The sequence below is a fragment of the Neolamprologus brichardi genome, chromosome 3, assembly GCF_056152115.1.
Source record: "Neolamprologus brichardi isolate AB-2024 chromosome 3, ASM5615211v1, whole genome shotgun sequence".
In the NCBI taxonomy this organism is placed as follows: Eukaryota; Metazoa; Chordata; class Actinopteri; order Cichliformes; family Cichlidae; genus Neolamprologus; species Neolamprologus brichardi.
The window spans coordinates 14,927,852-14,979,701 of NC_142106.1; the positions used below are offsets into that span (position 1 = coordinate 14,927,852).

At 40.7% G+C, this 51,850-nt stretch overlaps 4 protein-coding genes across 4 annotated transcripts; 2 read left to right on the forward strand and 2 right to left on the reverse strand.

Annotated features, from left to right (window-relative positions):
• Positions 1-4,820: 4,820 nt before the first annotated feature.
• Positions 4,821-7,940, reverse strand: LOC148103603 (Fc receptor-like protein 5). The gene is made up of 5 exons (XM_087838812.1): positions 7,889-7,940; positions 6,193-6,465; positions 5,868-6,113; positions 5,632-5,775; positions 4,821-5,512 (listed from the first exon to the last, which is right to left on the reverse strand). Exons 1-4 carry the CDS (start codon positions 7,938-7,940, stop codon positions 5,654-5,656), a joined length of 693 nt encoding a protein of 230 aa, XP_087694938.1. The 3' UTR covers positions 4,821-5,512; positions 5,632-5,653.
• A 1,799-nt stretch (positions 7,941-9,739) lies between these two features.
• Positions 9,740-16,512, forward strand: LOC148103604 (sialoadhesin-like). The gene is made up of 7 exons (XM_087838783.1): positions 9,740-9,770; positions 13,130-13,165; positions 14,138-14,410; positions 14,490-14,735; positions 14,815-14,967; positions 15,699-15,797; positions 16,418-16,512. The coding sequence occupies exons 1-7, from the start codon at positions 9,740-9,742 to the stop codon at positions 16,510-16,512; spliced, it is 933 nt and encodes a 310-aa protein (XP_087694909.1).
• A 7,024-nt stretch (positions 16,513-23,536) lies between these two features.
• LOC102785484 (uncharacterized) lies at positions 23,537-28,430 on the forward strand. The gene is made up of 5 exons (XM_087838864.1): positions 23,537-23,648; positions 25,738-25,908; positions 26,022-26,126; positions 27,766-27,861; positions 28,387-28,430. The coding sequence occupies exons 1-5, from the start codon at positions 23,537-23,539 to the stop codon at positions 28,428-28,430; spliced, it is 528 nt and encodes a 175-aa protein (XP_087694990.1).
• A 7,983-nt stretch (positions 28,431-36,413) lies between these two features.
• On the reverse strand, positions 36,414-42,246 carry LOC102796733 (hepatitis A virus cellular receptor 2 homolog). The gene is made up of 4 exons (XM_006808555.1): positions 42,174-42,246; positions 38,016-38,375; positions 36,850-36,939; positions 36,414-36,757 (listed from the first exon to the last, which is right to left on the reverse strand). The coding sequence occupies exons 1-4, from the start codon at positions 42,241-42,243 to the stop codon at positions 36,747-36,749; spliced, it is 531 nt and encodes a 176-aa protein (XP_006808618.1). The 5' UTR covers positions 42,244-42,246; the 3' UTR covers positions 36,414-36,746.
• Between the last annotated feature and the right edge of the window lie 9,604 nt (positions 42,247-51,850).

Consider the following 51,850-nt stretch of genomic DNA (forward strand, 5'->3'; position numbering starts at 1 on the left):
GCCAGACTGGGAAGAGTGAATCTACAATAGGCAAGCAGCTTGGTGTGAAAAAATCAACTGTGGGAGCAATCATCAGAAAATGGAAGACATACAAGACCACTGATAATCTCCCTCGATCTGGGGCTCCACGCAAGATCTCATCCCGTGGGGTCAAAATGATCATGAGAACGGTGAGCAAAGATCCCAGAACCACACGGGGGGACCTGGTGAATGACCTGCAGAGAGCTGGGACCAAAGTAACAAAGGTCACCATCAGTAACACACTACAACGGCAGGGAATCAAATCCTGCAGTGCCAGACGTGTTCCGCTGCTGAAGCCAGTGCATGTCCAGGCCCGTCTGAAGTTTGCCAGAGAGCACATGGATGATACAGCAGAGGATTGGGAGAATGTCATGTGGTCAGATGAAACCAAAGTAGAACTTTTTGGTATAAACTCAACTCGTCGTGTTTGGAGGAAGAAGAATACTGAGTTGCATCCCAAGAACACCATACCTACTGTGAAGCATGAGGGTGGAAACATCATGCTATGGGGCTGTTTTTCTGCCAAGGGGACAGGACGACTGATCCGTGTTAAGGACAGAATGAATGGGGCCAAGTATCGTGAGATTTTGAGCCAAAACCTCCTTCCATCAGTGAGAACTTTGAAGATGAAACGAGGCTGGGTCTTCCAACATGACAATGATCCAAAACACACCGCCCGGGCAACAAAGGAGTGGCTCCGTAAGAAGCATTTGAAAGTCCTGGAGTGGCCTAGCCAGTCTCCAGACCTCAACCCCATAGAAAATCTGTGGCGGGAGTTGAAAGTCCGTGTTGCTCGGCGACAGCCCCAAAACATCACTGCTCTTGAGAAGATCTGCATGGAGGAATGGGCCAAAATACCAGCTACTGTGTGTGCAAACCTGGTAAAGACCTATAGTAAACGTTTGACCTCTGTTATTGCCAACAAAGGTTATGTTACAAAGTATTGAGTTGTATTTTTGTTATTGACCAAATACTTATTTTCCACCCTGATTTACGAATAAATTCTTTACAAATCCTACCATGTGAATTCATGGATTTTTTTTTCACATTCTGTCTCTCTCAGTTGAAGTGTACCTCTGGTGCAAATTACTGACCTCTGTCATCATTTTAAGTGGGGGAACTTGCACAATCGGTGGCTGACTAAATACTTTTTTGCCCCACCGTGTGTGTGTGTGTGTGTGTGTGTGTGTGTGTGTATATATGTGTATATATATATATATATATATATATATATATATATACACACACCAGTGGGGCAAAAAAGTATTTACATGCAGACCCTGAAATGGGACACAGCAGGGGAGAACATGCAAACTCCACACAGAAAGACCCCGGCCTGATGGTGGAATTGAACTCAGGACCTTGTTGCTGTGCGGCAACAGTGCTAACCACCGTGCTGTGTGATCTCTAACATCAAAAATCTTAATCACCTCATACTACCATGTCACTGCATCCCAAACTGCAGGCTTACCTGCTGGGAGGCAGAGCCTTTAGTTTTCAGGCCCCTCTTCTGTGGAACCAGCTTCCAGTTTGGACTCAGGAGACAGACACTATCTCTACTTTTAAGATTAGGCTTCAAACTTTCCTTTTTTCTAAAGCATATAGTTAGGGCTGGACCAGGTGACCCTGAATCCTCCCTTAGTTATGCTGCAGTAGATGTAGGCTGCCGGGGGATTCCCATGATGCATTGTGATTTTCCTTTCCAGTCACCTTTCTCACTCACTATGTATTAATAGACCTCTCTGCATTGAATCATATCTGTTATTAACCTCTGTCTCTCTTCCACAGCATGTCTTTATCCTGTCTTTATCCGCCTCTAAGTTGTGACCAATGTCGCTTCGAACCTTTTGATCCCTTTGCTGATCCAGCTGGCTTCTCTGACTCTGATACTCCCCCCCCCCCCAGCAGACAGCAGAGCAAACAGCAGTCGCTGCTACAGACTAGTAGATGATCTCAAAGTGTTGCATTTTTTCAAAGCAGCTATTGGTGCTCATTCATGCACACGGTGTGCTTTGTTATCTAAGCCCTGCCCTGTAGGTTATAACATCAGTGAGATGGCTGTGTCCCAACTTGTGTTGTATCACTGAGCAGATTCACTGCTGGGAAGCATTTAAAAGAAAAAATAGTAAAAACTTATTTTCTAAACTTAACTGTTAAAAGAAAAAGAAAAAGAGGAGAAAATAAAGAACAAAGAGATACCCTGGGGTCTGACTAACCTGCAGTTTGTGCCACTACCACCTCCTCTTTTTTACCCTAATGCCGTGTTTATGGATCACCACTGGCACAGCTGGTGAATCGGGGCACAAACACACAGAGAACCACAAATATACTGGAGAGTAAACCACTTAAACTTGGATATCATCAAACATTAGTCTCAAAAGTTTTAGAAATGTGTATCATATTATCCATAAACATAAAGTAAGATGTTCAAATGTACAAAATCAAGACTAATTCTACTCCATAGTAAAGACCAACACACCAACATACAGAAATAAAGACAACAGATTAGTTAGAGTCAGGTCTTTTCAGTAGATCACTTTTAAATGTTTAGACAACTCTCTCACTGAACAAAACACACAAATGTTTCTTAAATAGTTTTCCAAAACCTGTACAGATGGCTCTTGTTTCAAATACAGATGAATATATATATTCATTGACTGTCAACCCGAGAGCTTACATTCAGTTGATATTCAGACGAGCTGTAATTGATGATTATTCAATTCAATTTTATTTATATAGCGCCAAATCACAACAAAAGTCGCCTCAAGGCGCTTCATAGATACAGAGAAAAACCCAACAATCATATGACCCCCTATGAGCAAGCACTTTGGCGACAGTGGGAAGGAAAAACTCCCTTTTAACAGGAAGAAACCTCCGGCAGAACCAGGCTCAGGGAGGGGCAGCCATCTGCTGCGACCGGTTGGGGTGAGAGAAGGAAGACAGGATTACGAGGTGTTGAAGAGCAGTCAGTGTAACAATAAACATTTGCACAAAAAAGCTGGTCAGCTGCTGTTTGTGTCAAAATTCTTACAAATATAAGTATAAAAAATGCTGCTATAGTCAATATGATCAGTTGCAGTAAAAGGTTGGAGATGTTACCAGCAGGGGGCAGAGAGGCGATATTTGTGAGTGCATACATCAAGTTCAGCATGAATCTTAAACAGTCAAGAGTGAAGTAATGTTAGTCTCTGCGTGTGGATACATTATATAGAACAATGTAGGTTAAAACGCATAAAAGGGGAAGAAGTGCAGAGACAGCAGACCTGAGATGAATTTCCTGACATCATTCAGATGAACGAGGACGAGACCACTGAGTGTTCACAGGGTTCGTTTCACAGGGATTACTCATATATACAGTAACCTCAGTATCTGAAACACTGAAATATTTAATATGAACGTCCAGTGAGAAACTTTGGAGGTGGAGTAAAACACTTCAACTTGAATATCCTCAAACATCTCCTGCCAGGAACTGAACCTGAACGCAGTTAAAAACCTACTTCTTACAGGGCTTGTAGTCTGAAACACGCTTGATCTCTGATATATAATATAATATATTAAACGTGCTGGGAGGAGGTCCCTGGACAGACCCAGGACACGTTGGAGAGATTAGCTGGAGGAGGTGGCTGGGCAGAGGGAGGTCTGGGCTTCTCTGCTTAGGATGCTGCCCTTGCATCCTAGGTCAGGGGAAAAATGGATAAACACAGATGCATGGATTCACTGCTTAAATCACCTGCAGAGCCAGAAATCAGAGCCAAAATGCATGTGAGGGAATCGATGAATGACAGCGGCAGACAGGAGTGGCTGCAGTCTGTCTTAAAGCAAGTGAAACAAGTTTTCACTCAGCTGTCTCCTTAATGAAGGGAGGGAGTGACTCCTGTTACTTAAAGAGAGATTTTACAAAGCGAGAGGAAGCACTTCTTCACCTGTGTGAACACTGGATTAGATCACTGAGAGCAGTTGTTATGGAAGTTAAACCCTCTTCCTATAAGACATCTACAAGCAACAAAATCACACTTAAAACCAACACAATGAGACTGAGACATGATTTGAAATTGTGAAATAAATAAATGTTTACCCAACACGAGTGACCATGCTACCTTCACTATATTAGAGTTCAAACAGCTGTGTGTGCTGTCCAAAATTTGCTCAGTAATCACTATTAACATATTATTATTGAAAATAATGATACTGATTAATCTCACACAAGTCTGGGGAGCGGGTGTCTCTCACATGCATCATACAGCAAGGGTGCAGTATACACAGCTGTCACTGCTTAATGAACAAAAACACATTTATCAAATGTTTAAATGTTCTTTTTTATTCTAGTATACTTCCAAACATGTGACACAAACAGCTGGTGTTTGATATACAGATGACTCGATATTAAAGCAGATCATTTGAACATTTCTGGAGAAGCCTCGTTATCGGTTTTCAGGATATCCACGAACAGCATCAAGATGCAGGTCCAGATGTTTCTGCTGTGATGTGAAAATGCTCTGACTTTCCTCGCAGGTTAAATATGTGGTGGTTAGCACTGTTGCCTCACAGAAGGAAGGTGGTGCATTTAACTTCACCATCATGCCACGGCCTGTCTGTGTGGAGTTTGCATGTGTCTGTGTGGGTTCTCTCTGGGCACTCTGGCTCCCTCCCCTGGTCTAAAGACATGCAGTTAGTGGAGTTAGGTCAACTGGTGAATCTAAATTACCCATAGGTGTGAATAGTTGTCTGTCTCTGTGTTGGCACTGTGACAGACTGGCAAGGGTGTACCCGCCTCCCACCCTGGTAGCTGGGATAGGCATCCTTACAATCCTGACAAGGATGAGTGGAAGAGAATGGATGGATGGATTAAAATATGTTTATGTGAGATTTAATTCATCTGAATTTTCAGTTTATGAAGATTAACTTTGATCTTGGTGAAACAGATTTGCCCTGGAAATAATGAAACACTGGAATAAACCTGAGAGGTGAGGGTGGGGGATCCCCACGGTGTTGGTTTTGCACACAGAAAAGCACAGGCGTCAAACTCCAGGCGTCGAGGGCTGATGTCTTGCAGGTTTTGGATCTCACCCTGGGTCAACACACTTGATTCAAAGGATTAGTTCATTACTAGGCCTGTGGAGAACTTGAAGACTGTGTTGGATCAAGGACACATCTAAAACGTGCAGGACACTGGTCCTCGAGCCCTGGAGTTCCCCACCCCTGCAGAAAACAGTCATAGAGCAGGGGTGGGGAACTCCAGTGTGTTTTGAGGGCTTTATGTGATATATTTAGGCAAAGTTTGCTTTTAACCTAGTAAATGGAGGTTTTGTTGGAAGTGGCTGTGTAGTTGTGAACTTGTGTATAAAGTTTTAGGAGACATTATTTTAAGAAACGAGTCTCTGCAATCAAGAGAAACAGTAATAATAATGTTATTGATAAAAATGTCCTCATAGACGGTGGAAATGCATGATGTCACTGGTGAGGTCGTCTCATCCAGCTCCTTCTTGTTTATCTGAAACAAACCAAAATTTATTTTTTTAATTATTTAAAAAATTAAACATTGAAGAAAATTTTGAACTGTGGTAAATATGAAGTTTAAAACGACGTAAAATCCAGAAGTCTGAATCTCACCTTTGAGTTTCCTGTAAGCGTGTCATCTCAGCATCGCAGTGCAGGCTGATGCAACAGTCAGCAAGACAGGAAGAAGACCAGGGACGAATGATGCAGAGGACGATGTAAGTGAAAGTCCATATGTAGGTGGAAGTGTGGTGGTGTCTTTGTATAAAATAAAGCAAACACAGTCATTAAGTTGTCGTCACACTGTGAATGTTGAAACCTGTACAAACACAGACAGGTGAGTGTGTCACCTGTGACAGTGATCCAGCTGGATGGAGACTCTCCATGACCGCTGATGTCACACTTGTAGAGGCCTTCATCAGACCTGGAAACATGCTGGATGGTCATGTGACCTGTAGGCTCTTTCCCGATGAAGACGCCATCTTTGAAGAAAGCAGCTGGGAGGTTGGAGGGAGTGGTCTTTGTTTTACAGAGCAGAGTGACGTCATCTCCCTCCATCACAGGGAGGACAGGACTCTGCAGGATCACTGATCCACCTCAACACAGAGACAAACTACAGCATTTCATCCATTTACACACAGCTTCATCAACACTAACTCCACACACTCAGCTTACCAGTGACTGTCAGGTTAACCATGTTACTGATGGGACCCTCTCTGGACTCACACCAGTAAACTCCACTGTCCCGTGAGATGATGTGACTGATAGTGCAGGAAGAACCGGATGAGCTCCCCCAGTCAGCTTCACACTGACTCCTTGTTTCTCTGCTTGTGTTTCTCCTCAGAGTCCATCCAGCAGAGCTGTCGTCCTCCTCACAGCTCAGAGACACAAAGTCTCCTTCAAAGAACTGAGAGCTGCTGGGACTCACAGTCAGACGAGCTGTGGCAGCTGAAATAAAACCACAGAACATGTGGGCAGAAGTCGTTTCAACAGGATGTAGAAGAGCACTCATTGTAGGAATGAACATCTGCACAAAAAATCTTAACCTGCAGTAAAACAAACTGAAAATAATCACTAAGCACATCTAATGTAAACTTTAATCCACACTCAGCAACAACTTCTCTCCCAGCAGAGATTTAACACAACATTCAATCAGTAACGATTTATCTGACGGTAACGGTGTTAGCTACAGAGGTAAGAGGTAAAGAAAACCTAGAAAGAAATAAACTCTTTATGGCAAAGAACAAAAACAACACAAGCAACATAATGACTCATCTACACGTCAGAACGGGTGTGTTTGTCCACACACATACACAGTTCTGTTTCCTCCTCTCTGTGTTTGTATTTCTGAAGGTGGGCACTGAGAAACTCTGGAGGCGTGCTGCAATCCGCTGATCCGATCAGTCAGAAACAGTGTTTCATGTTTCCTCTGTTATTTTTATTCCACCGGATGAATGGAAACAAGCCACCATTTGGCTGGTCTGAGCCCACTCCTGCCTACAGATACATCTATCAACTGTATATAAAAGATTTAAACACTTAACACTGATCTATGAATCATTCAAGCATAAAGAGCCACCTGACCGAAGGGATGAATTAATATTATGAATTAATATTCTTAGACAATATTTTATTCTACTAAAAATTCCAAATGTAACAGTTTCACAGACATAAAATAGGATTTTGCAATGACGCAGAGCGAAACTGGACCAACGGAGGACAAAAAAAGAAGCAGCCTAAAAAAAACTTTGCAGGAGATGAACAGTGTCTGAATATCATATAGTTAGTAAATGTGAGCAGTAAAGAAAAGATGCAGAAAAGACCTGATACAGGACCTCAGCGATTCATCTGTCCCTTTAGTTCATCTAAATCAATAAATCAGCAAAAAAAAGCCAAACAGGAAAATAAAGGTCTGAGTATTCTGTAACTTATGCCACCACCAACACCTCTTTAACATCCTAAGGCAGTCTTTCTTGAAAGCACTGCTATTACAGTTACTTTAACAGTAACAGATACCTGCTATAGTAAACATTCACCCTTTACTCAGACAAACACAGCATTGAAAGACTGCCCACATATTGACTTTTGTCTTTAATCATGGCATGCATGAATTATGACAACCTCAATCAGGATTTTTTCTTAAGTATTTTTATTCATCTTTAGGCATAAAAAAAAATTTTTGAACTTTATTTTTTAAACAAAGAGTTTTTTACGTGTTCACTTAGGTGGACACTGATGTGTATGGAGAAACACATCAGTGTCCACTGCAGTGGTTTATGTGCAAGTATACTATCAAGACTGACACAAATACAAGAAAACAGCCTTTGAATAGCTGTCCACTATGCGTGAAAAGGCTAACCGCTTCACTCACCTGAAGACCCAGAAATCAGAGTCAAAATCAGGATGAATATGAAAGGATCCATGAAGGACAGGAGCAAAGATGAGCGGCTGTGGTCCACCGTGACACGAAGGACAATAAAGTTAGACTTAACACTTTAAGGAACTGAGAGAATGACTTTTGTGTTTCAAACAACGATTTTCAGTTCTCCAGAGCAAGAGGAAGAGAAATTTCTGAGAGCACTTTAAAGAAAGTGAAAGTAAAGTTCCTCCTAGTCTATGTGCACGTTTGACATGTAGAAATCTGAGAGATTAAAGTCAACGTGTCAACTCACAAACACAACCACAGTTAACTGCAGCGTCACATTCAGCATGCAGAACGCAGCAGGAACACCACAGCATGCCAAATATTACACACATGCTAGATGACCCTCAACATGCTGATTTTTATTCATTTTACTACAACTTGACTAAAAATCGTGAACGATTTTACTTAAAAAAACAACAACAAACACTGCAAATGTTTTATACACTCCCTGGCCACTTCATTAGGTTCACCTGCTCCACTGCTCCTTAATGCAAATATCTAAATTTCTGCATTTTTCTGCATTTTCTTGCAGATTTTGGGCCCCTTAGTGCCAGCTGTGCATCATTTAAAGGACATGAGCTACCTGAGTATTACTGCTGACCAAGTCCATCAGACCACCATGGTGATGGCTGCTTCCAGCACCTCAGAACATCAAAGCTGTCAAAGCTCAGAACATGTCAATGAGTTCAGTCATCACTCAAATCACCTCCGATTTTAATCTAATTGGGATGTGGAGGAACACAGGGGATGTGCAGCCAATAAATCTGCAGCAAATGTGTGATGTCATCATGTCAATATGGACCAAAATCTCAGAGGAATGTTTACAGTACCCTGTTGAACTGGGGTCAGCCCAGTATTAGCGGGGCATGAATAATAAAATATGTAGGTGTGTAAAGTCACACACTAGTGGTCATGAGAGTGTGCTGAGACAAAACACCTTCATGTCATCAGACTTTTTGTACTTCACGCGTGATCCATTTTACATTCTGCCTTGAGAAGGTCTCACAATAAGCTTTGCATCTAGGTTTGATTGATTTGATTGATTCCAAGCCACCGATGAGACTTTTTGTTTGAGCTGACAAGAAGGCGTTCATACTTTCTGACTTGGCAATGTCACATTGATTCTCACTTTGCACATATACGTTAGCTTCAGCTTAAATTTATAAACCATCTCCAGTTTTGTTTCCAGCTGCAGCTGATATCTAAATCCTCTACGACTGATCTGAAGCAAGCAACAGACTTAAAGGTTTTCAACTTGAGACGTTTTACAGATTTCTGAAGAGTAGATGCGCAAATGCAGGAAAAAATGTACTTGAGAGGCCCGGGCTGGCAGTTTAACACATTCATAATGCACCAATGCCACAGTCTGTGGTGTGAATGGCTTCTAACGCCGGGCTTACCAGCAGAGACTCAAAGCTCAGAGGAAATGCACAGGAAGTGATGACAGTGTGTGATTATTCACATGATTATTTTATTCAGTGTTGTATTCATATTTGTTTTCAGCTGTTGAAAGATGCTCTGAAAGTGAAGTTAACATGTAAGTAAGAGTAGAGTAAGAGTTCTTTACGAGGGCAAAGTTTCATTCAAAACCAGACCAGACCAAAGCATTTTGTAGTTTGGTTTCACTCTCAGTTCGTCACGCGTTCGGGTGGTCTCTGTGCTGAGAAACTGAGCCACGTCAGATGTTTTTCCTTTTTCCTTTACAGCTGACAGAAAACCACAGACACTTACACAGAAACACACTGTTTTTGGGGGTGTGTGTAACTGAAACAAATGCGCAAATAAAGATGTGAAACAATGCCGAGAACATCGCTCCTGCTGCCGCTCTGTAAGTACAGCTTTTCCAAATATGAAATAATAGAAATGGGAGCATTAATGGAAACATGAAAGGTCACAGGAACAAGTGTTATGTGGGCAGATTGAACGATCAGACAAATGAGTGAAATCCTGTTTGATGCTGAAAAATAGCCGTTTTTAAATACAAGTTTTTGATTTTTCTTATTTTTGTTATAATGTAAATAAATATTTGCTGGAGACAGATTATAAAAATTGCAATACTGTACACTCAGCTCGCAAAATGTGAGAAATATAAAGTGAATGCAGAGAGAGAGAATATCAACCATATCAGTGGGTTTGTACGAAGGTTTGGCTTCCTGCTCTTTCTCAGTTGCTTCTTCTTAAGCTCCCTCCACAGATTTTCTTCAGGACCGAGGTCTTGAAACTGCTCTATGACCTTAATGTGCTTCTGCTTTAGTGGCTCCTTTGTTGCCTTTGCAGTATGTTCTTAGTCATTGTCATGCAGCCATAACCCATCTTCATTTTTCTGGCTGATGGAAGGAGCTTCAGTAGTTCGATTCATTGGCTCCTCAGTGGAAAGAAGTCGTTCTGCAGAAAAAGAGCCTCAAAGAATCTTTAGAGCATTTCTCTTCTTCAAACAGCTGATAGCAAACAGCTTGACTTTACTTTCATCTGACCACAGGATGCTCCCGAATCTTCTCTCAATCATTCACACGTTTACTGGCAAACTTTAGATGGGCCTGATTGATTGGTGTGACACATCCGCACACAGCTGATATGGCGATCGTGGCTCAAGAGTTGGGAGTTCGCCTTGTAATCGTAAGGTTGCCGGTCAGTCTCGGTCGTTGTGTCCTTGGGCAAGACACTTCACCCGTTGCCTACTGGTGGTGGTCAGAGGGCCAGTGTCTGGCAACCTCGCCTCTGTCAGTGCGCCCCAGGGTGGCTGTGACTGCAAAGTAGCTTGCCATCACCAAAACCACACCTCAATCATTAAGTTCGCTCACATTCACACACACATTCACAGTGTGTAAATGTGTGTGTGAATGGGTGGATGACTGGTTGCGTAAAGCGCTTTGGGGTCCTTAGGGACTAGAAAAGCGCTATACAAATACAGGCCATTTACCATATGTGTGAGCCAGCATTTATTAAAAAACAATAAAAATACACAACATCGGGTACAGGAGGAGAAAAAAAGAACTCTACTCAGACTGGGCTCCACTAGGAGAGCAGTTTGAGAACAGTGAAAAAACACCTCAGCACATAAAGCACATGATTCTTCACATCTTACACCATCAAAACACATGACAAGCAACTGGGGGGTGGGGGGTATGGGTATGCATGATTGAAGATGGTGGTTGTTTGGGTTTAGTGCAAACAACTGCATCCAACTTTTACAGTTGGTCTAATGTCCATCACTGATCGATCTTGACCATATGCATTCAATAAACACAGTCTGAGTACTCAAAGCCCTGTCAACCGTCAGTCATCTCGGCCAGCCGTGTGGGGTTTTGAACAGCTGTAGCCACTTCTTGTTCTTCAATAAGCCATAATCAAATTCATAATTCTTTAGGTTTGAGAGAACAAGATTGAGAGACTCTCTGAGGTTAGCGTGAGACGAGACTAGACAGAAGACATGAGAAGCTAAGCAGGAAAGATAAGGGAGGGAGAAAGATGCGACCGCCTCCGTCAGAGCCAAATTAGAAAAAAAAGAAATGGACTTGATGATGTATTTTGGATCATTATCCTGCTGTATAAACATAAAACAAACAAACATAAAAAACAACAAAGCAGTTAATGGCATTCCACTTGTAACACTGGTGGTGCAGTACTAGTAATGGGCATGTAAGACCTGTTAGTGTTACTTCTTGCCTTCTTTGCCTGTAGTACGGGCAGTATAGTTACCTTTAACCACAGTACGAGGACAGAAGGGAAATATGGACCAGATCAGACAGGTTCTAGGTTCGTAGGAGCCAAGGGTGTATGACAACAGAGGACTTGTACACAGTAGGTGTAGGAAACACAATTGCATTTATTAGCAATTATTAAAGTTGTGCACATTTAACAAAAGTAGAGCGCGCTTCTTGAAAACAAAATAAAATAAACCCCACAAATAGTCGACCCAAGGATATATTGTCTTTTGTGTCTTTTTCAAAGTCAATTTCAGTCTTTCAATGTTCACTAGTCACGCATGTGTGTTTGTAACCAGTCGGGTTACAATCTACCAGTTCATCCGGCTCTTTGGGCTGGGCTCGCCATCCAGTACTGGAAAAGGGATCCTCGATTCTTCTCAGGTCCTCAAAACCAATCCAATCCAAATAAGCAAAGGGAAAAAACCTGACCTGGGGACCAGGCCAGAACACAGTAGTTCAACATTTAAGCTATCATGCCTGTAACTTATTATTACTACTGGTTGCTTGTAGTGTTTCTAAATTTCTTTAAAAATATTCTATGTTGTACAACAAATTATTCTCATTTCAAAAGGGAAAAAGTGCATAGGAAACACACATTTAAAATAATACAAAATAGCTCAGCAGTGCATTAAAAATACACATTAGCTTGAGATTTATCAAGTTTCAGCTAGGTAAAGTGCAGGTGAAGGCACTTAGTTTCACGTTGCTAATACTTAGTGTGCAGAACTATAATTAGCACCATGAGAAAAGTGAACATGTGCTAACATAACAACTTCGCACAAAACCATACATTATACATCAATACCACAGTAATGTGACATAAACCTTTAAAGAACATCTCGTATAAAGTGCAGCAGACTCAGTGCTAATTGCTTTAGCCTCGGAAAAGGCACTTTCATTGCAAAATGGCTAACGGAAGTTAGCATCGGAGCTAGCGGCGAGTAGCATGCTATGCTAGCGCACATGTGCTGCCTGGGACTTACCATGTGAAGCAACAAATGCTGCACGGGGCTTCACAGTGCTCACGCTGGCTCACGGAATACAGTTATGGAATACAGTATCACCCTTATTATTCTCGCCGAAAAAAGGATTTTCACTATCCAGCTAGCTTCTTCGCTGCACGGGTAAACTGATCTTTCACCGTCTGTGTCTCTGGCGTATCTGACTGGCACACGAAGGCACACACAGGTGTCTGAGCAGCGCACAGACTGGGGGAGGGTCAGACCGGCCAATGATTGGTTGCTCAGTGGATCTAACCAAACACACTCTACAGGACTAAGTCCTGCCCCCACACCATTTATATAGTACATATACATATTAATTAAACTTATGTTTACATGCTTTATCAGTATTTATTATATTTATTATAATTAACTTTGTTTTTATCAATATTTATACTTTTAATACCGTTTTTAACACTGGGTTACACACTCGTTTCCTTTTTGAATTTAACACCAACCTGTGTGTCATTTCTCCTCAGTGCTGACTTCACTGCTGGGCTGCAGACCCTCCCAAGGTTGGTACATTTTGCATAAACATGAATAAACCACACAGCACTTTTTTCTGTAACATTTTTTTCAGTGTGGCTCCAGCCATCAGTGGTCTGTTTGCTCTCTGTTTGCAGTATTGCTCACACCATCATACATGCTCTGCTGTATTTACTCTATACGACCACCTGAGACTTTTAGCTGTTAAAAACAATCATTTATAAAAATAATAATCTTTTGCAATTTTTTATTTCACTCGACTTTACTTCAGTTCTGTGTCTTGCCATCAGTGCACATCTGTTCATTGGTACATTTACATGCTTACTACAGGTGACCTATTTAACTTTCCCCGCTGCCTGTTTATACTAAACAGTCAACGTGGCTTTTCTTTTCTAATAACGAGATACGTATAAGTAATTCCTGTGAGCCAACATCTCAGGCTTCAGACTACACTAAAAACCTTCTGGTCCAGCCTTGTGTTTGTGAGGAGCAACCAGTGAGAAGACAGATGACTCCTTGTTTCATACATGCACTATATGCACCACAGCCCACGATGCACACACCATGAATTGTAAGCTGTGCAAAATTAATTGCCATTTCCACTTTTACAAGAAATAAAGAGACCACAAATATAATCACATGACACATAGGTCACATGGTTGTAATGTGAGTCTCATGAGGAGGATTGCTTTTTGTAGTTGTCCCTTGTCATTTTGTTTAGTTTTGTTTTATTTTTTTGTTTCCTGTAAATAAGCCCTATCATTCTGAATCAAGAAAAAGCAGTTGTAGGACCTCCTCAGCTGAGGTTGAGGTGGCTGAAAAAGCTGCTTACAGAAAAAAAGCAACAGTATTCAGGGTAGAGCAGCCTGTAAATAATGTGTCTTTTAAAAGATTTGTCAACCCTTCATAGAAGGGTAAAAATTTCACTTTATGTGTGCTTTAACTGAGATCAGCTGAGATGACCAATGTTTGGATGTCTTCTTCTGATGTTTTCCTCACAGCCCATCTTACTGTGAGTCCCAGCAGCTCTCAGTTTTTCGAAGGAGACTTTGTGTCTCTGAGCTGTGAGGAGGACGACAGCTCTGCTGGATGGACTCTGAGGAGAAACACAAGCAGAGACACCAGAGCTGAGTGTGGAGATCACAATCAAGAATGGGGAGAGCCACCTGGTTCTTGCTGTAACATCAGCTACATCGACCCATTGGACAGTGGAGTTTACTGGTGTGAGTCCAGAGAGGGTCCCATCAGTAACATGGTTAAGCTGACAGTCACTGGTAAGCTGAGTGTGTGGAGTTAGTGTTGATGAAGCTGTGTGTAAATGGATGAAATGCTGTAGTTTGTCTCTGTGTTGAGGTGGATCAGTGATCCTGCAGAGTCCTGTCCTCCCTGTGATGGAGGGAGATGACGTCACTCTGCTCTGTAAAACAAAGACCACTCCCTCCAACCTCCCAGCTGCTTTCTATAAAGATGGTGTCTTCATCAGAAAAGAGCCTACAGGTCACATGACCATCCAGCATGTTTCCAGGTCTGATGAAGGCCTCTACAAGTGTGACATCAGCGGTCATGGAGAGTCTCCATCCAGCTGGATCACTGTCACAGGTGACACACTTAGACTGTGTTTGTGTATTCAGTATTCAAACATTCAGTGCATGAAAATAACTTTCTTTGGCTCATTTAGAAAAACCCACCACTGCAGCTCCACCTGCCTCCACCCCTCCTCCTGGTTTACCTCCTCTACTTGCTGTGTTGGCCTTGGGATCAGTCTGTGTTTTGGTTCTGCTGGTGTTACTGGTTCTAGTGATGAGGGGATGTGTCTGCAGAAAACTTGAAGGTGAGACTCAAACTTCTGGTTTTTGCATGTGTGGCTTAATTGGTTTGTACTTTTAAACAATTTATTTTATATATATATTGTGTCTACATTGTACGTGCATGTTGTGACATTACAGCTCAAACACTATGGTGTGAATTCCCAACATTTATCATGTTTGGAATCTAAAGTGTTATTTTCACTACCTGAAAACATTCACTGCTTTCTCATCCTGTTTCATATGTAGGTGTGAATTATAGTAAATGCCTTTTTAACAACATATCCCTCATTTAGAAGAAACACATGGTTGCCGTTAGCAACTTACAAAATAAGTCAGTGGTTGTGTTATGAAGTGTTACTTTTATCATCATGAAATATTACTCTGTGACCTCAAGGTATGGTTAGGTACAAATACTTGCTGTGAATGTTACATTATTACAACTTATTATATTACAGCTTATCCTAATGTCCATTTTCACTTTGTTACCATTTGCAGTTCAGCCTGTTTTTATAGACTCTCCTAACCTCCCCTTCTTACTTTAGGATTATTCATTGTTTCAAACAGTTAAATATGTTTACTGAAAACTAAACCCTAAATGTAGAAGACACCTGTGCTACATGGTAGATTAGGGTTCTTCTAAATGGAAGGCTCTATTATAAAGTGCTAATATTATCATTTGATTCTTTTAGTTACATTTATTAAGAAAGGCCCACTCTGACTTTTTTCAATTATATTTTACTTTACTTTGGTTCAGCTGATCAAGAAGCTGGAGAAGATGCCATCACAGATGACACCACGTACAGCGAAATCAAAATAGCACAAGAGCCTCAGCAACCAGTGAGAGAGGCCACAGGTAGTATTGTTTTTGTTTGTCAACTTCTAGGGGATTTTATACCTCTGTGAGGAGCAATGCTTGTTTGAATAAATCTTGAAAAATCAGATGTGGTCATTGTGCACATCTGTCCTGAGGATAAGGTTAGTAACGCAGTAAAAACAGATCCTAAATGTTTGGTGCTCAGTGTGAGATTTTTGGATAAGTTAAGCAAACGAATGCATTATGTCAGCATGGGTGCTGCACAGGTCCCCATTTCATCTGCAGTATTCTACATATTGTAAAACATTAATCATAGGGAATGTCTACATATTTTAAAATACCAGAAATATCAAGGAAATCTTTAAAAAGAAAATAATGCTATAATAATGATTGAAGGTATTCAATCAAACTTTTTTTAAAAAGTTTCTTAGTTGTGTGTGGAGGGAATCGTGATAAAGTGAAACAAGGAAACCAGCATTTATTAATGTGAGGCCACAGAGGTCAGAGGTCACTATAATTCCTGAATCTGCACCTTAGATTGTCATGTGGGAGTATCATGAGCTCTTCTGCTCTTAAATAATACAGATTTGTGTTGCAAAGGTTGAATTAAATTTCTAAAACTGTTTCATGTTGTTTGAATTGTGTGTCTTTGTGATCAGAGACACCATCAAAGCCAGAGGTCATCTACTCTTCAGTGAAGAAGTTCACCCGTCCAACCACTGATGACCAGGCCATCAGACCGGAGTGCATTTAATTCACCTCGAGTTACTCTTAGCTGTAACTTCACTCTAATTTATATATTTTAATTGTAGTTTGTGTTTGTTTGGTTGTGCAGTTGTTCCTGCAGCAGAGATCTGGTTTCTCTGCAGGATCAATAAAGTCTTCTTCTCACTTGTTGATTTTCTTGTGTGCTTCTGTGGGTTTCATCAGGTCATCTGATGTGATGAATCTGAGCTGCTCCGGTTTTGTTGTGGCCGGCTGATAATTATCTTGAGTGATTGTAGCAAAGATTAAAGATAAACAAAACCACAACTGTGGATTATAATCAGCGCGAACATCAGTGAGCGGCTGTAAATCTAACACCAGAAAGTTTCAGTTCAGTGTTTGTGTGTATGTGTCTGCTTAACCCTGAAACCAACATAGAGGAAATGATGCGTCAACTATTTCATATTTCAATTTGTGTGTAACTTTTAACATGAAAAAGTGAATATGTGATGATTTTTTTCATTTTTCATCTTTGCAAATTGAAGTGCGATTTTGACAAAATAATAATTGTGTTAATCCAAATATTCAGACCAACACAGAGCAGATTACAGCTGTGGCTCACAGTAGGAAATCATATTTGCTGTGTTTTAAATGTTTGTCCTCCAGGGAGACGTTTACAGTGGTTCACTCGGCAGTCTGACATGAAAACAGAGAGCTGAGGTGTTTCGGTCTCTGACACAAACCCCTGAACAAGTGACTCAGACTGGAGTTCTGGATCTCATCAACTCTAATTCTGCTGACATCTATTGGTAAACCTGGTGTATTACAACACAGCTGCAACTTTATACCAAATGAAAACACTTGGACATTACTTTAAAACATCAAAATTATTGTAAATCATCATGACATCAGGACATTAGTTGTTAGCAATTAATATATTAATGATCCATATTAAAATTGGCTACAAATTAATTAAGACTTTTTACTGTTGTCAACTTCAGAAATCACTCAGATGTTTAATTTACTTTTTAATGAGTGTGAAGCAAACAAAACTACAAAGTTTCTTGTCTCCAAAGCATGACTCGCTCACAGTCATGGCTGTGAGTGTGAATCAGAGGAAAACTGGTCACTTTGGATCAAAGTGTTGTATAAATGCAACCAGCAGGCGGCAGCACAGCTTCAGTTTGTTCAACAACAGATGGCTTTTTAAATATTTCAGAATTGTGACAGAAGGGTTGAATTGAAGCGCCTCCCAACAGGAGGATTTGGAAGAGACAGACACAGAGTAAGAGGGGCGTGATCTAAAATAACTATAGGCACAGGAGTAGACCTGCTGCAGACAATTAGTGTCAATGATAAAGTATCAATTCTTGAATATGTATGGTGTACATGTTAAAAATACGAGTAATCTCTTTTATGAGGATTTAGGGTACGCCAAACATCACACAGTCCATATTCTGATAGAAAGGCAGGAATGACAGATGCAGATTTGGTTAGAACATTACTCTTAGTGGATGAAAGATCCAGGGCTGTGTCGAACCAGCAGTTAAAATCACCCCCCAGAAAGAAAAAAAAAGAGTAGATATTAAGTCGGGTAAAGAGGAGAATAATTGCTTAAAGAAATTCTTGTCATCTGTATTAGGAGCATACACATTTACTAGGGCAACGAGACGGTTATATAGATTACCACCACATATCTGACATATTTGTCTGCTACAACATTGTGGGCCTCAAAGGGAATGTTCTGCCCAATATAGAGACCCGACGTGCCGTAGCTTGGAAAAGTGAGTGAAAACACTGGCCCCTCCAACGTGGGAAGAGACAGACATTATCAGAGGCCCTGACATGGGTGTCCTGTAGGAAAGCCACGTCAGTGTTATGGTGTTTAACATGTGAGAAAACCTTCCTTCTCTTGACTGGATGATTTAGACCTTTAACTTTTCAGCAGAAAGCTTAACTGCAGACTCATCTGATTTATAGAGTAAAGACAATATTCACACTGGCCTTAAATGATAAGAACAGAATAACTGCACAGCGGGTGGAAATTAGTTCAGAACACGTAAAAAATAAAAATAAAAAAAATAACCGAGTCAGTGTATAAGGTTCGTAGCAGTGACCCTTACCCTCCCCAAACCCTCCCCTGAAAATGAACAAGTACAAGCAGCAAACTCTTCAAACTTAACATAATTTAAGTGTTACTCCTTCTGTCTATGATAGCAACAACCTAGGTGTTGAAGCAATCTAACCACTGCTCCGGTGACCATAGGATAGTAAGCTGAAGCTGTCACAGCAGGGTGCGCCGGTGTGTTTGTTATAAGACCCAGAAGCAGACGCAGAGAGAGGGGTTGCAAGTGTTAACAAAAAGCGAGCCTTTATTTGGCTGTAAGCAATGGAACTAAGAAACAAAGAAGACTGAGAATGTTGAGTAAACTAAAGACTATGAAACTCAGTGAAAACACCATGAAGAAACTATGAACACTGAGTAACAACAAAACACAACAAAACTAAGGCAAACCTGTGAAACACTATGACTGTGACTATGGTGATGATAACAGACGATCTGACAAAGACTAACAGACTAAATAGTTACAGGGATGATTAGGGGAAGTGGACACACATGAACCTAATGACAGGACAGGGAAAGTGAAACTAAATACAATGAACAAAGAACACTGGACCCTTTCAAAGTAAAACAGGAAACATAAACGTAGACATGACACAAGGCGAACCAGAAAAACCATGAATTAAACTGCAAACTAGGCATTACTGCTTTTAACCAGATAACTGAAAAGAAACTGGAATACAGAAAAAAAAATAACATCAAACTCAGAAACACTGGGTCACATGACCCAGGCCCATGACAGAAACCCCTAATCTAACTGTTAAGTTTTGAAACTGTATCAGCCACCAAGTCCAAATGTAATTATTGGAGTGTTTCAATGTAGTCCAAGTATGTAAACAAACAAACACAAAAAGGCAGATATAGTTCAATAAGTACTGCTGGCACAACTGAATCATTGAATGAGAACAGACAGAAGGCTACGGAGAGATAACAAAGCTCCCCATCTCCATGCAACAGGTATTACGTCATTATCCAACGAGTAGAGGTCAATGAGGTCAATGAGGTTACCTTCTTATTTATCAAAGAAAAAAAGAAAATTATGGAGTTAAAGGAAGATTAATAATCAGCATTTCAATACTATAACATTCAGACTATATAGCTGCACTCGGAGGGGAAAAGCAGCGTCTTACATAGATGCAGACTGCGCCTCTATACATGTATGCAATGTTTGTACCTGCATTTGGTATCACTGTTTTATTAGTAATAATAAAGTAATAATAAACACATGAAGTAATGAATGACGACCCTATCTAAATCCCAATAACAATTAACGCGTTCCTGATTTTGGAATAATAAATAGTTACCGTGCTCGTTACCACAATAATAACGTAGTTAAAGTAACGCGTTACTTAATAACGCGTTAGTCCCTACAAAGATGCAGACATTGAGCCCTCCTGGGAGGGGCCATGCTGACATCTGCTGCTTTCTGGGGCTTTCAGCTCTAACACACACCAGTACTCACACACACACAATCTTTGGTGGCTTCTGCCTCTAAACATATCATACATTATTCATCGTGTGTACTGCTTAATAAGATTCAGCATTTATTATTTACTGTTACCTACGCATATGTTGGATGTTGCTGTAATTTCGCTACAGCATTGTTTTCTTTTTGCTTGTTGTTTTTCTTTCCTTGAGCAGGTGGTGAAGCAGATTTTCATCGTCCTTTCTCTCTATCCCCTTTCTCCTATTTTTCTTTCCCTCTCCTTCTCTTAACTTTCTTCCCAACTTTTCTTATTGTTTTTCTTTCCAGTTCCTGAGTCCAGTCCAGTCTGATTACAATAATTTAGAATAAAAATAACTAATACAGATCAAATAAACTATGACAAACAAGTGGACCAGTATAGCAAAAGGTGCACTTAGGAAAGTAAATGTTAGGCACATTTTTGTTGGCCAGACAGGACGGACGGACGGACAGGAAGAAATATAATCATCCTCAGCTCATCTGCTCCAGTGACACTGACACCTTCAATGGCAGCACATTTAGATTATTCCAAGTTTCAAAATATGGAAACATCCTGTGAGTGAAAGTGTGTGTGAAGGTGTGTATGTGTGTGTTAGTATCAGGATCAGAGAACGACAGCTTTCCTCTGTTCCAGTCCAGATTCACTCTGATCCTCTGGAGCTTCTTCTGGAGTGAGAGAGGAGTGGATTGAGCTGATGGTGAGTGTGCTGAGTATTTACCTAAGAAGAACCGTATTCTCCATAATTCAGACTCCGTGTTTCTCTTCCTCTGTACAGACTCTGATAACACACCCAGGTCCCACCATGTACTGTCTCTAACCTCAACATCCCAGCTGTGAGTTCCTGAGTTAAAGCCCTCAGAGCCCAGGACAGAGCAGGAACGATCAAACCTCTCTGGAATATCAGGAAGCTGCTGCCTCTCTTTTCCTTGTTTTAGGCTGGTCAGATCTTCAGACAGGATGAGGTCTGGATGAGCAGTGTTTAGGTCCAGAATGAGAGGAGTGTAGGAGACCATGTCCTTCATGTTATTCCAGATGTTGAAGGTCAGGTTGCCCAGGTGTTTGGCCTGGTCTATCAGAGCTCCTGAGGGCAGCTTTGGATCATCCAGCAGGGGGCAGCGCTGGGCTCTTTCCTCTGCAGCCTTGTAGTTGCGCAGGAATGAGACGTCTTCAGCTTTCAGCTCCTCCTCTGTGGCTCTGACTATGTCTGAAAGAGCTGCTATCTCTCTACTCAAAGCCTCCATCTTCTCCTTCATCATTTCACTCTTCTGCTCCTTTTCTTCTTTCAGGGCAGCCAGCCTGGCCTCCTCTTCCTCTGCTAGAAACTGGTGAAGCTTCTTAAACTGCTCCTTAATCTGCCTCTCTGTGTGTCGGGCCTGGACCTCTGAGGCTGAGACCACGGGACTGTAAAAACATGATTGTTGTGCTTCATTTCTGTACTTAACAGTAATTTCAAACTTAGCTAGTAAATAACAATTAGCTTATGTTGTTCATGAGGCTAAAGTCATCTCACTTTGGTAATGTAAAGATAATGTGGCCAACATTAAAGTTATTATAATATTAATCATAATTGCAGCAGTGAACTTGAACTCTGTGTCAAATACTGAGCTTCAAGAAAGAAGCACCAGTTTCAGTGTGCTGGGATTAACAGGAAGTGACAAACTGTAAATCCTCTCAGTCTAAGGAGCTTGGAAAGAAAAGCGTCTGGACTTCTTTAAGTTGCTTGAAGACGTTTCACCTGTCATCTGAGAAACTTCAGTCCTCGAAAGAGTGACCTTTGTCCTTTAGATGCAGATGGATAGCCGAGTCTTGCCCTGTGGAGGTGGCTCTTCTATGTTGTGCCGTGCGTTTTTCGAGGAAGCCAATGTTCACATTTTGGACAGAGAAGACAGATGGTTTGAAAGACGAGTCAAAGAAGCCATCTATGAGTGACCATCTTTGAACAGAGGCAGTGGTTCAAGACACCAACTATCTGCCATCTATAATCCAGTTTTGTTTCCTGAATGAACCTCTGTCCTCCCTCACTCCCCCAGGTCTTACTGCCCGCCTCCCTGCCTTCAGTGAAGAACCAGGTCATTTTTTTACCCTCCGATCTGCAGAGAAAACCTACGCTTTTGACAAAAGGGGTTCTTCTCGTCCATGCCTTTCACAATCAAAACTCTTTACATATCTGTACTGTGTTCTTGCACTAGCAGAAAATGGCTTACAGAGGTGCATTAACATCCCCCTTGGCTTGCTGCATGTACGTTGGAGTCCTTTACAGAGGACGAGTGGGTTAGTTCCCTGCGCCCTGAGGTAGCGGTATGCTATTTCGAGCTCCGGTGGAGATTTAAGTATTTCTAGGCAATTTCTTGCCAAATAACTCACAGAGAATCTTAGAAAAGTGAGTGGTGCGCCCACTTCTAGTGTCTTCAGGGAGGACGCGGATTTTCTGACGCCTACTACGGCTCTCCGGGATGGTGACTTTGTTCTTTAGCTGGCTGTTATCTTTGCGAAGAGTGGCACACATGCTTTCAGTGACTCGTTGGCTCAGGTCTTCAGTTACAAGCTCCAAGGACAAAACTCTCTCTGCCTGTTCCTATAGGGCTTGTTGCAGTTTGAGGGCGTTAAATGAGGGTTTCAATTCAGATGTTAACTCATCTTGGTGCTGCTGGAGCAGCGTGGTGATAGCCTCCAGTGTTAAGCTAGAATCCTCCTTTTTGTTCGCTTTTGCACTCTTAGAAGCCATTGGAAAGTGTCAAAAAGTGTTCAAAACACTACGAGAGTGTTTGTGAGTGTAAGCGACTTAAAGGTGGCAATTGGAGGGGTGAATCTGGTCAAAGCAGAGTTAAATTCACCATAGCAGTTAGTTCCTGTGACTACTCAGGTCGCATGCTGACCAGAAGTGATGTTAGAGTCTTTGAATGTAACGCGATATTAAACATGTCAGCGTCATTAAAAGAAGTCTGTAGGTGCCGGTACAGGAAACGTAAAGGTGTAAATGGATTGGTTCTTATAGAGCACTTTTCTACTCTCACTGAGCACTCAGTGCTTTATACAACTCGTGCATTCACCCAATCACACAAGCACTTTATCTAAGGTCTTTAGTGCTTCTATCTAACATTCACGCGCATTCACGCTCTGATGGATGCATCGGCAACATGGGGTTAATATCTTGTCTAATGATATTTGCATGCAGACTAGAATCAAACCACCAACCTTCCAGTGAGTAGGTGACCCACCCTGAGCTGCAGCCACCCCAAAGAGTTGGGGTGTAAGAGGTGTAAGGAGTAGTGTATCCTGTAAAGGAGCAGACAGAGCACTGCAGAGTCACTGAAGGTGCTAAAGGAACCAAGATAAAAGCTCCTGATTGTTCACTCGAGGTAGAAAACAGCTGATCTTAGGTCTGTGTGTGAGTCTACTGAATGAAAGAGGTGTTGGCTCTTTCATTCAACCACTTCCTCTAACTGACATCAAATGTGAGCACTGGGAGTTTGCGAAAGCAGACCATGAGCTCATCCTCCATCATGCAGACACAGATCGCAGCCTCAGCAGTGTCTCTTGCAGAAATGTGGATCTTCTCCTGCTTCCTCATCGGCTCCATGGCCTCTTCTTTGCAAGGTGAGCTCCGTGTGCGTTCATGCTGTTTGCTTTGTTTCACTGATGCTCCTTATCAGTCGGACCATTTATAAGGAGAATCAGCACTTATTCTCAGGAGAGAAAAGTCGAGACACTAGGAAGCTAGGAGCTGCTTTTCATTGTATTTCAATAATCTGAAGGCAGCGTCGTCTGTGCTTGATTTCAGTCAGAATCAGAAACACCACAAAGATGGAGTTCTGCACATGTTTGTGCAAGAATTCTTATTTTTTCTTGTGTTTTCACACAATGATCAAGGTTTAAGATGAAGCTGAAAATTCAGCCAAAAGATCAAATATGCAGGAATAACGTTGTTCCTGTGGGTCTGTATTTCTTGCTAATGCTCTCTTTGAAAACCCTTTTTTCTGTGAGGGAAGGTCTTGTTGATCTCTCACCTCAAACATAACTTGTTTCAGAGCGGATTCGGTTACCACGGCTCCTGTTTGTAACACTGTAACCAAATAATTTCCCCAGATCAATAAAGTATTCTCATAAGAAAATGTTTAAAATACTGAAAACAGCCCCCAGAATAAATCCTGCTTGAAAATAAAGGGCAGAAAAAACGCACTGAGTCAAAGACTATAACCCGTGGAACACAAAGACATCCTGGGTTTGCTGAACATACTTTGCAGCACAGGATCAGGGATTTAATGGGCTGAATGATTTCACTACACTGACATGTGGACCGCAGCATGGAGGTTGTAAATAATATTAGATTTTTTTGTAGCTTCTTAAAGCCATAGCTTCGGTAACAGTGACTTGTCCTCCACATTTTCATTATAATAAAGTTTTGTGAGTTTTCTCTGAGAGAACTTTCTGTTGCACTTTCCAATAACCACGAGGAGGAAACAGATGTGAGGTGTCGCAGGATGTAACTTCGTGGTTGGATGGGTCGACACAAATGAGCAATTTTTCCAGATGCTGTAATTCTACCAAGGAATTGAATTTCTACTATTTCCGCTAAGTCAGATTACTATGATGCATGATGCTCACTGCTGATGGCTTTGAGTAGCGTTCCCGAGGCTGTGCCATAATCCCAACGATGCAGTGCTGACTGAAAGCCTCAACCCCAACAGCATCCAATCTTAGTTTTCAGTCTTGACTCTTGTATGCAGAAATGTCTCAACAAGTTCTCAATGTTTTTATTGAGATGATGTAAATTCTAAAAAAATCCTATTAGTGGAGAACAGGGATGGTTGTAACAAAGGGCATTGCTTTCACCAAGAAGGGAAAACAAACAATCGTGTAATCGGGTCCAAGTGTTGCACTACCCGACCTTGCATGTGAAATTGCAAAGCTCTGTAAAGAAGGACTCATAATTTAAAGGAAAATCACTGATTTCCAGTAAGATATGATGGAAGTTGTATTTTTGTAAAGAGATGTGTCATAGGTACAAAGTGAGGCATTTCATCTATGCTTATTTGAGACCATTGTGCTGTAACAGGAAGCTAAAGAGGGGCTGACAGGGGTGTGAACAGCTGTAACACCTTTAAAAAAAGGGTTAAAACTAATCCCAAGACTGTGACGGGGGAGAGAAACATTACCACATTACCATTACCACTGTGAGGGGGTTTAAAAAATTACACAGTTCCTCTTTTAGCCAGGTGCACATTTTCCAACAACAGGTGACCATGACTTGAAAGTCAGAGATGATAACATCTAAGCAACATTGTCAAACATGAGGCCTGAATAAATAGGACAATAGCCAAAATAGGCTCAGCAAAGATTCCAATCCGCATCTGCCCCCACAGTCTTTCACAGAATGGAGAAACCCTCCCAAGCTTGACTTCTGTTGAGGTGGATCAGTGATCCTGCAGAGTCCTGTCCTCCCTGTGATGGAGGGAGATGACGTCACTCTGCTCTGTAAAACAAAGACCACTCCCTCCAACCTCCCAGCTGCTTTCTATAAAGATGGCGTCTTCATTGGGAATAGGCCTACAGGTCACATGACCATCCAGCATGTTTCCAGGTCTGATGAAGGCCTCTACAAGTGTGACATCAGCGGTCATGGAGAGTCTCCATCCAGCTGGATCACTGTCACAGGTGACACACTCACCTGTCTGTGTTTCTGCAGGTTTGAATGAGACAGCTACAAAGACACCAACTGCGACGCCTCCGCCCACAGCTGACCCCACCTCTTTTTATCTTCTGATGTGCGTGTTGTTGTCCGCTGGGTCAGTCTGCCTTGCGCTTATGCTGTTCTTAATGGTTCTGCTGGTGAGAAAGTATGTTTACAATAAACCAGGTGAGAAACACAATAATTTTGATAATAATTATTAACAATAACAATAATTTTCTAAAAACATTTTAGAAATGTTTAAAAGTTTGTTTTTTAAAGTCCGTTATTATTGTTTACAGTTTGCTGCATTTCAGCTTGTAAGAAAGAAACTCGACATCAGATTACCACATACTGTGACATCATAAGGTCAGACTGTCAAGAGCAGCCAATCAGATGGAGCACAGGTACTTTTTCATGCACCAATGGTGTCTTTGTGGACTTCTTCAGTTTTAACCAACCTGTTAAAAACGTTTCATCAAACAACGCTTTACAGAATCCACTTCCTTAAATATTTCCAATCCTGCATTGGTTACATCCCTCTTTTGTTAAAAACTCAAAAAATGGTGCTGAGCAGAGTTCGAAGGTCAAACTGCATCATCTTCATCATCATTTTCTTTTATTTTCTAACTTTCCCCACAAACAGCAGCTGTGAAACAGTGACATGTTTTTCATCCTGTCCTGTTCACAATGGAACAAACAATCACTGTTTCATTCAACTGTGTTTTTTCTTTCATGTGAATAATAATCACATTAATGAAACTTAGATCTATCACTTTATACCCTTTAAGTCCCTCCTCCACGGATCTGCCCATGCTTTAATCAGCCTTTTGTTCACCACGTATTTTATTTTTAGGTTTTTATTGGTCGTGTCCAAATTCATGGGCTGCTTCCTCCTGAGGCTGCATTTGTAGACCGATTACGTCACAGCGACGCGCCGAAGACTGTCCAAATTCGTAGACTCCTCCGAATGCAGCCGACAAATGCGTCCTCCTTTTCCCCGAATCTGAAGGATGGGTCAGGTGTGTCCTTCGTGGCCCACCATATCCCAGAATTCATAGCGCGGCCCAGCCAAACTCCAGTTTCTAACAATGGCGGCCGCTACTAAGTTTTAAAATTACTCATACTAATCGTTCTGGGTCACAAAATAAACTTTTAACATATTTTCAGGCGAGAAAGTAGCTGTGTAAACATCAAATATCTGCTCGGTTTATCAAGATATCGCATATTTGCAAAAGTGCTTCGACGTTTTCGGAGACGTCTGCTACCCACCAGCTCGATAGTTGGCCGGGAGCTCGAGGGTCACTGATGCGGCCGAGAACGGCACAACTCCCGGCACATCATTTTCAGATCACCGCGGACTTTCGCTGCTCGGGTTAAACGTAATATATAAGTCACTTAGACAACCTAAAAATGTTATTGTTGGGCTTTTTTCAGTGTTTTGTTTGTTCGTGAGTAAATCGGTTTGGCTGAGATTAAAGTTATTAGATTAGATTAGATAAAATAAAACTTTATTAATCCCCCGGGTGGGTTCCTCCTTGGTTTTTACACAGCTGACTAAACATTAAACAGAAGTATGAGACAGTCGAGAATTTACGCCAGTGTCCTGTTATATTTTAGATAGCAAGGAGCAGACGGCCGAGTTTATTAAACTCCACCGAGACAGCGGTGACGCTAATCAGAAGGCTAGACCGTCCAATTTCACAGCCGTTTACTTCCGGCCTACCCGACCTTCTGAGGACCCGGCCCACGTAGACCGAGAAGGCCGGGTCCTCAGGAGGATCCAGCCCATGAATTTGGACACGACCATTTTGTACTTCGTGTAACATCCTGACATCCTGACCAGCTCATATAGCCATTCCCTGATTCAAAGGAATCTCTGTGTTTGCAGGTTTTTGTTTAATTCAGTGTCCTTTTTTCTACCAACACACTAAAACAGGCTATGAATGATCCGACCGTTGTCTTCTTAATGTTTCCTGCAGCTTATACCAGCGGCGCTGCTATCACTGCACTGAGGTCCTTTTGTGTTTTTTTTTTATTGTGCAGAGACTGATTCAGCTGCAGGTCATTCAACAGTGAGAACAGAAGATGTCAGTTATGCGGAAATCATCATAAAAGACACGGGAAACAGGTCAAAGAGAGGTATGGTGACTCCGCTTTGTCTCCTCTGTCTGTGGCTCCTGTTGTGTGCAGTGGTCAGCTAGGGTCAGACACAGGGAGGAGGTCAGAGCAGCCGTTCTCTGCCGGTCACTGGTATCAAACTCATTTTACATTGTGGGCCAAAAATAGTCATGTGATTATGGTGGAGCAGTGAAACTCAACTTTCTGTCAGTGTAAAGAAACTTAATTAAACAGTTAAACCCATACATACATACATGCATCTGGAAAAAGGAAGCACTGAGTTTCACTTGTGGGAAACTGTTCAGGGTCCACTGAGTTTAGAATTTAAAGTGCTGGTTTAATGCAAACCCGGCCACATAAAGAGGACCACTATATTATTTTAACTCTGGTTGGTCTGGTAACTCGTCTGGTAACTAACTTTCGTTATGATGACAATTAAAATTTTTATGTTTTGGTAAAATAACTGGACATAAATAAAATTTTAAGAGAGCTTTTCTGCAGACCTGGTTATTTTTTCACCTCTTTCTGTTTTTTGTGTGTGTTCAGAGTTTCAGCCAGAGCCAAATGTCATCTACTCCACAGTGAAGTAATCCACCAGTCCAACCATTGGGGTCCATGTGGTCTTCGCCGGCTCCGCCAATCAAACCAGAGGGCATTTTCTTCTTAATTTTTCTGTGTGTGTTCGTTTTTAATCCACTTACCTTCATAAGCCGGTTCATAACACTCATAATACAAGACAAATTTTTCACGTCAATACATTTTGTAAAAGGTAGTAAAAAAAAATCAAATAAAACTTTATAATCTTGACCTTTCAGTCAGCTTTGTCACAGCAAACCTCGTGCTTTGCATTTAGCATCCTGAAGAGCTCCGGCTTTCTAACCAGGTGAAACTTTGCTTTCACTTCTTCCTTTTGTGGTTTTTTCATGAAGATGTCTGATGGAAAATGTGCGTTATTGTGGCTAATCAACATGCATCTGCCTTTGGAACAGATAAAGACCAAAAACAAATAGTATCTGCAGCCGCAGACACAGTAGGAACATCAACCAGTGTGGAAACTTCAGAAATGTATAGACTGGTATGTGGGAGGAGGTTAGGGGCAACTTTCACATTAAAACCATGCAATATATAAAATACTCTAAATACTATAAAAGCTGAATTACACAAAATTACACATAAGCCAACTTCCATTAGCATACATTTGAAATTTTATATATTCTAGGGTGCCACAATACGGCAGTGTGCAGGCAAGAGTAGGACCCAAACGCAAACTCGCAGAGACAAAAAGTAAACTCAAAAAACACAGCTTTATTGCTGGCGTGGAGTGGGACACGAAAAACAATACAAAACGAAACTGGGAAAACTAAAGCACAAGGAGCCACAGGGAAAAATCACACAGCTATGAGGGAGAACGTAACACTGACAAAGAGAAACATGGGGCTTAAATACACTGAGGGATAACGAGGGGGAATGAGCCACAGGAGGAGAGCACAGCTGGGAGTAATTAGGCAGGACGAGCAAAGCAAAGCAAAACTAGAAACATTAACATAGGACAGACTGTGAAAGTAAAACAGGAAACACACTGACTGAACTCAAGACATGTACACTTAACAGACTGGGGAGACAGAACATAGGGAGCTGAAACATGTAACAGAAAGGCTCAGTAGACACAACATGAACATAACAACGCCACAGGGGAAGAGTAAAACAAAATGCAGGAACACAGGACCTCTTTCAAAATAAAATGGGAAACATAATGAAACGCAAACATGACAACATAAGAAACACAGACATGAAGCACATGAAGGACAAGGGAGACTTAACAGGGGTTGGATACACAAGGGGAATCTAATAAACAAATGAACTTAGATAACCTAATAACAAAATAAACTCAAACTTAAAACGCTGGGTCAAAAGACCCAGGATCATGACACAGGGAGGCATTTGGGGTGAGAGCTGAACAGTGTCTGAACAATCCCATGTTGTCTCTCGTCCTTCATGCACTTTTGTTAAAAAAATTCAGTTAATGATAACAGTTGAAACTTCCTGCCATCAACTGGTGATAAATGACAACCTGACACTTTCCAGAGACGTGCAGTTCGTGGGATTAGTTTCATCGGTGAATATAATTGGCAAACAGCTGTGAATGTTAGTGCAAAAGCTTGTTTGTCTCTGCTATAGACTGGTGCCCTGATCCGACTTTCAAGCTATGACAAGCCCCCCGTGACCCTGACAAGGATGAGCGGAAGAGAATGGATGGATGGATGGCTATTATGTATTTACATTTAAATTCAATTAAATTTTATGTATGGTTATTGATCAATGGCCATTAGAATTTGCATAATTATGATGAAGGAACTGACCTTCCACTGAAGGATCAGTTGGCTGGTTTCAGTCATTGTGCAAATGTATTGTTTATAAGACTGGGGAAATCTGCAGTCAGCTGAGACTGAAGAAGTCTACTGAAAACGCCAGTCCAGATGAACAGAATCAACTTTTGGGAGTTGTTTTTTTTACAGATTGGTGTTGGAAACTTCTTTTTTATTTTAAGATCTATCAGGGATTAAATGTATAGTGAAACTTATTTACGCTAACAAAAAGTGGAGTTTCACTCATATGATCCACTTGGGTTGGTGGGAAAAACAGGGACTTCTCTTAGGTGTAGTATGAATGGCAATGCAGAAGCTTTTTATCAACACAGAAACTGTAAAACTTGTTTAAAAAACCAAAAACAGGTAAGTCTAAAAATCTGTCCTGTCATTCACATTTGTCAAAGACGTTCAGGAGTGGAGTCATTACTCGGGTGATTCAGGCCTGTGGGCCTTATGTTATGACATGCTTTAAAGTCTGTTCTTAGTTCAGAGTGGTCTTATCCAGTTTCTTTTTTTTGTACAACCTGGAGAGAAGTGAGCTTGATTACATGATTAATGGAAGGGGGAAAAAACAAAACAAACAAACAAAAGAAGAATAAGAAGAACTTTTTTATCAGGATGAAACCAAGCCCAGGCCTTCAAAACAAAACTAATGTCAGATGAAATACGAAGAAAAAAATCCAAGGCTTCTCACAGCATTATTCAATCTATTTAACTGTTGTTTTTAGTACGCAATAAAAATAAAATGCTACAAATAAAAATGTGGCACACAGGTTACCTGAAGGGTGAACTATTGTACTAATTACCACCTTAAATCTCGTACTGCTCTAAAAATTTCTACTGCAGCTCACTCCCAATAGAGATTGACAAACCACGTGACTTTCGCGCATTGCATGCCGGGAACTCGTGGCAAAACAATCCAAGTACCACATCAAATGCAAGCATTTGCAGCACCGCAAAACGTTCATTCTCCGGTTCCAATAAATTCTTGCTTTTTCTTTGCCCCCCGAAAAAGTTATGTACAAAACGAAGGAGAACAATGCCAGTCAGTACAAAGACAGACTTGATGAAAAGTCAAAGAAAAGATACGAGGAATAAATCAAAGGAGTGAAAGGTTTATACCCTTACGAGCACACAGAGTGGACAAAATACGTTAGCGTGCTGCCCAACTTTCACCACGCTCATATTTATAATTATACGTTCTTGGAGTGAGTGCATACACTCATGAAGTTTAGTAACTTCAGGTCACTGCAACAAGCCCAGGTACAGTTTACCGACGGATGGGTACAGGACCTTGAAATGCACCGTGTAGAACGAAAGACCATCGTACGTATCATAAGTTTACCAGTCTCACAAATCGTCTTCATAAATACACATTCGTTAACCGTTCATTAATAGGACCTTTGAGCTCAACGGTAATTAATTAGTAGTGGAAATAATTTCTGGTTCGCATCACAGAAATGTAGCAGTGACAATAATACTGTATGCTGTAATCGTACTGGGCAATTAGTGATACAAAAAAACCTGTTTTATCCTGTGAATAAAAGTATATGTTTTTGTCAATGTACCATGGTAATAACAGAAATGAAACGCAATATTGTGTCAGGACAATTCACTATTTATGCACAATAAACAAAGGAGCATAGCGCCACAATTTCTGTTCAGCGCCAGACTTGCTTGTAACCTATATCACCAATTATGTTATGAAAAATGACGTATTAACTACTACAAAACACTGACCTTTGTGGAAATGCTTGGAGCAGACTAACCTGTGAGCTGGATGTTCTGGGACGTTATATTTGGTCTTTGAATGGCTGCAATCCAGGCCATCCGTCGCCTCTTTGTTACTTCAGAAACATGGCTCGAACAATTTCTCTTCAACGACGTAATCCGATAAAAAATGATCTCTTTACCCGTCGGCCTCCCGTGGCTGTCATGCGACCAGCTATTGCAGTTAATAATACAACAGCTTCTTGACAGTTTTTTGTGTTTCTTTTTATCGCTGTGTGACTGATTTCAATTGAAAGCCTGCGTGCGCTAGTACCTCTTGCCACGAGTTCCCAGAATTCTTTGCGGTTTTACCCTTGAATGATGTCACATTTTCAATCTCTATTGCAATTACATTGAACCCCCCCACCCCCCCAATACATGCCCACCAACCTCAATACATGCCAACAGTTATTTTCCTTCTTATGTCTAGAACTGCAATTTTAGTGCTTAAAATTTTCTTTTATATTTATACATTTATTTAACCTATAGTGTTAGTGTATTATACTCAATATTATTATTAGTGTGTATTGTGTTATACTGCTCAAAGACTTGGCTTATGCTCATCTGACACATTTCATTGCAGTGTTGAACCTGTGGTAATGTGCATTTGACAAATAAAGCTGAAAACTGAAAACAAAAACAAAGGAAGACAAACATCAGAGAAATTTCAGACATGCTGGTTCAGGTGAGTCTGCTTGTCTTCATGTTTTCTGTGGGTCAAAACCCACCAACAAGAAGCACAGCAGAAATTGAATGAGCGACTATGAGTCCAAATGGAGCATTTATCTTCTCTCCCACGCTGACCATTCCGATTATTAGCTGACCTGCAGGTGAGAAACAGGTGTGAGGTGTCAGCTGTCAGGTAGGTGATGAGTGAAGAACAGAACAGAATCCATTTCCTCTTCAAACTGCTGTCAGACATTATCTACTGCACTCTGATCACATCACTCAGACCAGCTGCTTTCTACAAAGTCTCATCAACAACATCTTTAGAAACAAACATCAACAACCAGGAAGCAGCTTCACCTCTGATCACACACACACTCAACTCTACTCACTCACCTGGAGGATCAACATGAAGGTAGATGATGTTGCTGGGGCCACCTTCGAGTATACCTCTGCTCTTTGACTCCCTGATGCGACACTCGTATGTTCCATTATCAGCAGTCGTCACATCTTTCAGAATCAGAGACGCGTCTCCATCCTTCATCTGTCTGTCCTGCAGATCCACCCGGTTCTTAAAAGATGGATGCTGGCTGGCTGGATCAAAGTGCCCATCCCGGCGCAAAAGGACATATTCTTCATTTAGATCAGGTCTGCTCCACTCTACAACTATGATGCTGTTGTTTGGAGCTCGACATGGCAGCGTGACGTCCTGTCCAGACTCAGCTGTGATGGTTTTCTCATCTGAAAGAGGAAACAACACAGAGCAAAGAGACTGACATTTTCTCTTCTAAGGCAGCCAATCAGAGTGAGATCAGAAAGAGATCATTGGCCTACAGGTTTTTTTTTTTCTTTCTTCCTGCTGATGGACCTTTGGATCACAGCCCCACTTGGGCCCTTCACTCTTAGTGGACTAAGCCACCAGCCCATCCCCAGTCTTCGGATGTCGTGGGTCAGCTGCTTGGCTCTGGGGACAGAACTGGGGCTGCATCTCTACCTCGGCCATCCCGTGTCCCTTACTTGGCCATCCACTCCGCAGCAGTGGCGGGCTGACCTGAAGTGGCCACTCAGTTACAGTCCTTGCGTCCTACGGGACTTGCTCAGGCTAGTCTTGCGTCTGGCAGACTGATGCCTCCGCCCCCGGATCGGCCTTTGTGTCTGGCGAAGCCCTGACTGAGGTGGCGTGTATATATGTATATTTGTAAATATTCATTGGTACTTTCACTCTGTGATTCGGGTGCAATGTCTCCTCGCAGGGTGTCTGTCTTACATAGTTACCCTGTACATATAGAATATGTGATGGAGTGGAGAGATAGTCTCGATATGATAGAGAACGTACAGTTACATTGTAACCTTGGCTCTCTGAGTGAGAGACTCTCTCTTCAGGCCGCTTGGAGATGCATCCTGATCAAACTATCACCAGTGTTTGCAAAGCTGTTTTTTATACGTAAGCTGTGGAGTGTAAGAGTGTCTTAAAGAAATATCCACATGCCACGACCAAGGTCATACCCCGTACATATAGAATGTAACGGCGTGGAAATAGAGTCTCTCACTCAGAGAACAAAGGTTACAATGTAACCATATGTTCACTCAATGCTCAGTAAACATCAGGTTCACAGAATTTGTTACTTGTTTTAAAATATAGTCTACTCCATTTCCACCAAGCCTCTTACTTCCTACTTAAACACAATCAATCAGTCAATCAATAGTTATTAGTGGTAGTTTTTTAAAAGTGTTATAAGTAAACTGCTGTTATTTTGTACTTACCTGCAAACACACAGAGAAAAAGCAGCAGAGTACAGCAGAGCGACTCACTCGCCGCAGTCATTTTCTCCTTTATCCGGTTCAAACTCCAGCTGTTATAAATCCAAGGATGCTGATGTTTTCAGGAACAAAATCTGAAACTGTAGATATCAGGTAACTGCTTTTAACAGTCTTTGTTTGATTTGAGGTTGAGGGTGTGTGTGCAGTGGAAAATCAGTTAGTGGGAAGGCAGGAGAGATGCATGTCTGAGCATGAAAGTTAAATAACAGTGAAATAACAAAAGTAACTAGGAATGTGGGCTTGACTGAGGACTCAGTTCTGCTCCTGTTTTACATATATCATAAATACACAGAAAGTAACGAGGGAAGTGGAAGCACACGGGGAACACAGCTGAGGACAATGACAGAGTGGGGAGGACACGAAACTGAAAACGCTGACACCAAGACACGGATCTGAAACATAACACAGACAGTACACAGAGACAGCAGAGAGCGAGAGAACACGATTGAAAGAGGAGCAAAGCACAATAACTCACATCACCATATACACAGTCGCACAGAGGACAACACAGAGGAGAAATCTAATAAACAATACTGAACAGAATATCCTAGGAAACCTCAACATAATGCAAAATATGACAGAAAACGCAGGACACTTAAACTGTTGGGTCAAAATGACCCAGGACCATGACAGGAACATCAATGAGCGCATGTTAGGATTTATTACACTACCCTGCATTGAGAAATAACAATTCAGCTGCTTTCCAAAATATAACTGACCTAAGCCCATTCAGTGATGTCCAGAAAGTCCTAATAAAATAATCTATCATGTACAGTTTTGCCCCCAAAATGTGATTTAAAAAAAGAAAAACATTCAAAATCAGTTTTTTGTGCTTTCTCAAATCCTAAACAGTGACAGTTTAATAATCTGGAGACAAAACATCATCAGGCACGTCTGATTTTTTTGAGTAGATCTTTACAATATAACCCATGCTGAGGTGGTTTAGGTTAATATCAGGTTAACTGGTTAACTAGCAAAATGAACAGGGTTTACATGGCCTACTGTACATTAAAAGATGGGAGACTAACTGATCCAAATGCCTGCAGGGAAATTAAAGTGATATGACTTCATTAGAAATAAAAGTGCACATTTCACTGGTGCCTACAGGCACAGTCATGTCTGGGCTTGAGCTGTAGTTAGTTTCTGTCTCTGCTGGTTTAACAAACATTAAAGGAGAGCTGAATAAAAGTTACAAATGTTAAAACACCTCTAACAACAGGATTAAATGAACGTTTCTCCCTCTGCTGGCAAAGGTCAACCTCAGTTACAGACACAGATCTGTGTACAGAAAGAAGTTCAGAGTATCCTCAGAGTAACAACTTTAAAGTCATGTTAGTACCAGGGCTCAGTCTGTTTAACTGAAACACACTGAAACTGAAATCACAGGAAATAAAACCACACAGAGAGAAGAGCTCTGAGCAGAAGGTATTATTTAAATAAATAAAAATGTGTTATAACTCATTACTGCAGGCCTGTGTCTGTCTTTATAACCTCATGTATTATAAATTTACATTTACGTGTATGTTGTTGGTAATCACTGTGTAATAACAGCCATGTGACAACTGTGACAACCCTCCAGTTAGGCAGTGGTACTCTTCACTCTGTAATAAGAGCTTCCTGGGATTGTCTTTAATCACAGCTGCATGTCTGAATGGTGACTTAGAGCCAAGCACACTACACAAACATGATAAGAAGCCAGATTTATAAACCTTTTTCTGTCAGACAGTGATAAGCTGTAATTGTGTTTTTTCCTTCAGTACTCACTTTTTTGATGAATCCAGTGTTTAGATCAAAGTCTAAATCAGATTAAACATTCAGACAAAAAAAGACTTCTCACAGCATTATGCATTATATTCATATTATATGTCGTTTTCAGTACACAGTAAAAATGAAATGTTACACATAAAAAATACAAAATAAATGTAGGACACATGTTACTGCAAAACTTTTCATCTGATTTTTAATGGCTCGTGACACTGCAGAGAATAATGAACAATAGGCTGGACTTTTGTAGTTCAACAAATAAAGGTCAAGGGTTAAACGTTACAGTAAATTAATATTTGTTTGCACTGGTGGGAGGGTCCTGCTCAGGTTTGAACTCAGGATCAGTGCAGCTAACCTAAATATTATCAAAACGTGTTGCTTCTCTAAATTAAAACACAATTTGCTATCACTGAATTTTCTATTATCACATCACCCCCTGCTGGTTGATGAGCGTGACGACGAGTGGGTTTGACATTCATTGGAATCTTTAAAATCCTGGATGACAACAGTGTTGACTCAGAGTTCAGCTGGAAAATTAAAGATAAACATTTTTTTTTAATTACAAGACATTTCAGGTGCAGGCAGGTGTTGTTTATGTTTTCTGCAGATCAAAACTCACCAACTAGAAGCACAGCAGAAACTAACAGACCAGCTATATGTCCAACACATGCAATCATGCTTCCTCCATTGCTGACGCTTTCTTTTAGACCTGGAGGTAAGAAACAGGTGTCAGCTGTCAGGTATGTGATCACAGACCTGAGGTCTGTACTATTTGCAGATCATGTCTATTTTGGGTCCGTCGACCCATGAACGAGTTTAGACATCTTGTTATCAACAAAATGCATATTACTAAGGATTATTTAAAAAACAAACATAATTTATTATGTGTTAGCCTATTATTTTGTTATGTGTTAGGTCATTATTGTATTTTTATTTCACATGTTCCTGTTTTTCTTTAACTGTTTTTTAAATTTTACTTAATTAATGTAGTAACCAGGTTACAAAACTGTCATTTCTTAAAGTGTGTTTAAACATTAAAAATGTTGAAATCTTTGTTAAAATGCAAAATAAAAATGTTTAAAGTATTTAGAAATTTTTTGAATTTTTTTTAAAGGAGCACAATGCGTTAATAAGTTTAAAAGAGCACTTCCATTATACATGGCTAATATTTTTTTTAAGTATCCTATTTTATTGTGAAAAACTTTGTAAGAGGAAGTGAATGTTGCTGTGATTGGTAGGCTGCTCTGAAGTGTGTATGTATGAACTGGACTATCTACTCGACAGTCTTCGTCGAGTAGAATTTTGTTTTAGTTCATGAGCTTACGCCATCTTGCAGCTGTCTGCTGATAGCTCTGCATTCCTTCACACAGAAAACATCCTACAGCAGAGCCTATAATGAATCAAAGTTTGACATTGAAAAGACATCCACAACAGCCCCTTCAGTGAACCAAAACTGGACATCCAAAAATTACCATATAAAACAACATCACTCTGTTGCTGAGTGGGTTTACTGTCGCTGCAAGATTTTCAATATTTTCTTTACAAGGAAAGATAGAAATCAGTACACTGATCCCAGCTTGTGATCAGTGCCAACCCCATCCCGTACACGCCCTCGCTCTCAGCTGAACTGATAAAACCTGGGTAGATGTTTCAACAGACAGTGTACTGGGTAAGTTCAACTTTCCTTATAGTACAGTAAACCCAGCTGCTTTCTACAAAGTCTGATCAACAACCAGGAAGCAGCTTCACCTCTGATCACACACATAGTGAACTCTACTCACTCACTTGAAGGATCAACAACAGTCAGATGGATGCTGCTGATGGGGGGAGTGGGAATATTAAGACTCTGCCGTTGACGGCATTTAACGACACGACAATGGTACGTTCCAGTGTCGTTAGCCGTCACATGCTTCAGAATCAAAGACACGTCTCCATCTTTGATCTCCCCATCCTGCAGATCTACCCGGTTCACAAAGGATGGATGCTGGTTGTCTGGATCAATTCGCTTCTCTCTGTAAAAAAGGACATAATCTGTCCCGAGGTCAGCCCTGCTCCACTCTGCTACGCAGATGGACGTGGTGTTGTTTGGAGCTCGACATGGCAGAGTGACGTTCTGTCCGGGCTCAACCGTGATGTTTCTCTGGACTGAAAGAGGAAACAACACAGAGCAGGGAAGTTAAAGGGATCAAAGTACAACTGTTCACTTCTCCAGCAGCCAGTATTCCCCCACACGTGCATGAACTCAAAGCACTTTATTAACAGAAAGGAAAAGGGCGATACAAAACTACACTGGGATGAACTAAAACTAACTCACAAGGAGGCACAGGGAAATCACTGGGAAACGCACACAACACTGTGGGATGACGCGACATGGAACAGAGGGAGACTTTGACATAAATACACAGAAGATATTGAGGGAAGTGGAATCAAACCGGGAACACAGCTGAGGAATTTACACATGACAGGATGGAGAGGACACGAAACTGAAAACACTGACACCAAGATGCGGACCTTAAACGTAACACAGGAAATTTAGAGAGACTACAAGAAACTCAAACTAAGACACTAAACTAGGGCAACTAAGTGAACTTAGAACAAACCATAATAGAAAATCACAAGGACACAAGAAAACTCAAAGTGTAAGATCCTGACACTGTTAATAAATATACTCTCTCGGGAGCGAGTTGTGTGTTTGATGTGCAGTGTGGATATATTTATATTTCACATTTGAAAACAAAGCCACTCTGTAAAAATATCCCTGCATTCAAAATGTTGCTGAAATTTGGAAACATGCATGTGCTAAATCTTGAATAAAAGATGTCACTGAAGGAAACATTTTATAATTATATAACATTATGAACATTTAAAGGGTCTCATTGGTATTTAGGGCCATATTTACAAAGAAACAAAAAAACTTGTAGGCTGTTAAAAAGGTTGGGGTGAGAGAAGGAAGACAGGATAAAGACATGCTGTGGAAGAGAGACAGAGGTTAATAACAGATATGATTCAATGCAGAGAGGTCTATTAACACATAGTGAGTGAGAAAGGTGTCTGGAAAGGAAAAACTCAATGCATCATGGGAATCCCCCGGCAGCCTACGTCTATTGCAGCATAACTAAGGGAGGATTCAGGGTCACCTGGTCCAGCCCTAACTATATGCTTTAGAAAAAAGGAAAGTTTGAAGCCTAATCTTAAAAGTAGAGATAGTGTCTGTCTCCCGAATCCAAACTGGAAGCTGGTTCCACAGAAGAGGGGCCTGAAAACTGAAGGCTCTCCCTCCCATTCTACTTTTAAATACTCTAGGAACAACAAGTAGGCCTGCAGAGCGAAAGTGCTCTAATAGGGTGATATGGTACTACAAGGTCATTAAGATAAGATGGGGCCTGATTATTTAAGACCTTGTATGTGAGGAGCAGGATTTTGAATTCTGGATTTAACAGGAAGCCAATGAAGGGAAGCCAAAACAGGAGAAATATGCTCTCTCGTCCTAGTCCCTGTCAGGACTCTTGCTGCAGCATTTTGGATTAACTGAAGGCTTTTCAGGGAGTTTTTTGGACATCCTGATAATAATGAATTGCAGTAGTCCAGCCTGGAAGTAATAAATGCATGAACTAGTTTTTCAGCGTCACTCTGAGACAGGATATTTCTAATTTTAGAGATGTTGTGCAAATGGAAGAACGCAGTCTTACATATTTGTTTAATATGTGCGTTGAAGGACATATCCTGGTCAAAAATGACTCCAAGGTTCCTCACAGTGTTACTGGAGGCCAAGGTAATGCCATCCAGAGTAAGAATCTGGTTAGATACCATATTTCTAAGATTTTCAGTGCCGAGTACAATAACCTCAGTTTTATCTGAGTTAAGAAGCAGAAAGTTAGCGGCCATCCAAGTCTTTATGTCCTTAAGACATTCCTGCAGTTTAACTAATTAGTGTGTGTTATCTGGCTTCATGGACAGATAGAGCTGGGTGTCATCTGCATAGCAGTGAAAATGTATGCTATGTCTTCTAATGATGCTGTCTAGGGGAAGCATATATAATGTAAACAGAATTGGTCCTAGCACTGAACCCTGTGGAACTCCATAATTAACCTCAGTGTGTGAAGAGGACTCTCCATTTACATGCACAAATTGGAGTCTATTAGATAGATATGATACAAACCACTGCAGTGCAGTACCTGTAATACCTACAGCATGTTCTAATCGCTCTAATAGGATATTATGGTCAACAGTATCGAACGCTGCACTAAGGTCTAGCAGGACAAGCACAGAGATGAGTCCACTGTCAGAGGCCATAAGAAGATCATTTGTAACCTTCACTAAAGCTGTTTCTGTGCTGTGATGAGCTCTGAAACCTGACTGAAACTCTTCAAATAAGCCATTCCTCTGCAGATGATCTGTTAGCTGTTTGACAACTACTCTTTCAAGGATTTGTAATACGCACACACAAATCTTTTTTACACATACAAAACTGATTTACAAGTACAAAATATTTATGACCACATTTTGAGCCCATACTTTTACCCTTTTCAGTTAAAGGCATTTCACGATTGCTGGATCTCACTCCTTATTGCTCTGAGTAGTCGGCTTCTTCAGCAGGGTTCAACATTTTGTTACTGTAATGTGCATGTTGCTGTATGCAATAACATCTGGACTTAAATTTAAGTGAGCGTTACTTTAACTTTTGGAAACAATGCTCACATCAGACGTTTACACCATGCAAATAAACAGATTAGCACTCACATATTTGTAACTGTAAATACTGCTGGTACCACAACGTTATTTTAAAGAAGAATAACCCATACAATTTAAGGATTCTAATGACTTAGTGCAATGCACTATACCTTTAAGGCTGTCAACCACAAAACATCTAAGGCAGGTAACTCTGAATTAATGTGCAGATATTTTGACCTTGATATCAGCAAAGTCCTTGCTGAGCATAATACCTGCACTTTTGTAAAGTGACCATCAGATTTCAAAGTAGAGCTAGGCAACAAAGCAATGATGATCTTGACTGGTGTAGAAATCTCTCACAGCTGACACACGGACCCAGCTCGACAGGCACGGGCTGCACTTACTTGGCATGGGGGCTAGCAACTAGCCTTAACACTAAGCTACCGAGTTGTCACTGTAACAGTCCCCCGGACCAGGGACGAAATAGAGGGAGCTTCGACAAGTGGTTTTTAAAAGGGTTTTTACTTCAAGATTCATTCAGAATCTAACAGTGCTGATGTGTGCCAATACACCTTAAAACTAGACAGAAACACAAAAATACATCTTCTTAGGTGGTTCTTATTAATATAAACTCAAATATAAATCAAATAAAGTAGCAATACAACAAAATATCAACTAAGCAGTCAAGTACAGCTTAAAGCATGTACCTTGCTCTGCCTTCCTTTCTTAATTTTGTCTTGTATCACGCTGCTTCACGCTTCATTGAGAGCTGCATTGTGGCACATGTGAGCCACAAAATTCGGTCTGAGCTGGAAGTGCAGCTTGTGGCTAACTACGTGACAGCTCCCTCTGCTGGACATTACCCATAGCTATGCAGGCTTATATCAAGAAACAAAAACTGACCTTTACAAAAAATTATGTTGCCGTTTATATTCTTCTAAATATTACAAAAAAAATACTTTGTTATAAATAGATAATACATAAGCTATAAATTATTAATTCAAAACATAATTTACAACTTTTTAAAATGTTTATTTATTTATTTTTTGTCTACATGCCTCACTCTGCAAACCTGATCTTCCTCTCGCGTTATAAAATAGTTTTTTTTCTTAACTTTTAGCACAAGTTTTAATGTATCCATGAATACAGACTGACAGGCATTTTCAAAAGACAGGAAAATATAAAACAGCAGTGTTATCGCATATTCACTCCTGCAGCCTAACAGTTGCAAACACACTTGTGGAATGAACTGGTTTCCTTGCTCAGACTCACCTGCAGAGACCAGCAAGACGAAGGCAGACAGCAAACCGCAGAAAAGAGACGCAGATGTACCAGCAGACATCTTTCCTCCCTCAGCCTTGAAAAACTTTTAACTTCCTCGATGACAGACGATTTAACCTTCAAGGGGGCGTGGCCACTGATAGAATCTAGAAACAGTGCATGAGGAGGAACAGATCTTTTACATTGAACAACTTTGTGCCCTTCACTGTTTCTCTGCGTGATTAAAAACCTCTGATATCTGTCACCCTCTATGTTGCTGTCTTGAGCCATATGTCATTTCTATATATTTTGCCTCCAAGCAGCCAGACTTTATTGTGATGTTTTAAAGTGGCCCTGAGCAGTAGCGGTTTTATATACGGGCGACACGGGCGGTTGCCCGGGGCGGCATCGTGGTGGGGGGCGGCATCACGGGCATCGGCAAAAAAAATTGCTTGTACTCATGCTGCCCCGACATCAGCCAGCGCATATTGGGAATGGCATAGGCACCGATCGGTTTTCTATCGCCCATTTGCTGGGAGTAAGGGCGCCCTCCGTTTTGCGAGGTGCACCGGCTGCTTGCGGCACAGGAAGGAGAGGGCTGGCTGGAGCAGCATCTAATAACCAACTCGCAAAATAAAAACAAACCAACAAACACGAAAACACCCGACATTATGATACAGACTTATAATTTGCACCGATGTTTTTTTTTTTTTCGAAATTCTATACGCGAAAAGTGAGCGCGAGAGCCCTCGGTGCGCCTGCTCGCTGCTGAAGTCAAAGTAAACTTTATTGTCATCTCCGCTACATGCAGTCCAGTATATAGAGAGACGAGACGACGAGGCTCCAGTTACAGCAGTGCAAGTAAACAAACAATATATATATAAGAAGAGTAAGAAAGTAAATATACACCTTAGGACTCGGGATAAATAACAATTGAAAATTTATAATTTACAGTTTGATGATTTAAAGTCTTACACACAACCTGTCGAAAGGGGAGGGGGCTGGCTGCTTCCAAGTAGAGCACATTTCATTCATAATGATGTAAATCCAAGCCCATTATGTTTTCATGATTTGAATCCTGGGTTGTGTGAAATCCCAGAAATACACCTTAGACAAAGTGAATCTGTGAACTAAGGTGTAGGTCTATTAGGTTATGTTGTGGTGATCCTCGAGTTGGGGGATTTGTGTTCATACTGGAGTGCAAAATTAAAACCAAGATGGACAAGAAAAGTTCAAAGCCATCAGGTGCTCAGTTTAGAAAAATTAGAAAAGAAGAGGAGGCGAAACAAGCAAAAGATGCAGGTAAGCAGATGTGTCATTGGATAATGTCAGGTCATCCTGAAACAATCAGAGTCAGAATACTTTATTAATCCCTAAGGAAATTATGTGGGTTACAGTTGCTCCAAAAAGAAATGGTAAAAATAGCAACAGTAACAGACTAAACTCCAAACAATATGTTACAGATTTTAATATTAATTAGTCATTGTCAATTGTTGATTTGTCCTGTTCTCATTGTATGACGAATTATGATGGCTGTTTGGTAGCTGTTTGCATACAATGCATACTCTCTCTCTCTTCATATGTGTGTGTGTTTCTCTGGTGAAATTCAGTATGGTTCCGACAACAGTTTTATGTTAATGTATAATCCTTAATATGTTTTATGTGTGTGTGTTCACTAGCACGCTGTCGCCAAAACACATATTTTTTTGCAGCTGCTTAAAACAGATGCCATGATGTTTGTTTATTTGTCTAAGTACTGATGATAATGAAAGATTTACTTGATTGGTGCTTGAGTTTCAGTAAAACCATGAAAAAAAACCCCTGAAATCAGCATGAAAACACTATTTAAAAAATAGCTTTTTCTGATTATTACAAAAAATAGTTTTTGTGTCCTGTTTTATTCATTTGGGCTGTTTGCACTTTCTTAGCAAACACCACAGCTGGTGCAGAGGAACCTGCATTCAGGTTTGATGTGCAGCAGCAGAGTGAAGTGCACAGGCCTGCAGGTAACATGTAAACACATATTTGCAGTGTACTGTAACGCTGCGGTGTCACCAGACTTCTGTAGAAATAAAAAGTGGAATGTGTACATGTTATGAGTGGACTCATTGTTCTGCTCCTTGAGATGAAGATGTGTCCGAACTTGAGCTGAATGGTAAAGTCACACAAAAACACGTATGCTCTTTGTTTGTTTCTCACTTTAACTCAACACTCAGTCAGACAAACAGGAGAAACTGTTCTTTAGTTTAACCGAAATCTGAGCAACTTTCTGTGGGCTGAATAAGAGATAAAAAAAAAAAATGTAACCTTTTCTATAAATTCAATTAAATTCAGTGTTTGTTTTGGGTTTTTTCTTTTTGTTTGTCCCTAAGTGAACCTCGTTCAGCAGGTTCAAAACGATGGAGTTATTATGCATCATGACTCGGTGGAGCAGCCCTGTGTATGACTTATGGCTGTCTCTATAAAACCGTTACCTAGGTGGAGGAGGTTTTCTAGTGTTGATGGTAATATTTTTTCCAAGTTGGAGCACATTCCACAAACCTTAACCTTCAGTTTCACCTTTCAAGTTCAGACCATCCTTAGCATCAGCTTCAGCTGTTGCTGCTTCAGGGACGTTGACCTTTTTATATCATGTATCTTCTGTTGGACTGTTTACTAATTATTGTATTTTTGTTTTCCTGCTCATTTATTTTGCAATGAAAAACTTGCTCATTGCACTTTGTCAGTGCATTAATGTTAATAGAGCGCTTACAGCCCGACTCACATCACAGGACTAATGTGAAGTGAGATAATAGTTAATCAGGGCAAGCAAATCATTTTCATTACAGTTATATGTTTGTAACTAAATATAGTAATTTTGTCACAGGCCTCAAAACAACTTTGGGAAGCTCTTGCGGAGGAAGCTTTTAAAAGGAAGCTGGCCCAGGCTCATAAAGGACAGGTGGAGGCACGGTTGGCTCCATCCTGTTGGCTAGTTGATCCCCAAAGCCCAGCAGTAAAGCTCAGTCTGGTGTTCTGAGGGAACCATACAAAAGTATAGCCACCAGGACTCCAACAGGAGCAGAAGAGACAGCTGCCAGTTGGCTGTGGGTTACAAGTGGTGGTGATTGGGTAAAGCTGCTGGGACAGGGCTGGATCGTCAAGGTAAGGACGTGTAATGTTGAGAGGCCCATAGAAACATCACTTATAATGTGTACCAGTATAACCACTAGATGCGCCTTTCAACAGATCAAAGCTCACTGGTGTCAAGTTTGTCAGTGTGGCAGGCAAGGGTAGGACCCGAACACAAGACTCAGAGGAGGAAGTAAATAACTGAAGCAACAGCTCTATTTGCTGTGAAACGGAACTAAAAAATAAAGTACAAAGAAACACTAAAAGAAGCAAACAAAAGATAAACTAGAAACAAGGACTCTTGTAAGCAAGGAACTCGTGACTTGGCATAAACGAGAGAACATGAAAAATGCAGCAACAAGCAGAGGGAGACTGAGGACGTAAATATACACACGATAACGACAGGATGGGAAAAGTGGAAACACAGGAGACACAAATCAGACATAACGACAAAGGGGAAGCGAACCTGAACAAAGTGCATACAGGACAAGAGACAATCAAAATAAGCCTGGAAACTCACTGACAGAGACTCTGACACACAAGCTGGACAAAGAAACTGGGGAGACAAGAGTAAACACAGGGACAAGACTGACTAAATATAGGAGAAGATTAGACAACTAAGGCCACTAAGAACAGAAGGCTACACACTTTAAACTTGGCAAATGAATAACCAGGAACCTAAGAATTGTAATAATTTTTTAAAACGAACAGCACAATGTCCAGAACTAGAAAATACTGAGTCACAGACCTAATGAGACCGGCAGTTTGTGGCTCTGTCTGCTACTCCCGGCACCCAGCAAGGCTGTTTCAATCTGGGACTGATGGGTCTCGCTCCATCCACCAGCAACCCAGAACACATGCAGAAGAAAGGCTGAGTAAAGGGCAGAGGTCATCGCATCATGTGATTAATCAAAACAAAGATCCATAGCTGACATCATTACATTTTTATTGTGATTTCTTCAAGATTCACAAGCTTTATTGTCATATACACCAAAAACACAAGTGGTTACGCAGAGCAACGAAAGTCTTGCTTTGCCAGTTCCCTTCACAAAACTAAATAAATAATAAATAACAACTAAACCCAAAGTAAACTTAACTCTGAGCATAGAAAATAATAAAATAAGTGCTTTGTAGCATTTGTAGCTTATCTGTAGGTGTCAGAACTTAAAGTGCAAGTAGTTGCAACACTGTCACAGTGGTAACATACAGAGTATGCAATATTTAAAATGTTTATATTGTCTAAAGTTGTGTTATGTTGTATATAAAGTACAAAATTGCAAATTTACAGGTCAAGGTTAATTCAGTTCCACAATAAGTAAGTGATTCAGTAGCCTGATAGCCTGTGGATAGAAATTGTTTTTTAGTCTGGTTGTGCTTGCTTTCACACTGCTGTAGCATCTGCCAGATGGTAGGAGTGTGAACAGTGTGTGCTGTGGGTGGGTGCTGTCCTTGATGATGTTGTGCGCCCTTTTTCTGATCCGAGTGTAATAAATGTCCTCTAGTGGTTGAAGGGGCGCTCCATAGATGAGTTGTGCCCTTTTAATGACACGCTGGAGAGCCTTCCTGTTCTGATTGGTGTAGTTCCCGCACCACACTGTGATGGAGTTTGTCAGGATACTCTCCACTGTGCAGTTTGGAGGTAAATCCAAATTTTCTCAGCTTCTTTAGGAAGAAGAGCCGTTGCTGACCTGCTGTGTGTTATGGGTCCGTGTGAGATCCTCAATGAGGATGTTGGTGCCGAGGAATTTGAAGGTCTTCACTCTCACGCTGAACATTTCATCAGCTGATAAAATTAAATGAATCAAACAGAATTCAAATAGACCTGAGACAATCAGGACTCTCACACATTTAACCCTTAAGGACCCACAGTGACACTGGTGTCACTGCCCCTTTACACTTAGAGACTTGGTTATATATGATTCATTTGATATAAGACCCCCGTAATTTTCATGAAAGTAGAAATAGGTCTTAAGGGTTAAGCAACCCGATAACAGAGTCTATGTTTTCTAATAGTTCTGTCTGTTCTTTAACGCTAGCATCCTTCATCCTTCAACTTCTTCTACTTCTCTAATACTGATTAAATACATGTTTTATGACCATTTGTACTTCAGATATAAGGGGATTCAGGTCATGCTGTTTCCTCTGGGAGTTAAAGGTAGACTGTGCCGGTGTTTTCATCTGCAGTTACTTTAACATGGCGCAGTGTGTGTTTTGCTTTCTTTGGGACAGGTTCAGCTGGATTGCAGTGCTGTAACAACATACAGAGCAAACACTTTTTTTTTAACCTAATGTATAACAGCACTACAGCAGATTTAAGCCTCAATAGAAAATTATCAAATTCTTTTAAGACTGTCCAAAATGCTTCATCAGGTCAATATGACTTTAATAATCCAATTATTAATAATCCTTATCATGCTGCCAAACATTTCAGACTCCAGACCATTTAATGACATATACAATATGTGTGGACAGATGTGAAATCTTTTTTCTTTTCTTTACTGAACATAATGTTTTTTGTTTTCCTCCCACATGTGATTAATATCAGTTATGACATGAATATAAACTATAAGCTATTTTTATCGCTTGTTTTTATGTGAATGTTTGGGTTTGATTTTTAAAGTTGTCAACATCAGAAAACCATTCATTTGTTTTTTATTCGGTACAGAGCAAACAGCACTAAATATGACCTCTTTCTATTCTCCCAAATAGTATCACAACAACTTTATATGGAGGCTCTGAGGCGCAAAACAGAACCTCTTTTTTAAACTTGGACCTCCTGCAGCATCTGAACCGCTCCAGTGAATCCAGCCTGCAGCTTTAATGTTGGTTTAAACAGTCACTGCTGTGTGAGTGCGAATCAGAGGCTGACTGAACTGACTGTGAATGAAAAGGTTGGATAAATACAGCCAGCAGGGGCCAGCACTCTGACTAGGGATGGGTATCGTTTAGGTTTTATCTGATACCAGTACCAAACCGGTACTTTTGAAACGGTGCCGGTGCTTAAACGGTGCTTAAAGAATGAAGAACACAAAATTGGTCCAAAAACCTCTCATGTTCAGCTGTTTTTTTGTAAAAAGATAACAATGTTAACCTTTTCTGCAGCTATGGGGCATATATGGTATCACTCTTGGCTGGAAGCGGTGCTTAAACAATGGAAAAAACACAAACTTTGTCCAAAAACCTCTCATGTTTAACTGTTTTTTTGTAAAAAGATAACAATGTTAGCCTTTTCTGCAGCTATGGGGCATATATGGTATCACTCTTGGCTGGAAGCGGTGCTTAAACAATGGAAAAAACACAAACTTTGTCCAAAAACCTCTCATGTTTAACTGTTTTCCACTTTTTCTTTGGTCATTTTAGCCTTTTTGGCCAGGGTGAAGGGAGTATCTGCCATCAAACAAGAAGACAGCCGCATGTAGTTATGATGATGTTTGCTAGTTCACCTTACATGCATTAATGTAATAATGTGGTTAGCTTACTCAACGTAAATTACACACAAACAACATTAAGCGACTCACGCAGAGAAGAACGGCTGCTGCTGCATCATCATCCTCATCATTTCTGCTACACTGGCAGGGCTAGGGGCCAGGACTCTCCTCTTCGGATTCTTGTTGCTAACTCCGGGTCCGATAACAGGCACCACACCCGCAGTAGATGTGCTCGGTGTGAGGTCTCACAGCAAGCTATCAAATACGGTGCATTTCTCGGCTTTTAAAAAAAACGCTATCCGTCGCCAGGTGTTTCATCAGATTTGAGGTGTTACCTCCTTTGACAGTATCACAGTATCAGCTTAAAGCACTTGTTGCAGGCTGCTGAGTTTGCATATTTTGCTGTGAAGTACAGCCAGACTTTTGACCGCTTAGCCTTGGGTATTTTTAATCTGTAGCTCTGCTCTAAAAGAACGTACTTACCTGGCCCCGCCTACTATCCTCGGAAATGTAAAATGATTGGCTAGAATCTAAAATGTATCACATCTCACATCATCACAGCTCAGGAAAAAAAAGCACCGAAATGCGCGCTGCTTTTCGGTCTGGTTACTACCGTTTATACCGGTACCCATCCCTAACTCTGACTTTGTTTATGTTTATGTTTATCCTTGGCAAACATAAATAGAAGAATAATATATTCAATCTATTCATGCTGACTGTATAACACATTTCTTCTATGTGTGTTGCATCTGTACTTCTTGCACTTGTTATATGCATGCTGTGTCTTCCTGCACATTCTGGACACACACACTGCAGCTCTTCTTCATGTTGGATCTAGAACACATTTCTCCTGATCCGGCTGAATTTGTCGGTGGAATCTGTGATTAAGAGTTTAACGTCCTGCATATGTTGCCTGCACATGAGTAACCATCATTTGTGTTGGCCCTGCATGCAAAACATTGGCAGTCATGCAGGGTGGATCATTCCTTGAAAACCATCCAGTTTCACCATTTATTGATTTTTTTTGTTCTTTCCTCGATGGGCTGGAAATATAAACAGGAACTATCACTTTTCTTTAATATTTGTTTAAGTTATGTCTTGAAGCACAGAATATTATATGCACATTTATATACCCAAATATTATCAGTTCTTTGATCTAAGTGTTCTTTCAGAGCGCTGCAGAATTATTGAAAGTGTCAAAAACAAAACAGAGTAAAAAAGTACAGCATCACTTCTTCACTCACAGCAGGCAACAGCTGACCCCAGGCCTGCGTCTGAGTGCAATGAGTGAAAGAGGTGTTCCTAATAAACTGGCTCCTCCCTCACAGCTGTTTGCAGACTAATAGTGAGCTCTGGGAGTTTTGTAAATACAGAGTCTAAGCCCGTCTTACTCAGTCCTCCTCTATCCTGCAGACACTGAGCACAACCTCAGCAGCAGCTCAGCAGTAAAATGTGGATCGTCTCCTGCGTCCTCATTGGCTCTCTGGCCTCTTCTTTGCCAGGTGAGTTCCATGTGTGTTCATACTGCCATCATTTTAAAACTTGAAACATGATATTTATTCATTTTTATTTTGAAAATGGAGTGTTTATTTAACCTACTAACAGAATTTAAAATAAAAAAAATCTATATTAATTTGCATATTTTAATTTTTATCATATTTGCTAACGTCTGACATTTTTTTAAAAAGTCTATTTCTTTAAAAATGGTGTAGGAGTCTCAAAAAAATAACAAAAATTTAACTAAGAGTTAAGAAGTTATTCATCTGAAGGGCCGGGTCATTGTTCAGGACACTCAGCAATTATTTTTATCAATAAATATCTTTAATAATATTAAGTAAAGAACAAATTCAGGAGACAGAGTCTCCAATAAAAACAAGTTAGGATGCCAGGAGCTCCTTTGCATTGTTTTCTAACCAGGTTTAGGATTTAAGATTGTAAAAATGCTGGAATAAAGTTGTTTCTTGCTTCCTTGCCCATCAGTGTACCATGAAGACCATTTGTGTCTGCTCCATGTGGTCTGTGGGATCTTACAGATCTGGTTTCTGAAGTACTGATTGATCAGTGAGGGTTTGGACCTATTTATCACTGACCTCAGGCGTAACTTGTATCAAAGAAGATTAGGTTCGCAGCATTTGTTGTCATGGTGAAAATAGTTTAAAATGCTGAAAACACTCAAAAAAAGAAGATTTTCTGCTTCAAACAGAAAAAAATATTAATTGAAGACTGAGACCAACTGAAAACCACATAATTCTGTAAAGGTCGATAACAATGAAAGAAAAGACACCCTGGCTTCATGCTTCACTACGTTAACATGTGGACTGCTTTGTGGATGTGACTCATATTCAGTCCTTTCTGTAGCCTCCATAAAGCCGCAGGGGTTTCTGGTAATGGATTTTTTTTTTTTATCTATGCCTTTATTTTACATTTCATTTCTTTATTACTTGTAAGTGTTGCTCATTCAGAAGTATTTTTTTTGATGTTCTGTTTGAACTTTTTTAGTAAACATGAGGAGGAAACTGTGTCAGGTTTATCTCACAGGATGTCTGTTTCTGGTTTGGTGGATGGATGCACATGAACGATTTTCGCAGACACTGTCATTTCTCCAGGAACACGAGATGCTGCAGCATTTTGTGAAAGTCGCATGACTTTGATAGAAGTGTCATATGTAATCGATCTAGTCTACTTTTCAAGTAGGTATATGCCCTGTCACCTCAGTTCTTTTCCCCGTTCCTCATTTTTCTTAGTTATTTGCATATTTGTCACATTTGAATGTTTCACTTTATCAAACAATTTTAATTTTAGTCAAAGATAAAACAGGTAAATAGAAAATGCTTGTGGAGGAAATTTGGCCCACTCGTGTTTGCAGAATTGCTTGAATTCAGACACATTGGAGTGGGTTTGAGCATGAAGAGCCTGTTTGAGGTCATGCCACAGCATCTCATTTGGATTTGAATCCAGTCCTTTAATGACTGTGTTTGCTTTATTTTAGACAATCACAATCACACCACCACACCTCCACCTACATCTGCCTCCGTCACTCCTTCTCCATCACTCCTTCCTGTGTTGTCATCTATTGGATCAGTGTGTGCTGTGGTTTTGCTTATGTTAGTGGTTCTGGTGGTGAAACGATGTGTATGTGGAAAACCCAAA

What these genes read in the sequence shown, in the direction of transcription:
- LOC102796733 (XM_006808555.1), bottom strand. Translation starts at nt 42,243, where the DNA reads ATGTCTGCTGGTACATCTGCGTCTCTTTTCTGCGGTTTGCTGTCTGCC. An exon ending in CGTCTTGCTGGTCTCTGCAG is followed by an intron (nt 38,376 to 42,173) that starts GTGAGTCTGAGC and finishes TTCCTCTTTCAG; the next exon opens with TCCAGAGAAACATCACGGTT. An exon ending in GACTGTTGTTGATCCTTCAA is followed by an intron (nt 36,940 to 38,015) that starts GTGAGTGAGTAG and finishes TCTTACCTCCAG; the next exon opens with GTCTAAAAGAAAGCGTCAGC.
- LOC148103603 (XM_087838812.1), bottom strand. Translation starts at nt 7,940, where the DNA reads ATGGATCCTTTCATATTCATCCTGATTTTGACTCTGATTTCTGGGTCT. An exon ending in TCTGATTTCTGGGTCTTCAG is followed by an intron (nt 6,466 to 7,888) that starts GTGAGTGAAGCG and finishes GTTTTATTTCAG; the next exon opens with CTGCCACAGCTCGTCTGACT. An exon ending in CAGCTGGATCACTGTCACAG is followed by an intron (nt 5,776 to 5,867) that starts GTGACACACTCA and finishes TTTTATACAAAG; the next exon opens with ACACCACCACACTTCCACCT.
- LOC102785484 (XM_087838864.1), top strand. Translation starts at nt 23,537, where the DNA reads ATGAGCTCATCCTCCATCATGCAGACACAGATCGCAGCCTCAGCAGTG. An exon ending in CATGGCCTCTTCTTTGCAAG is followed by an intron (nt 23,649 to 25,737) that starts GTGAGCTCCGTG and finishes GTGTTTCTGCAG; the next exon opens with GTTTGAATGAGACAGCTACA. An exon ending in GCCAATCAGATGGAGCACAG is followed by an intron (nt 26,127 to 27,765) that starts GTACTTTTTCAT and finishes TTTATTGTGCAG; the next exon opens with AGACTGATTCAGCTGCAGGT.
- LOC148103604 (XM_087838783.1), top strand. Translation starts at nt 9,740, where the DNA reads ATGCCGAGAACATCGCTCCTGCTGCCGCTCT. An exon ending in GGGCTGCAGACCCTCCCAAG is followed by an intron (nt 13,166 to 14,137) that starts GTTGGTACATTT and finishes TTTTCCTCACAG; the next exon opens with CCCATCTTACTGTGAGTCCC. An exon ending in TGTCTGCAGAAAACTTGAAG is followed by an intron (nt 14,968 to 15,698) that starts GTGAGACTCAAA and finishes ACTTTGGTTCAG; the next exon opens with CTGATCAAGAAGCTGGAGAA.